At 33.4% G+C, this 72,089-nt stretch overlaps 6 protein-coding genes and 3 non-coding genes across 11 annotated transcripts in view; 3 read left to right on the top strand and 6 right to left on the bottom strand.

The window, feature by feature from the left end:
• LOC109160750 overlaps positions 1-1,106 on the bottom strand; it is a 4,995-nt gene extending 3,889 nt beyond the window's left edge. The window contains exon 1 of the mRNA XM_019308987.1: positions 767-1,106. Within this exon, the coding sequence (XP_019164532.1) occupies positions 767-906 (140 nt within the window). The 5' untranslated portion in view covers positions 907-1,106. The remainder of the gene's footprint in view (positions 1-766) is intronic.
• Positions 1,107-4,159: 3,053 nt separating this feature from the next.
• On the bottom strand, positions 4,160-5,928 carry LOC109160860 (polygalacturonase-like). The gene is made up of 4 exons (XM_019309105.1): positions 5,769-5,928; positions 5,278-5,589; positions 4,664-5,179; positions 4,160-4,579 (listed from the first exon to the last, which is right to left on the bottom strand). Exons 1-4 carry the CDS (start codon positions 5,877-5,879, stop codon positions 4,355-4,357), a joined length of 1,164 nt encoding a protein of 387 aa, XP_019164650.1. The 5' UTR covers positions 5,880-5,928; the 3' UTR covers positions 4,160-4,354.
• Positions 5,929-19,270: 13,342 nt separating this feature from the next.
• Positions 19,271-21,055, bottom strand: LOC109160861 (polygalacturonase-like). The gene is made up of 4 exons (XM_019309106.1): positions 20,879-21,055; positions 20,388-20,699; positions 19,774-20,289; positions 19,271-19,689 (listed from the first exon to the last, which is right to left on the bottom strand). Exons 1-4 carry the CDS (start codon positions 20,987-20,989, stop codon positions 19,465-19,467), a joined length of 1,164 nt encoding a protein of 387 aa, XP_019164651.1. The 5' UTR covers positions 20,990-21,055; the 3' UTR covers positions 19,271-19,464.
• A 2,557-nt stretch (positions 21,056-23,612) lies between these two features.
• Positions 23,613-24,747, bottom strand: LOC109160815 (transcription factor bHLH30-like). Its single transcript, XM_019309061.1, has 2 exons — positions 24,662-24,747; positions 23,613-24,314 (listed from the first exon to the last, which is right to left on the bottom strand). The coding sequence occupies exons 1-2, from the start codon at positions 24,745-24,747 to the stop codon at positions 23,852-23,854; spliced, it is 549 nt and encodes a 182-aa protein (XP_019164606.1). The 3' UTR covers positions 23,613-23,851.
• A 9,694-nt stretch (positions 24,748-34,441) lies between these two features.
• Positions 34,442-36,228, bottom strand: LOC109161163 (polygalacturonase-like). Its single transcript, XM_019309516.1, has 4 exons — positions 36,052-36,228; positions 35,561-35,872; positions 34,946-35,461; positions 34,442-34,861 (listed from the first exon to the last, which is right to left on the bottom strand). Exons 1-4 carry the CDS (start codon positions 36,160-36,162, stop codon positions 34,637-34,639), a joined length of 1,164 nt encoding a protein of 387 aa, XP_019165061.1. The 5' UTR covers positions 36,163-36,228; the 3' UTR covers positions 34,442-34,636.
• A 2,318-nt stretch (positions 36,229-38,546) lies between these two features.
• LOC109161164 (transcription factor bHLH30-like) lies at positions 38,547-42,263 on the bottom strand. 3 transcript variants are annotated; one of them, XM_019309518.1, is made up of 3 exons: positions 41,501-42,263; positions 40,735-41,213; positions 38,547-39,456 (listed from the first exon to the last, which is right to left on the bottom strand). In XM_019309518.1, exons 2-3 carry the CDS (start codon positions 41,179-41,181, stop codon positions 38,974-38,976), a joined length of 930 nt encoding a protein of 309 aa, XP_019165063.1. In that variant the 5' UTR covers positions 41,182-41,213; positions 41,501-42,263; the 3' UTR covers positions 38,547-38,973. The 3 variants fall into 3 exon arrangements, with proteins under 3 accessions (XP_019165063.1, XP_019165064.1, XP_019165062.1); XM_019309519.1 differs by having other exon boundaries at positions 40,735-41,184; positions 41,528-42,263; XM_019309517.1 differs by having other exon boundaries at positions 38,584-39,456; positions 40,735-41,204.
• Positions 42,264-49,902: 7,639 nt separating this feature from the next.
• On the top strand, positions 49,903-49,976 carry TRNAV-CAC. The gene has a single exon. It is a non-coding gene; the product is annotated as a tRNA-Val (tRNA).
• Positions 49,977-54,088: 4,112 nt separating this feature from the next.
• TRNAV-CAC lies at positions 54,089-54,162 on the top strand. The gene has a single exon. It is a non-coding gene; the product is annotated as a tRNA-Val (tRNA).
• Positions 54,163-55,600: 1,438 nt separating this feature from the next.
• Positions 55,601-55,674, top strand: TRNAV-CAC. Its single transcript has one exon. It is a non-coding gene; the product is annotated as a tRNA-Val (tRNA).
• The last annotated feature ends 16,415 nt before the right edge of the window (positions 55,675-72,089 follow it).

Genomic DNA, 72,089 nt, shown 5'->3' with positions numbered 1-72,089 from the left:
AAATAGGAACCAAAATCTTTATCCGATTCTTAATCGTATGCCAACTAAATAAAACATAAAACGGAAATGAGAATCATTAAGGCTCCTTAACATAACTATTCGCTATCTCTAAAGAAAATAAATCAATTCGAATAACAAAAATATTTTAGAATCAACTAGTCGATATCTCCTGATTTTCTGAATCCTAACACTATCACTTAAATGAACTAAAAGGAATAAGGCAGGATCCAGGAGGAGCATAAATCCCTGTCATTCAGGTAAACATATACTGGATGATGTAGTTCTCAACACTATATATAGATCCTTTGACAAATACACATGTGAATGAATGAATTTCAGCAAAGACATTCTTAATCTTTCCGAGTAAAGAAGCTTATAAAACCCAACTAAGAAAATAAAAATAAAAATAAAAATAAAAATATTTCCAATTAAAAAAATAAAATCCAAGAACTAGCTAAAAATCCACCAAATTAAAGAAACACACATTTGGAATTCAGAAAAGGTTCAAATTTTATCCTCACAATTTATTTTAAAGTAGAAAAAATAAATATAAAATCTCTTGAATGCACTAACTGACTAACATTTTCAAGAACTTGCGAAATTCGTGAAAGCTGAAGTTTTTAGGTTTGGGAATTCAGTTGTTTAATCGGAATTTCCTGGATTGAATGAAAAGTTGAAACCCCCACTGAAACAGACATATAAATGCTTAAATTTCATCAAAATCACTGGAAAAAAAAAAAAAAAAAAAACAAAGCATTAAACAGACCACCAAGAGTAGGGAAAGGCTCGATCGAGCTTGAGAACGAGAAGCAGAGTAAAGGAAAACAGCAACCCATGAGCCGCCACCCCTTGCAACGACTTCAACACTCTCCGGCCGGTCATCACTCTCGGCCGCTCCGGCGCCATTCTCAGCTCCTTCTCTCTCTCTCTCTCTCTCTCTCTCTCTCTCTCTCTCTTGGGTGTTACTGAATTGCGTGCACGTAAAGTCGTAAGCCCTTCCGTTGGAACAGAGAGCCACGGAGCAACAACTCCGACAGAATTTCCTTAAACTAATAGGGAGAAAGGTGAGAAGAACATTGTCAATTGTTGGCATCACTGTCCATTGCCATTTTTTGACTTTGCAAATAGAGATTTGCTATTGAGGACTTATTCTCCTTTTGTTTATAGTTTAGGCACCTCTATTCTTTGTAAACTGCAAACTAGGCATGGACTCCATAACACTCAAATGTTACTCTCAAATTTCACTTTCTATAAATTTTTTATGAGTTATTACAGGTGTGACTATAAATTTTTTATGAGTTATTACAAGTGTGACTAGGAAAGAGATGATGAAAATGATGAGAAAAAGAATTTTAAAAAAAAATCTGACAGTCAAAAAAAAAAAAGTTAGAGTATTTTACGCACCCGCTGAGCGCGCATGTTGTGTGTGACGCGTAAACCATGTGCGCACTCAATTTCCACGCGGGCCCCACAATATCAAATAAAAAACTCCAACTATTGCAAAACCTCACACATTCTTTCTCTTTTTACTTTCTCCTCCGCGCTATTTCTCTTTTTCTAAAAAACTGCGATAAAACTTCTAATAAAAATGACTTAATGTTAATTTTATGATTACAGCAGTTAAGACTCAAGAGTATGCAACCGCTTAAATAATAAGTAAGAATGTAAAAGTAAATAATAAAGTTAAAAGGTATATTTTGAACTTATACTTAATGCAATATAATTAATATGAATTTGGAAATATTTTAATGAATATATAAAAAGAGTGTAGGGGTCCATCTATAACTATCTATTTCAAAAAATATCAAACGAAAATTTAGAAAAAAAATATTATAATCTTCAGAGGAAAATTACAAAAGTAGAGCGTGACAGCTCCAGAAGACCAAAAAAAATAAAATAAAATAAAACAAAATTATAAAGCTCCTTCTTAACTTCAACCAGGCAAATTATATCGTGCACCGAGTTTCAAAACGGTGTCGTTTTGTTTAATGAAAAGAAACGATACTCGGTTCGTGTCATTTCGCAAAAAGTAACTCTGTTATTCAGTTTCATTTTATATACACTGCAGTTTCAGTTCAACACAACTACAATTTCATTTCGATATAACTACAGTTTCATTCGATATTTATACACTCAAATATGTGAAAGTGTTATTTAATTTTATTTTATATACACTATAGTTTCATTAAAACATAACTACATGATCATTTCGATATAACTACAACTTCGTTGCACAATATACGCTCAAATATGTGAAATGTTATTCAGTTTCATTTTATATACACTGCAGTTTCATTTCAACACAACTACATTATCATTTTGATATAATTACAATTTCGCTTGGTAATATACACTCAATATGTGAAATTGTTATTCAGTTTCATTTTATATACACTGTAGTTTCATTTCAACACAACTACAGTTTCATTTCATTTCAATTGCAGCATAATATAAAAATAATACGTGAGGCAGTGTCAGTTTAGATACATTATAATTTCAAATGGTAATTAATACACAAAAAATGCGCGATTCATTAATTGTAACGATACGCCGTTTCTTTACTTAAAAAAAAAAAAAAGAAAAACGACGCCATTTTTTACTGCGGTGTACGTACATCGCGGTCCACAGTATAGTTGTTGCTTCAACCAAGCATGGACATTAATTAAAGACTATTTAAAATAAAAAGGTAGGATGGGTTGAAAGAAGGAAAATTGGGCCCAATGATAAAAGCGCATAGCATATAAGGGCAGCCCATATCAAGAAGAGCCAATCATTATTGTGTAGACCATAGTTCACACAAGTTGTATGAACCATATTTTGTCTATTGTAAAATAATGTACATTCAGTATAAAAATAATGTACATTGTATTCAGAAAATGTACATTATTTTTGTTCTGAGTGTACATTATATTGTATAATGTACATTCAGTACAAAAATAATGTACATTTAGTATATTAAAAATGTATTTTTTATTATGGTCCACATAACATTGTGTGGACCATGGTCCATACAATAATTTGCCAAGAAGAGCGATTTTATTGGGCAATTTATATCATACACCACGGTGCGCGTTGCACTATGCGCCCAGATGCAAAACGACGTCGTTTTAATTATTATTTTTTTTTTTGAAATTTCCCGCCCCAGTGAATGGCAATAGTTTTTTCTTTAAAAAAAAACCCGCTGTTCAAGAATGTACATAATGTTATACTTGAATACACATAATGTTATACATGAATGTACATAATTATATAACAAAATATACATACTCTTTTTAAAAGATAATACACATAATCTAACATAATACATAATAAACATAAACTTTTAACATAATACACATCAACTCTTAACATAATACACACAAATTTTCTGATTCGGATGTACATAATTGTATAAAAAGAATGTACATAATTGTATAAAAAATACACATAACTGTATGAACCAATACACATAACGTTGTGAACGAATACACATAACGTTGTGAACAAATACACATAATCTCAGCAACTTCCTACCGCGCCTCCCAACACGACCCCAAAACGACGTCGTTTTGGGAGGCACGCGGCGCACAGTGCTATGTGCGCCGTGGTGTAGGATATAACGATTGATTTTATTGGGACTTTTTGAGAGTTGTTAGCGGGTTATACATATATATACACACGCGGTTCATGTGCGTTAAAACTCTCAAATGAAAAATAAGGTGAGATCTGAACCGTTGATGTAATATAGATCAACTGTCCAGAATGTTGCTTTTAATATTATTTTAAAATCGGATTGTTTAAATTAACTCGTATGCTAGTTTAATTGTTAGGAAACGTTTCCGTTCGCCGTCAAAAGGGGCAACTGGTTCCTTGTATGTCCTGGGTTCGTGGATTTCTTCCCCACTACCACTAGTGGTTAAGGTATACCGGACAACTTAAGTAATATTAGTATAAACAAAATCTAGTTCACTTCAATTTTGATAGAATTTATTTGCCACTAAAAAAATAGTTTTAGTTAAAATAAGAATTGCCACCTATTTCTACTGTATTGACCTTTTCTCGTATGCAAGAGAACTGGGGTAGTGAGGTTTATTATTTTCAAGTTACAAAAAAAATGAATTAATTAAGAATTTTGACATCTAATGATAGGAATATAATATGGTTGCAGCTGATTTGCAAGGGATAGAAAGTATTTTTCATAAAAATATTACGAGTAATTAAAAAAAAAACTTCAACATCATATCCAGCTCAAAACCAAGCATGGGCAGCATATTGGATGGCCTATGCCACAAGCTACACATACTTGTTTATTTCTATCCAACCGTCTATGATTACATTTTCATGAAAAAAAAAAAAAAAGGGTCAAAAACTCTCATCATTTGCAAGTCACTGGGGGGGTCTGCTTTCCGGTTAACTTAGGTTTCGCATTTGAACAAACAGTTTTTGCAGCTCCTCCTTTGAAGGTCAAATTAATATCACCAAATTTAACATCTTCACATGGCACCCCACTACTGCATGCAATGATCACTGCTTCCTCGGTTGCAGAAGTACCCTTTATGTTCGTATAACTTACATTGCTGATCTTTACTAGTGATGGTTTCTACAAATAAAAATAAAACAAGCTAAGTTTTAATAAAATCATCCATCATCAAGATAAGTCATAAAAAAAAAATGTGTTACATACCTCTTTTGAGCATTGGTTATTCGGGCAGTATTCTTGATCAATCACAATTGGATTTTTGACGTCTTCCATTTCTATTTTATGATAATGTATATCGGTTACGACTCCAGGATGAGAATTAGGCCATGTTTTAATTCTGAGGCCGTTATCTGTACCAATAAATTTGGAGTCTTTTACGGTGACACCCTTCACAGGCTCTTCACCAGGGGTCTTGCCAAGGCTTCCCACACTGATGCCGTGTCCTGGCCCACATGTCACACCATCGATGTTCAGGTTTTCTAACCCATCACCAATTGATATGCAATCGTCTCCCGTTCCTATAACAGAATCTTTAATCGTAACATCACATATTTTTGCAATATGAATTCCATCTGTATTGTGACTATCCGCTGGCGCTTTAATAGTGATTTTCTGAAACGTTAAGTTCTTGCCACCAAAAACATTGACGTGGAACAATTTACTGTTTAGAGAAGTTATGTCTCGGATGATCGAATTTTTTAAGAAATTGAGGCTCAAATTCTGGAAAAAAAAAAAAAACATTATTACTTAATAGATCTATCAGTAAAAAGAAATTGTTGTCTTAATTGTTTTATATAAAATAAAAATTTTGGACTTACATTAGGCAACTTATCACTTTTAAAACCTGTGTCTTTTTTTTGGCCATAAATTTGTACATCTCCTTGGCCATCAAGAGTACCATCACCAGAGAGTGTGAAATCATCTACATAATTAATGGTTAGCCATTCCTTTTTGCATTCCATATCATTTGGATTAGGAGGGGCCTTCAAAGTAGCCTTGATTTTAAGCTCAATTGGGGCTTTGCATGGACCCTTAAGTAGAGCTTGTTTCATTTGGAAAGTGCCTTTTGGGATCACAATGATGCTGGGAGTCGTAGCCGCACATGCTTCATCCCAAGCTTTCAACAATTCCTACGCCATTAAAAATTTCTCCATAATCAAATATGATCATATATATGAACCTGGAAGTGTTTATTTTAATTGCTTAAAATTCCAAACAAAGGAGATATGAGCCTTGAAACATGGGTGGTTCTTTCTTTTTCTATTTTCTGTTTTTAACACAATTCTCCAAAGAAAATAATAAAATTTACCGGACTAATATCAGAATCGCCTTCTGCAGTAACTTTGAACTCAGCACTCTCTCCAAGATCTGCTAGCAAGAATAATACAAATGTGAAGGCACAATAAAATATTGTATCCATTTATCTCTTTGTTGGGTAGATTTTTTAGTATTATTGTTTTTCCTTTGGATGATTGAGGTAAAATCTTAATGTTAAGGTATTTATAGTGTTGCTCACTGAACTAATCCCCCAAAAGTAGTTAAATAATGCTAGCTTCTTATTTTTCCTTAGCTATTATTGTGTGGTTAGTTGAAAATATGTGGGTGATATTTTTTTTTTTATTTTTTTTTTTTATGTTTCTGTAATATAAGGGTATTTAGTCATTAATTGTTATTTTCTTATTGCTATTCATAATTATATTCATGTTAATCTTTACTATGCATTGTTTTTATCTACTTGTCATACCACCACTACTACTACTACTACTACTAATAATAATAATAATAATAATAATAATAATAATAATAATAATAATAATAATCATCGCATAGGCATCGATTAATCGACGCCTAGGCGCTAGACGCTGGCCAACCGCCTAGCGTATTGCCATAATTGGTTGTCTAGGCGGTTGGCCAAGGCTGCCTAGCTAAGCGCTGACCCCTTAGGCCTCTTAGGCACCGACTAACCGGTCGATTAGCTATTGTTCCATTCTTTTTAAAATGGATTATTTCTCTCAAAATGACATGGTTTTGAGTGAAATAAACTTAAATTGTTCAAACTCTAATGCTTTTTAGGCTAATATTTAATAGGTTAGTATTAACTATTTAAGTATTAAACAATTTATAATTAACAATTCTTAACAAATAAAATATTTTAAACAAATTTTTAAAAAATAAAAAGGTGCCCCCGAACGCCCGATGAGCGCCTATCGTTTTTTCAACCATGGTACGGAGTAATATTTAACTTAATATTATAAAAAAAATTAAATTAAAAATAATCTCACTCAACCTTTTTTAATTGGACTAGACATATCAAATGGGATCTATGAGTATATTAGTTGATAGTAGCTGTCTGCCCTCACATGTTTAGTTCACTGGTTTAGTAAGCAGTATTTGGGAGAAGAGACCAAAATTCGAAACTTGACAGCGACAATGTGAGAATTATGTCTTGTATGCACATGCGTTAGACGATTGTTTTGTCGGACCGGGGTGTGGGGACCATTGGAGTTGGAGTTGGGATGAGGAATATTGCGGCGGTGGACAAAGGAAGAGACGGTGGCGGTGATGGACAGCCTAGGAGCTGAGGATGCCGGAGATGACAAATTAAAATAAGCTGACATACACTGTAACCTTGACGCCACACATGCACAACTAGACAAACGACAAACTACAGTACTAGACTATATAGCATCAACAAATGCTCTGTCGGGCCGGGGTGTAGGGGGCCCTTAGGGTTGGGGTTCAGCCATTTGGAATAATGCATAGCATCAACAAAAACGTAATCAATCAAACGCCTATATTTCTATGTAAAGGTTTGGGTGTTAAGGTTTCATCAGTCACAAAAAAGATCCTTTTCCCAATTCCCCTCTCTCGCCATTCTCTCAAGTTATCTTGTGTTCAGAGCTGGAAATGTACCAAACAACACCCAAAAATGCACACACAAAATGGAAGTAAACAAACGAAAGATGAGGACTTGCAAATAGTACTACTAGGGGATTGTTTGGTTGTTGGGACTTGGATGGGAGATTGAGGAGAAAATTTATTGAGTGAATTAGTAAAATTTAGGGTACGTTTAGAAAGTATGAAAATGACTTCTGGAAATGTTTTTTTTTTTTTTTTTGAAAAATGAGTCATTTTTCAGAAAATATTTTCATTTCAGTGTTTGGTTGCATTTTGAAAAATTTGCTATGTTTAGTTTATTTTCTAGAAAAATGAGTAGAATTGTATGTTTAAACATTTTGGCAGAAAATGACTTCCTCCAAATTTTGGCAGAAGTCATTTTTCGCCAAAATGGCTTCATTTTCCCCTGGCAACGGAAAATATTTTCTGTTGATTGGATTTTCCTGTTGCATCCAAACACTGAAAATTCGAAAAACATTTTCCAGAAGTCATTTTCTGGGTTTCCAAACGGACCCTTATTAGATTTTTTCTTATGCTTATTGAAAATCTAATGGTATCTCAATCAGTTAAAATTGATCAAATCAATCAAAACATGACTTATCAACCATTTGACAAACATTCCTTAATTTAAAAAGTTATTTACCAGACATGTTTTAACTTTTTAATCAAGTCAAATAGTTAAAGTTAGTTAATTATTAAAGTTAGTTAAATATGTCAATAATTGACTGATAAGTGGTTTATTTGCACCAAATTGTATTCTAAGTGATATGATTTGATATTGTTAATCTTGTACTAAAATCAATTATTTGACAATCATGGGATACTAATCATTAAGTCACACACAAATAGGATTTTACACATACAAACATTTTACATAGTAAAACTAGAATTCTAACATTAAAGAAATTGTACCATACTTATATTTAGTAACATATATATTCACTCTTAATTATCTTTAAAAAAACACCATAACAATTTTGTAAAGTACCCACAAGATTATATTACATTCTCATCCCATATAATCTAAATGCAGGGAATTAATTAATTGACCATTGCACCCAATCTCAATATTAGAAAGCCAACCAACTAATCAAGTGGCAAATAAATTTTGTCACATTCCACAATATATAATCATAAATTATAAACCCCACAACCAAGAAATTAAACTTAGCTTGTAATTAATATTCTCTAAATTAAACATTAAACACTCACCACTAACTTGGCTTATAACAATCTCCTTAGTGGTGATGAAATTTCAACTAACCAAACGTCCCGAAAGGTTGAATCCCCAACTGCAAAGGCCCCACTTCCTGGCCCGACAAAACATATGAAATAATGTAAATCACGATCCCTTCATGAATGAGATTATTTGTGGTGTTGTTGAAATATGTTAATATTATTAGTTCTTTGTCTCTTCACACTCCCTGACTGGTCTTCCCCGCCGTTTGATCTCTCCATCACCGCCCTCAGCGCGTCTTCCACGGAGCTTATGGACTGCAACGACTTGTCGTCGCCGTCGGATTCGCCGCCGCCGCAGCGGTCGTCGTCGCGGGTGATGAACAGCACGTTCCTCATGCGGCCGCCGAGGGTGGTGATTTCGGCCCGCAATGCTTTCAATCGGAGACCCTTCAGGCTCTTGATGAGGTCCGGCAAGAGGTCCGATCGGTCGTCGCAGCACAGCGTCGCTCTTATCAATAGTTTATTGTTGCCCACCTCGCCGGAGACGTTGTCGACGGTTAGCTCGTCGGCACCGGCGTCGTCTCGGCGATCACTGACGTCTGTCTCTTCAGCTCCTTCACATGCTGTATCACCTCTGCCAGTAACGAAGCTTTATCCGTCTATACATATAATGCAAGAAACCAAATTTTAATTTTTTTTTTTTGGTAAGAAAAAACCAAATATTAATACAAATTATAATTTCTCGTTAGAAAGATTGAATTTTCAACTTCAAGGGTCCCTACGTCTCAGTCTGATAGTGAAAGGAGATCCAAATATCAATGGACATAAGAAATCTGTCCATTTTAGACATAATTTTCATATTATCGCTGATCAGTTTTGAACTTTAATCTTTTCTCTTAAATACCATGAATAGTGAGCTAAATCTGTGTAGATTTGATCGTGCAACTCTCAATTTATAAGACTGGGGTTTTAGAATTAGTCTCGTCTAAAGTGTACCTAAATCCTAATGTATCAAAAAGGATGTTTTCTTGTTCCTCTCTAACAACATAGAAGACAGCAAAAAACCGGCAAGAGATTTCCATGGAAGCTTTTAAACTGTTTGCTGGTTTCTCTTTATTATGCCAATCTAGCGAGATTAACGCTTTTATTAATCCTTTTTCCCCAGTTGTCCTTTCCTAGATATTATCACCACAAATATATACATTTACACAAATTTCACTTCCCCTATAGGTTCTTTTAGTCATTAAAAATACCAAAACAAATATTAAAAAAACTACATTACCAGCCATTTAGTTCGCAAAAAATATTAAGGAATGAATTGAATTGAAATTTCACAGGGAAAAAATGTTGAAAAGATTGATTCTACAACAAAAAATATCTACTGAAACACATGATCTGACTTGAGTTCAAACTTGTGACCTCCAATTTAGAAAAATTGCAGTAATTTTGTTGTTCGACCACAAAGTCTTTGGTGGCATCTTTTCTAATTAATTTCGATATTATAAGCAAAACTTATTAGAATTATTGTATCTAATAATACATTATGAATTGACTCTTTAGCATTATATTTCCCCAGACTTCACATGATTCTTGTATTAAATAGCCATTAAAAAGGTTTTAAGTATGGTCATGCCTATTGTTGGCTCAGGCTTAGGGCTAAGAAAAAAAAAACATATATACAGACTCAACGTTCAAGTTCTCAACGTAGACCCATGCCTTATTTTTCAAAGTTTGGCCCGGTCTAACCTATTTACATCCCTAGTTATAGTGACTCAAGTTTGAGTTCGAGCTTGAATTTAAAAATTTAGGTTCAAGTTTGCATCATTAACTTTTATTAGACTCGATTTTGGTTTGATTTGTTCAAATTGAGTGTGAGTTTTATTTATAAGGTTTACAAATTGGCTATTAATTGGACAATTATTTGTTCGAATTCTAGCAAGGATAAAATCAGAAAATACAGGTGATACAACTCAATTCTTCAATTAAATTATATAATATAATATTCGATGTTATAATTTATATACGGAGTAATTGTATATTGATCCAAATATTCTTAAAATATTATAACAAATCCATTCCGTGTATCGCACGAGTGAAAATACATGTTTGTAGTAATAACTTATAAATTGGGTTTATTTTATTATATATTTACAATTTTTTCTATTTTACTGTTTTTTAAAATTTTTCCATTAAAGTTGTTTACATAGCTAAATGTAGTAACTTTAGATTATATTTGTTCATAATATTTAAATACTAATTGTTGTTTAGCGACATATATTCTCAACTAAGTACTAATTACGTTTAAATACAATAACTTATATATAATATATTTCTATTATATATTATATTCACTTAAAATTAATAAATTACTTATTTGTAGTGGGCATTGGATGTCGATGACAATTTATCCTTAATTACTAGTTTTTACGCGCATTGCCATATATTTTTTTTAAATAAATACTTTAAAGTATATCAAGACAAGATTATATTGGAATTGTTCATGCATAGATAATTGAATGTTGAATATGTGTATTAAATAGGTAATTCTAAGTTTACAAATGCAAGATAATATAGTCAAGATTGATTATAATTGTCAATAAAATAATTGTATAGGTATGGTTGAAACCAAACACGGTACATAAGGGAGAGAAAATAAAAATTAGGGCATAAAATATTAAATCATTACTAATATTGAAGAGCTAACTGATTGCGAAATAAGGACATTACGAGGTAGTTTTCAACTTCAATTTGTTGTGTGATTTGAATACTCATTCTATCAATGTATCCCCCAAGTAGTTAATATGATTGACTAAATTTAATTTATTTTTTATTTATTTATTTTTTAAACTATTATTATTATTATTATTATTAAATATATGTATACCCTTAGGTCATTTTACAAGTTAAAGACATATCGTCTAATTTAAACACAAAGAACCAATAACGCCTCCAACCTTCCAAATGGACGTTAATAAAATGTTGATAATTTTAGTTTCAAATTACAATTATTAATTAGTATCAATTGTGTTAAACTAAATTAGACAAGAAAGAAGAGGGAAGGCAGCTTATTCTTATTCATCCACAGCCATTCTTATGGCAATATATATATATATATATATATATATATATATATATATATATATATATATATATATATATATATATATATACAAGGTAAGCATAAATATGTACTAAATAGGAATAAGTACATCAGTTACAACATGGCTGTTACAACATGGACAATAATGTCCACAATAAGTATAATATTTATAACACTCCCCCTTGGACATTATTTGACCACGATCTTGTCTCGTCAAAAACTTGATAGGAAAACCCTGTGGGAAAAACCTAAACAAGAAAAGAGTACAAGGTATATGGATAGCATACATTCATGCCTCATTAAAAACTTCACTAGGAAAACCACGTGGGAAAAAACCTAGTTGAAGAAAAGAGTACATGATATATGTAAAAACATATATTGTATTGGTCGCCTCATTAAAAACCTTAACTTAAGAAAACCCTGTGGGAAAAACTTAGTTAAGGAAAAAAGAGTACAACCATAAGCCTTCAGGGCGCAAAACTCATAAATCTTCAGGATTTTGGGGTTTGTCCATTTAAACAATTATTTTGTAACTTTTCCCCATTGTCATTACTATATCATACTCATGCCTCGTTAAAAACCACACTAGAAAACCCAATGGGAGAAAACTAGTGAGGAAAAGAGTACATGATATTTATGTATTTATGTGTTGCAAATAGTGCGCAACTGTTAGTCTTTTATGACTTAATCTTCAGGATTTTACATTCAATCTTCCGGATTGATTCGAATAAATGTACTCCCCGTCTCCCCCTGAAGATAACAATCTTCAAGTTCTACATATATTTTAAAATTTCAAAGAGATGAATTGGACAAATCTTCTGGATTGTCACTAGAGTAGTGTACAATAATCTTATGGCTCTTCTAGAGCTCATATAACATTTGTGCAACACAAGTGTTATTCTCCTCATTTTGAACATTTAGGGAAATTCATTGTATAACCAGTTTTGGACTTGACATTGCGGGGATCAAACAAAACAGCCAGTACCCAAGTAGCTTATTAAAACCGTATCATGGTTTCTTACATAAATGTCATGTCTTTGTATCTCGAAGATACCAGAGAATATGTTAATCATTATTCAAGTATTTCATTTGTACGCGGGAGCACTAGATTTTGCTAGCAATTTCATCGCAAATATGTTGCGATTATGGAACTTCTGGTTCTATAATGGTGCTCCAACGATAATGAAGTAAGGGACTTCGAGTCCAAAAAGGTTCCTTATCTGCTTCAAGAGATTATTAGGCAACTTTTAGTTTGATAAAAACATGACACTTATATGCATATAGACATGTGAAAAAGCAATTTTAGATGTAAGCTGACTGGTGTATATATAAAAAAAAAATCTTCAAAGAAAAACTCGATCTTCAAGTCGAGATAATACTTATAGCTTTCACAAACTTTTTATTTCAAAAGTCTCAGTCTTTAAACATGAACTGACATTATTGAGTTCTTTATATATTTTATTGATGTTTACACCATCAATCTTGACTGAGATAATAAGTTCATTATCAACCCTTTATCGAGCACACAATGGTACATATTATTCCTTCAATGAGGATATTAACTCCATTCGCAACCCTTTAAAGAGTAAATAATGACACATAATATAATAATACTTAAAAATCCTCATTTCGAGAATTATGAATCCATCAAGGATTTCTCAAGATAAATTTAACTGCATATCTGAATTTATTATTCTGTCAATTGTATTATGTAGCGGAACTTAATGTCATTTACCGTGGGAGAGTATATTTGATGAAAATCAATTAAGGGTCTCTGCGTGAACCCATAGGCTACAAACTCGCTTCATCACCTCATTATTCTTATTTCTCTTTCATGCACACACCCATTTGTAACCTTCAGGGTTAACGCTCAAATGGTGTATTGTTATAAAGAGAATTTATTCATTTTAGAGAGTCAAGCTATGCCTTAATTGCTCCTTTATATATTAACTAGTCATGGCACTTCTGGTGCCTAACTCTGGATCCAGATTATATAACGAGCAATTTGTAATGGCAATTGTGTTGTCGACAACTATAACCTTTTTGTAAAACTCCCATATTTGTAAAAGTAATGGCAATTTCTAAAACAACCAGATTCTAAACATTTCCCAAAGATATTTTGATCTGATCATTCCGCACCCCTAGTATTACGTTTGTTTGGTGCACCTATAAGTCTTACCAGGGTTTTTCGTCATCTGGACGAACGTCTGCAGGACATAATTATTCAAGCTATTTCAAGAGTGACAATATTTCTTTACTAGATCTAGTATTATGATCCATATCTCTTTCACCGATAGATCTCCTACACTTCTAGTGTCAAGGAGTATCAATAGATATGTTTGGTCCAAGGATATAGGACCTAGTCACTTCTTTTATAATCATTATGATCAATAGATGTATTTGACAGATTATTTGCTAAAATCGCAAATAGATTATCTTTTGAACTTCCAGTTCAATCTAACTAGTACATGGATTTAAATAATGAAGATGTTTTTATTCTTATGAAATTTCTTGGCATTCCAAAAAGCTACGGAGTAGTATATTATCTCCCCCTAATGCCGAGAAACAATCTTCATTAGGAATGCAGTCAACGTACCCAATTATATGTATTGATCCCCTATCATGGGCTTTCAGTATTTAATCAATAGACGGGGGTTTCTTTGATAGCCCTTTTAGAGGTACGTTGTGGTGGTGATATAAAATAGACTGCGCAAATAAAATAACGCAGATAGGGAAATGTTACTTCTGAAACCACGTACTAGGTGAAAAAAGGGGGTATAGCAATCCTTGAGGGATTGATTTGTGATATGCATTGAGTTAGACTTGGGTAAAAAGAACTTGACTCATAGTAACGTCATAGCAATCCTTCGGGGATTGATGGGATAGGTGGACCATTATTTGTCATGAATTTATTGTCAAGGTCCATCCTAAAGGGTGACTTAGAGAATTAAAGTCCTTAATCTACCTTCTAGGCAAATAAAAAAATGAGGGCTATAAATTTAAATATCATATGCTCAAAACTCATGTCAAAAAGTTTCTATAGCAGAAACTAGCACTGTAAACATGTCATAGCCTTTAACTATTATCACATGCAAGCTAAGGTTTAGCAACGACAGGTGCAACCTAACCATATTGAGAATTCATGCTATTTTCCCACTTATAAGTTGGGTGATAAATCTCAATAGCTATGACCTATAGCAAAATAATTAATTGCCAACAAGAAATAACAAAAGCTCTTATATGAGCCTAATCAAGAGATTATATGCTAAAAGTTGTCAATTAAAGAGAAGCATGCAATAGCATGTGATATAATTGTCCCTTATGTCTTGGACACCAAACTCTCAATTGAGTCATGCACATTCATTAAATAAAGAATAGCATGTTTGGTACATGCCTATTTTTTTTTTTTTTTGAAAGTGTTACTGGTCCTATTACATTGCAGTATCTGTTCATATACTTTCTCAACCTGCTGAAACACAAAGAACCAATAACGCCTCCACTAAGGCTCGAACTCATAATCTTCCAAATGGAAGTCCAACCCGGGTACCATTAGACCACATAGTCCTGGTAAGAGATATTGTTTATTAATTCATAAATTAGAAAAATGAGAGAAGTACCGTTCGCCGAAGAATAATGAGCACATGTTTGCTGTCGGGCCCATTCATTCCATTTTTGGGGCGTCAAAAACAGCACTTTTCCAAGCAATCTCTCATTTTATCTCATAGTTTCATACAAGCATGAAAACATCACAAAATAGCAAGATATACAAGCTGAAAACGGCAAAAATTTTCAGAATTGTGACCTGGATTTCAGAATTTTCTTGGGGGAAAAAGGTAACACATTTTGGCACAAAATTTTACATATATGTAGTTCATCAAGTATAGAACGTACACGAAAATTTTCATGCCAATCCAAGGTGTAAAAGTATTTTTCCCGAGATTTTTTCCAACATTGCTCCAGGCAGAAAAATAATTGTCAGCACACTGCCAAAACTTTACAATTTTTCTAGAATAACCAAAGCATATTTTTAACAAAATATTTTTATAGACATCAAATACCATGAGTCTAGGTTCTCCAGAAAAAATTCCATGCCAAAAGGAGTTCAAGAAGTATTTTTCACGAATTTAATTTTCAAACCGCGCCGGTCAGAATTTTCAGGCAGTGATTATGTGTAAAAAAAACACAACTTGTTTGCTTCAGGCAAACCAACATGATGTGAGTCAATTTTGACTTTCGGAGAGTATCATAGCATTAGAAATAGAAGTTGCAAACTTCATTCATAAGTCATTAGTCACTTTAAATATCAATTCACATCCAGGGTCTTCCAGACCTTATTAAAAATAGCCCAATGACCAAACACTTAGCATAATTTTGTCATATACTATTACTAGAGTACAATACGACCATTGACAATGAGACCCGCATACACGAAATAACATACACCAAATATCCTTTAGGGATTGACTTAGGGTCTATAGATCCTTTTAGATCAAATATCTATAATCGAGTGCTTGGGCCAAGATAACGGGTGATAGATAAAATTAGTGCTCTTGATTTACCTTCTGGGCAAAACTATATTGAAAAAATGCACTATTATTTTGTTCAGATACTCAAATTTGAGATATTCAAGATGCAAAACTCATGCCATATAATTTTATGATAAAGACTAGTACCATCAATAAGCATGAATTTGGACAAATAATCATCGACTTCCAAATCAGAATTAAATCAATTTGACATTAGTCACATAACTTGTCATAGTGCTATTATCATATAACTAGCGCTATGAATTCGCCTTCTGGGCAAAGCTATGTTTAAAATTCATGTTGTAACCACTTGTTGATCATGACAATCATACAAGGATTATCGTATAATAAGTATATAAAACAGTGGCTTTAATTTTCCATCTGGGCAAAGCTCCCATTAAGATTTATAAATCTTAATATATATGGCCTATAGCAAATAATTGACAGCTTGGCAACATGAGTAAAGCTGAGCAATTTATCATGCAAAAAAAAAAAAAAATAGCCAACAACATAGGGATGTGATACTACTAGAACTAGGCAGCAACAACCATAATATCATTGATCAATAATTGGGTTCACTTAAACATAAACAAGTAATAAGTGTTTATGTAAAAATACCTTCAAGAACCCAGTCTATGCTGCTTTGCCGTAGCACCTAGTGTGACACAGAGATCAGTGACAGTATGAATAATATCTTATTCCTGTCATTTGATTGTGCAACTCCTGCCTCTAGTCCAGCATGACATGTGTTCAGATTTTGAAGGCTAGATCAACATTAGTGATAAATTGCCAATCTGATGAAAACTCCAGGTTAGTAATGATGTTGCAATAGCAGGGAAGAATTGGAAGTGCCTTCGCTTCTTATTGGAAATATGTTGCTTTTCCAAAAATTCTCTATATATGTTAAATACACCATTTTCAAATTTGTATGCAGAACACACAAAACAATATAATTCTTGCTTATATATAGCAACATCACTAATTTCTTTCTCCAATAAAAAATGTGCACAGCTTATCACCAAAGATCATATCAGTGATCAAAAATTAACAAGCTTGTCATCGTTTCCATTTGGTAGTATGAGCAAGGAGGTTCAAAGGAATAATTTTTAAGATAAGTAATTTTGCCCGTTAACTTGCATCATACGATCAATCACTGTACTATATGAAAGTATAAATATATTTCTTAGAAAATAAGAATACTTAGCTTTGAGATTAATCACAAGGCCAGTTGATGATTCCTTGGTTGTTCCGCCTTCGGGGCCTTTCAAGAAAATCATTGCAGCCAAGAAAACTTTCCAACAACAAGCTGCAGCTGGAAAATAATTCGCACCACACGTTGCTGCCACAAAAAAAAAAAAAAAATTAATTTGAAGCTGCCATGCCAATCGGGAAGTAATTTCCACCGCCCAGATCGCTGCTGTCCAAGAACTATGCCGAAAGAAAGTTTGATTCTGCCGGATCGATTAATTTTGCTGACGAACAAGAGTTTGCAACAGCTGACCGGAATGAAGAAATCGCCACCGCCGGAAAATCGAAGCAGCTACCTTGAATTAAAATTGTTGTAGACCAAGGAAATTGCCCAAATTGGAACTGCTTTTGAACCCAATTGAGAACAACACTACCCATGCGATTAAGCGCGATTGAAAACGTAGCCCTCGATTTGGGTGCAGTCACCGTCGCTGATCGCTTGTCGCGTTGGAGTTGAGGTCGAAGGGCTTGAGAAGTGATGGCCAGTGGGCAATGTTCCTCTACGTGAGAATGGTAGAGATTTGGTTGATCAATTGGGAAAGTTTGATCTGTTCTCTCCAGTCTGGTTTAAGAGTTAGCGCTTCGAACTGGGCTGATGCCTCCTTAATATGGCACCTTCGGGTTTGGAACCCATTATCCAGTGGTAGATCTTGTAATCGATCACTGACGAAGCTTGGAATACTGAGGCCGTCGATCGATCGATTGAGGATGGCGATGATGTTGCTGGACATCAGAGACAGCACCGGACGGCTCCAAGGCTCCATCGCCGCCCTGAAGACAGCGGATCGCCGATGGAGACAAGTTCACGTCAGAATATTACGCACCCGATCCAGCTCTTGTTCCACCGAGTTGGGAGGCGGCTGACCCACTTCCATGATCGCCTCGATGTGACGAAGAAGGTGGACGGAGCCGATCGCCGGTTTGAGGCCCGCCGGCGCCGGAAATTGCGAAGACGTGGCCGAACTTAGTTTTTTTGTTTAGAGCAAAGTGCCGATAACGTGTTAAACTAAATTAGACAAGAAAGAAGAGGGAAGGCAGCTTATTCTTATTCATCCACAGCCATTCTTATGGCAATATATATATATATATATATATATATATATATATATATATATATATATATACAAGGTAAGCATAAATATGTACTAAATAGGAATAAGTACATCAGTTACAACATGGCTGTTACAACATGGACAATAATGTCCACAATAAGTATAATATTTATAACAAATTGTAAAATTTATTAGCTTGATTAATTGTGATATTTATTAGTTTGATTAATATAACTGAGAGATTTATTAGCTTGATCAATTGTGAAATTATGAATACAAAATTGCACATATTTTAAAAACTTATGTGAATTGTAAAATTGCATAGATTTTGATAAGAAATTATTAAATAAATTTAATAATTTTAAAAATTATACACAATGTAGTTTTTTGATAAAATCAACCTCGTATAGTAAATTTAAAAATTAAAAAGGTCGTTTATTTTTTTAAAATATAATTAAACATATCATACAAAATCGATGTTGAAAAAAAATCAACATTGTATAGTCAAAAAATCAACGTTAAAAATGTTATTTGTAGTAGTGTTAAAATCATCAACGTTAAAATTCTTTTTTTTAACTAAAACTATTTTTTAGTGGCAAATAAATTCTATCAAAATTGAAGTGAACTATATTATTTTCATTTCTAGTTATTATCTTATTTACATATTTCTACTGTATTGACCTTTTCTCGTATGCAAGAGAACTGGGGTAGTGAGGTTTATTATTTTCAAGTTACAAAAAAAATGAATTAATTAAGAATTTTGACATCTAATGATAGGAATATAATATGGTTGCAGCTGATTTGCAAGGGATAGAAAGTATTTTTCATAAAAATATTACGAGTAATTAAAAAAAAAACTTCAACATCATATCCAGCTCAAAACCAAGCATGGGCAGCATATTGGATGGCCTATGCCACAAGCTACACATACTTGTTTATTTCTATCCAACCGTCTATGATTACATTTTCATGAAAAAAGAAAAAAAGGGTCAAAAACTCTCATCATTTGCAAGTCACTGGGGGGGTCTGCTTTCCGGTTAACTTAGGTTTCGCATTTGAACAAACAGTTTTTGCAGCTCCTCCTTTGAAGGTCAAATTAATATCACCAAATTTAACATCTTCACATGGCACCCCACTACTGCATGCAATGATCACTGCTTCCTCGGTTGCAGAAGTACCCTTTATGTTCGTATAACTTACATTGCTGATCTTTACTAGTGATGGTTTCTACAAATAAAAATAAAACAAGCTAAGTTTTAATAAAATCATCCATCATCAAGATAAGTCATAAAAAAAAAATGTGTTACATACCTCTTTTGAGCATTGGTTATTCGGGCAGTATTCTTGATCAATCACAATTGGATTTTTGACGTCTTCCATTTCTATTTTATGATAATGTATATCGGTTACGACTCCAGGATGAGAATTAGGCCATGTTTTAATTCTGAGGCCGTTATCTGTACCAATAAATTTGGAGTCTTTTACGGTGACACCCTTCACAGGCTCTTCACCAGGGGTCTTGCCAAGGCTTCCCACACTGATGCCGTGTCCTGGCCCACATGTCACACCATCGATGTTCAGGTTTTCTAACCCATCACCAATTGATATGCAATCGTCTCCCGTTCCTATAACAGAATCTTTAATCGTAACATCACATATTTTTGCAATATGAATTCCATCTGTATTGTGACTATCCGCTGGCGCTTTAATAGTGATTTTCTGAAACGTTAAGTTCTTGCCACCAAAAACATTGACGTGGAACAATTTACTGTTTAGAGAAGTTATGTCTCGGATGATCGAATTTTTTAAGAAATTGAGGCTCAAATTCTGGAAAAAAAAAAAAAACATTATTACTTAATAGATCTATCAGTAAAAAGAAATTGTTGTCTTAATTGTTTTATATAAAATAAAAATTTTGGACTTACATTAGGCAACTTATCACTTTTAAAACCTGTGTCTTTTTTTTGGCCATAAATTTGTACATCTCCTTGGCCATCAAGAGTACCATCACCAGAGAGTGTGAAATCATCTACATAATTAATGGTTAGCCATTCCTTTTTGCATTCCATATCATTTGGATTAGGAGGGGCCTTCAAAGTAGCCTTGATTTTAAGCTCAATTGGGGCTTTGCATGGACCCTTAAGTAGAGCTTGTTTCATTTGGAAAGTGCCTTTTGGGATCACAATGATGCTGGGAGTCGTAGCCGCACATGCTTCATCCCAAGCTTTCAACAATTCCTACGCCATTAAAAATTTCTCCATAATCAAATATGATCATATATATGAACCTGGAAGTGTTTATTTTAATTGCTTAAAATTCCAAACAAAGGAGATATGAGCCTTGAAACATGGGTGGTTCTTTCTTTTTCTATTTTCTGTTTTTAACACAATTCTCCAAAGAAAATAATAAAATTTACCGGACTAATATCAGAATCGCCTTCTGCAGTAACTTTGAACTCAGCACTCTCTCCAAGATCTGCTAGCAAGAATAATACAAATGTGAAGGCACAATAAAATATTGTATCCATTTATCTCTTTGTTGGGTAGATTTTTTAGTATTATTGTTTTTCCTTTGGATGATTGAGGTAAAATCTTAATGTTAAGGTATTTATAGTGTTGCTCACTGAACTAATCCCCCCAAAAGTAGTTAAATAATGCTAGCTTCTTATTTTTCCTTAGCTATTATTGTGTGGTTAGTTGAAAATATGTGGGTGATATTTTTTTTTTTTTTTTTTTTTTATGTTTCTGTAATATAAGGGTATTTAGTCATTAATTGTTATTTTCTTATTGCTATTCATAATTATATTCATGTTAATCTTTACTATGCATTGTTTTTATCTACTTGTCATACCACCACTACTACTACTACTACTACTACTACTAATAATAATAATAATAATAATAATAATAATAATAATAATAATAATAATAATAATAATAATCATCATCGCATAGGCATCGATTAATCGACGCCTAGGCGCTAGACGCTGGCCAACCGCCTAGCGTATCACCATAATTGGTTGTCTAAGCGGTTGGCCAAGGCTGCCTAGCTAAGCGCTGACCCCTTAGGCCTCTTAGGCACCGACTAACCGGTCGATTAGCTATTGTTCCATTTTTTTTAAAATGGATTATTTCTCTCAAAATGACATGGTTTTGAGTGAAATAAACTTAAATTGTTCAAACTCTAATGCTTTTTAGGCTAATATTTAATAAGTTAGTATTAACTATTTAAGTATTAAATAATTTATAATTAACAATTCTTAACAAATAAAATATTTTAAACAAATTTTTAAAAAATAAAAAGGCGCCCCCGAACGCCCGATGAGCGCCTATCGTTTTTTCAACCATGGTACGGAGTAATATTTAACTTAATATTATAAAAAAAAATAAATCAAAAATAATCTCACTCAACCTTTTTTAATTGGACTAGACATATCAAATGGGATCTATGAGTATATTAGTTGATAGTAGCTGTCTGCCCTCACATGTTTAGTTCACTGGTTTAGTAAGCAGTATTTGGGAGAAGAGACTAAAATTCGAAACTTGACAGCGACAATGTGAGAATTATGTCTTGTATGCACATGCGTTAGACGATTGTTTTGTCGGACCGGGGTGTGGGGACCATTGGAGTTGGAGTTGGGATGAGGAATATTGCGGCGGTGGACAAAGGAAGAGACGGTGGCGGTGATGGACAGCCTAGGAGCTGAGGATGCCGGAGATGACAAATTAAAATAAGCTGACATACACTGTAACCTTGACGCCACACATGCACAACTAGACAAACGACAAACTACAGTACTAGACTATATAGCATCAACAAATGCTCTGTCGGGCCGGGGTGTAGGGGGCCCTTAGGGTTGGGGTTCAGCCCTTTGGAATAATGCATAGCATCAACAAAAACGTAATCAATCAAACGCCTATATTTCTATGTAAAGGTTTGGGTGTTAAGGTTTCATCAGTCACAAAAAAGATCCTTTTCCCAATTCCCCTCTCTCGCCATTCTCTCAAGTTATCTTGTGTTCAGAGCTGGAAATGTACCAAACAACACCCAAAAATGCACACACAAAATGGAAGTAAACAAACGAAAGATGAGGACTTGCAAATAGTACTACTAGGGGATTGTTTGGTTGTTGGGACTTGGATGGGAGATTGAGGAGAAAATTTATTGAGTGAATTAGTAAAATTTAGGGTACGTTTAGAAAGTATGAAAATGACTTCTGGAAATGTTTTTTTTTTTTTTTTTTTGAAAAATGAGTCATTTTTCAGAAAATATTTTCATTTCAGTGTTTGGTTGCATTTTGAAAAATTTGCTATGTTTAGTTTATTTTCTAGAAAAATGAGTAGAATTGTATGTTTAAACATTTTGGCAGAAAATGACTTCCTCCAAATTTTGGCAGAAGTCATTTTTCGCCAAAATGGCTTCATTTTCCCCTGGCAACGGAAAATATTTTCTGTTGATTGGATTTTCCTGTTGCATCCAAACACTGAAAATTCGAAAAACATTTTCCAGAAGTCATTTTCTGGGTTTCCAAACGGACCCTTATTAGATTTTTTCTTATGCTTATTGAAAATCTAATGGTATCTCAATCAGTTAAAATTGATCAAATCAATCAAAACATGACTTATCAACCATTTGACAAACATTCCTTAATTTAAAAAGTTATTTACCAGACATGTTTTAACTTTTTAATCAAGTCAAATAGTTAAAGTTAGTTAATTATTAAAGTTAGTTAAATATGTCAATAATTGACTGATAAGTGGTTTATTTGCACCAAATTGTATTCTAAGTGATATGATTTGATATTGTTAATCTTGTACTAAAATCAATTATTTGACAATCATGGGATACTAATCATTAAGTCACACACAAATAGGATTTTACACATACAAACATTTTACATAGTAAAACTAGAATTCTAACATTAAAGAAATTGTACCATACTTATATTTAGTAACATATATATTCACTCTTAATTATCTTTAAAAAAACACCATAACAATTTTGTAAAGTACCCACAAGATTATATTACATTCTCATCCCATATAATCTAAATGCAGGGAATTAATTAATTGACCATTGCACCCAATCTCAATATTAGAAAGCCAACCAACTAATCAAGTGGCAAATAAATTTTGTCACATTCCACAATATATAATCATAAATTATAAACCCCACAACCAAGAAATTAAACTTAGCTTGTAATTAATATTCTCTAAATTAAACATTAAACACTCACCACTAACTTGGCTTATAACAATCTCCTTAGTGGTGATGAAATTTCAACTAACCAAACGTCCCGAAAGGTTGAATCCCCAACTGCAAAGGCCCCACTTCCTGGCCCGACAAAACATATGAAATAATGTAAATCACGATCCCTTCATGAATGAGATTATTTGTGGTGTTGTTGAAATATGTTAATATTATTAGTTCTTTGTCTCTTCACACTCCCTGACTGGTCTTCCCCGCCGTTTGATCTCTCCATCACCGCCCTCAGCGCGTCTTCCACGGAGCTTATGGACTGCAACGACTTGTCGTCGCCGTCGGATTCGCCGCCGCCGCAGCGGTCGTCGTCGCGGGTGATGAACAGCACGTTCCTCATGCGGCCGCCGAGGGTGGTGATTTCGGCCCGCAATGCTTTCAATCGGAGACCCTTCAGGCTCTTGATGAGGTCCGGCAAGAGGTCCGATCGGTCGTCGCAGCACAGCGTCGCTCTTATCAATAGTTTATTGTTGCCCACCTCGCCGGAGACGTTGTCGACGGTTAGCTCGTCGGCACCGGCGTCGTCTCGGCGATCACTGACGTCTGTCTCTTCAGCTCCTTCACATGCTGTATCACCTCTGCCAGTAACGAAGCTTTATCCGTCTATACATATAATGCAAGAAACCAAATTTTAATTTTTTTTTTTTGGTAAGAAAAAACCAAATATTAATACAAATTATAATTTCTCGTTAGAAAGATTGAATTTTCAACTTCAAGGGTCCCTACGTCTCAGTCTGATAGTGAAAGGAGATCCAAATATCAATGGACATAAGAAATCTGTCCATTTTAGACATAATTTTCATATTATCGCTGATCAGTTTTGAACTTTAATCTTTTCTCTTAAATACCATGAATAGTGAGCTAAATCTGTGTAGATTTGATCGTGCAACTCTCAATTTATAAGACTGGGGTTTTAGAATTAGTCTCGTCTAAAGTGTACCTAAATCCTAATGTATCAAAAAGGATGTTTTCTTGTTCCTCTCTAACAACATAGAAGACAGCAAAAAACCGGCAAGAGATTTCCATGGAAGCTTTTAAACTGTTTGCTGGTTTCTCTTTATTATGCCAATCTAGCGAGATTAACGCTTTTATTAATCCTTTTTCCCCAGTTGTCCTTTCCTAGATATTATCACCACAAATATATACATTTACACAAATTTCACTTCCCCTATAGGTTCTTTTAGTCATTAAAAATACCAAAACAAATATTAAAAAAACTACATTACCAGCCATTTAGTTCGCAAAAAATATTAAGGAATGAATTGAATTGAAATTTCACAGGGAAAAAATGTTGAAAAGATTGATTCTACAACAAAAAATATCTACTGAAACACATGATCTGACTTGAGTTCAAACTTGTGACCTCCAATTTAGAAAAATTGCAGTAATTTTGTTGTTCGACCACAAAGTCTTTGGTGGCATCTTTTCTAATTAATTTCGATATTATAAGCAAAACTTATTAGAATTATTGTATCTAATAATACATTATGAATTGACTCTTTAGCATTATATTTCCCCAGACTTCACATGATTCTTGTATTAAATAGCCATTAAAAAGGTTTTAAGTATGGTCATGCCTATTGTTGGCTCAGGCTTAGGGCTAAGAAAAAAAAAACATATATACAGACTCAACGTTCAAGTTCTCAACGTAGACCCATGCCTTATTTTTCAAAGTTTGGCCCGGTCTAACCTATTTACATCCCTAGTTATAGTGACTCAAGTTTGAGTTCGAGCTTGAATTTAAAAATTTAGGTTCAAGTTTGCATCATTAACTTTTATTAGACTCGATTTTGGTTTGATTTGTTCAAATTGAGTGTGAGTTTTATTTATAAGGTTTACAAATTGGCTATTAATTGGACAATTATTTGTTCGAATTCTAGCAAGGATAAAATCAGAAAATACAGGTGATACAACTCAATTCTTCAATTAAATTATATAATATAATATTCGATGTTATAATTTATATACGGAGTAATTGTATATTGATCCAAATATTCTTAAAATATTATAACAAATCCATTCCGTGTATCGCACGAGTGAAAATACATGTTTGTAGTAATAACTTATAAATTGGGTTTATTTTATTATATATTTACAATTTTTTCTATTTTACTGTTTTTTAAAATTTTTCCATTAAAGTTGTTTACATAGCTAAATGTAGTAACTTTAGATTATATTTGTTCATAATATTTAAATACTAATTGTTGTTTAGCGACATATATTCTCAACTAAGTACTAATTACGTTTAAATACAATAACTTATATATAATATATTTCTATTATATATTATATTCACTTAAAATTAATAAATTACTTATTTGTAGTGGGCATTGGATGTCGATGACAATTTATCCTTAATTACTAGTTTTTACGCGCATTGCCATATATTTTTTTTAAATAAATACTTTAAAGTATATCAAGACAAGATTATATTGGAATTGTTCATGCATAGATAATTGAATGTTGAATATGTGTATTAAATAGGTAATTCTAAGTTTACAAATGCAATATAATATAGTCAAGATTGATTATAATTGTCAATAAAATAATTGTATAGGTATGGTTGAAACCAAACACGGGACATAAGGGAGAGAAAATAAAAATTAGGGCATAAAATATTAAATCATTACTAATATTGAAGAGCTAACTGATTGCGAAATAAGGACATTACGAGGTAGTTTTCAACTTCAATTTGTTGTGTGATTTGAATACTCATTCTATCAATGTATCCCCCAAGTAGTTAATATGATTGACTAAATTTAATTTATTTTTTATTTATTTATTTTTTAAACTATTATTATTATTATTATTATTAAATATATTTATACCCTTAGGTCATTTTACAAGTTAAAGACATATCGTCTAATTTAAACACAAAGAACCAATAACGCCTCCAACCTTCCAAATGGACGTTAATAAAATGTTGATAATTTTAGTTTCAAATTACAATTATTAATTAGTATCAATTGTGTTAAACTAAATTAGACAAGAAAGAAGAGGGAAGGCAGCTTATTCTTATTCATCCACAGCCATTCTTATGGCAATATATATATATATATATATATATATATATATATATATATATATATATATATACAAGGTAAGCATAAATATGTACTAAATAGGAATAAGTACATCAGTTACAACATGGCTGTTACAACATGGACAATAATGTCCACAATAAGTATAATATTTATAACACTCCCCCTTGGACATTATTTGACCACGATCTTGTCTCGTCAAAAACTTGATAGGAAAACCCTGTGGGAAAAACCTAAACAAGAAAAGAGTACAAGGTATATGGATAGCATACATTCATGCCTCATTAAAAACTTCACTAGGAAAACCACGTGGGAAAAAACCTAGTTGAAGAAAAGAGTACATGATATATGTAAAAACATATATTGTATTGGTCGCCTCATTAAAAACCTTAACTTAAGAAAACCCTGTGGGAAAAACTTAGTTAAGGAAAAAAGAGTACAACCATAAGCCTTCAGGGCGCAAAACTCATAAATCTTCAGGATTTTGGGGTTTGTCCATTTAAACAATTATTTTGTAACTTTTCCTCATTGTCATTACTATATCATACTCATGCCTCGTTAAAAACCACACTAGAAAACCCAATGGGAGAAAACTAGTGAGGAAAAGAGTACATGATATTTATGTATTTATGTGTTGCAAATAGTGCGCAACTGTTAGTCTTTTATGACTTAATCTTCAGGATTTTACATTCAATCTTCCGGATTGATTCGAATAAATGTACTCCCCGTCTCCCCCTGAAGATAACAATCTTCAAGTTCTACATATATTTTAAAATTTCAAAGAGATGAATTGGACAAATCTTCTGGATTGTCACTAGAGTAGTGTACAATAATCTTATGGCTCTTCTAGAGCTCATATAACATTTGTGCAACACAAGTGTTATTCTCCTCATTTTGAACATTTAGGGAAATTCATTGTATAACCAGTTTTGGACTTGACATTGCGGGGATCAAACAAAACAGCCAGTACCCAAGTAGCTTATTAAAACCGTATCATGGTTTCTTACATAAATGTCATGTCTTTGTATCTCGAAGATACCAGAGAATATGTTAATCATTATTCAAGTATTTCATTTGTACGCGGGAGCACTAGATTTTGCTAGCAATTTCATCGCAAATATGTTGCGATTATGGAACTTCTGGTTCTATAATGGTGCTCCAACGATAATGAAGTAAGGGACTTCGAGTCCAAAAAGGTTCCTTATCTGCTTCAAGAGATTATTAGGCAACTTTTAGTTTGATAAAAACATGACACTTATATGCATATAGACATGTGAAAAAGCAATTTTAGATGTAAGCTGACTGGTGTATATATAAAAAAAAAATCTTCAAAGAAAAACTCGATCTTCAAGTCGAGATAATACTTATAGCTTTCACAAACTTTTTATTTCAAAAGTCTCAGTCTTTAAACATGAACTGACATTATTGAGTTCTTTATATATTTTATTGATGTTTACACCATCAATCTTGACTGAGATAATAAGTTCATTATCAACCCTTTATCGAGCACACAATGGTACATATTATTCCTTCAATGAGGATATTAACTCCATTCGCAACCCTTTAAAGAGTAAATAATGACACATAATATAATAATACTTAAAAATCCTCATTTCGAGAATTATGAATCCATCAAGGATTTCTCAAGATAAATTTAACTGCATATCTGAATTTATTATTCTGTCAATTGTATTATGTAGCGGAACTTAATGTCATTTACCGTGGGAGAGTATATTTGATGAAAATCAATTAAGGGTCTCTGCGTGAACCCATAGGCTACAAACTCGCTTCATCACCTCATTATTCTTATTTCTCTTTCATGCACACACCCATTTGTAACCTTCAGGGTTAACGCTCAAATGGTGTATTGTTATAAAGAGAATTTATTCATTTTAGAGAGTCAAGCTATGCCTTAATTGCTCCTTTATATATTAACTAGTCATGGCACTTCTGGTGCCTAACTCTGGATCCAGATTATATAACGAGCAATTTGTAATGGCAATTGTGTTGTCGACAACTATAACCTTTTTGTAAAACTCCCATATTTGTAAAAGTAATGGCAATTTCTAAAACAACCAGATTCTAAACATTTCCCAAAGATATTTTGATCTGATCATTCCGCACCCCTAGTATTACGTTTGTTTGGTGCACCTATAAGTCTTACCAGGGTTTTTCGTCATCTGGACGAACGTCTGCAGGACATAATTATTCAAGCTATTTCAAGAGTGACAATATTTCTTTACTAGATCTAGTATTATGATCCATATCTCTTTCACCGATAGATCTCCTACACTTCTAGTGTCAAGGAGTATCAATAGATATGTTTGGTCCAAGGATATAGGACCTAGTCACTTCTTTTATAATCATTATGATCAATAGATGTATTTGACAGATTATTTGCTAAAATCGCAAATAGATTATCTTTTGAACTTCCAGTTCAATCTAACTAGTACATGGATTTAAATAATGAAGATGTTTTTATTCTTATGAAATTTCTTGGCATTCCAAAAAGCTACGGAGTAGTATATTATCTCCCCCTAATGCCGAGAAACAATCTTCATTAGGAATGCAGTCAACGTACCCAATTATATGTATTGATCCCCTATCATGGGCTTTCAGTATTTAATCAATAGACGGGGGTTTCTTTGATAGCCCTTTTAGAGGTACGTTGTGGTGGTGATATAAAATAGACTGCGCAAATAAAATAACGCAGATAGGGAAATGTTACTTCTGAAACCACGTACTAGGTGAAAAAAGGGGGTATAGCAATCCTTGAGGGATTGATTTGTGATATGCATTGAGTTAGACTTGGGTAAAAAGAACTTGACTCATAGTAACGTCATAGCAATCCTTCGGGGATTGATGGGATAGGTGGACCATTATTTGTCATGAATTTATTGTCAAGGTCCATCCTAAAGGGTGACTTAGAGAATTAAAGTCCTTAATCTACCTTCTAGGCAAATAAAAAAATGAGGGCTATAAATTTAAATATCATATGCTCAAAACTCATGTCAAAAAGTTTCTATAGCAGAAACTAGCACTGTAAACATGTCATAGCCTTTAACTATTATCACATGCAAGCTAAGGTTTAGCAACGACAGGTGCAACCTAACCATATTGAGAATTCATGCTATTTTCCCACTTATAAGTTGGGTGATAAATCTCAATAGCTATGGCCTATAGCAAAATAATTAATTGCCAACAAGAAATAACAAAAGCTCTTATATGAGCCTAATCAAGAGATTATATGCTAAAAGTTGTCAATTAAAGAGAAGCATGCAATAGCATGTGATATAATTGTCCCTTATGTCTTGGACACCAAACTCTCAATTGAGTCATGCACATTCATTAAATAAAGAATAGCATGTTTGGTACATGCCTATTTTTTTTTTTTTTTTTGAAAGTTCTTGGTCCTATTACATTGTAGTATCTGTTCATATACTTTCTCAACCTGCTGAAACACAAAGAACCAATAACGCCTCCACTAAGGCTCGAACTCATAATCTTCCAAATGGAAGTCCAACCCGGGTACCATTAGACCACATAGTCCTGGTAAGAGATATTGTTTATTAATTCATAAATTAGAAAAATGAGAGAAGTACCGTTCGCCGAAGAATAATGAGCACATGTTTGCTGTCGGGCCCATTCATTCCATTTTTGGGGCGTCAAAAACAGCACTTTTCCAAGCAAGCTCTCATTTTATCTCATAGTTTCATACAAGCATGAAAACATCACAAAATAGCAAGATATACAAGCTGAAAACGGCAAAAATTTTCAGAATTGTGACCTGGATTTCAGAATTTTCTTGGGGGAAAAAGGTAACACATTTTGGCACAAAATTTTACATATATGTAGTTCATCAAGTATAGAACGTACACGAAAATTTTCATGCCAATCCAAGGTGTAAAAGTATTTTTCCCGAGATTTTTTCCAACATTGCTCCAGGCAGAAAAATAATTGTCAGCACACTGCCAAAACTTTACAATTTTTCTAGAATAACCAAAGCATATTTTTAACAAAATATTTTTATAGACATCAAATACCATGAGTCTAGGTTCTCCAGAAAAAATTCCATGCCAAAAGGAGTTCAAGAAGTATTTTTCACGAATTTAATTTTCAAACCGCGCCGGTCAGAATTTTCAGGCAGTGATTATGTGTAAAAAAAACACAACTTGTTTGCTTCAGGCAAACCAACATGATGTGAGTCAATTTTGACTTTCGGAGAGTATCATAGCATTAGAAATAGAAGTTGCAAACTTCATTCATAAGTCATTAGTCACTTTAAATATCAATTCACATCCAGGGTCTTCCAGACCTTATTAAAAATAGCCCAATGACCAAACACTTAGCATAATTTTGTCATATACTATTACTAGAGTACAATACGACCATTGACAATGAGACCCGCATACACGAAATAACATACACCAAATATCCTTTAGGGATTGACTTAGGGTCTATAGATCCTTTTAGATCAAATATCTATAATCGAGTGCTTGGGCCAAGATAACGGGTGATAGATAAAATTAGTGCTCTTGATTTACCTTCTGGGCAAAACTATATTGAAAAAATGCACTATTATTTTGTTCAGATACTCAAATTTGAGATATTCAAGATGCAAAACTCATGCCATATAATTTTATGATAAAGACTAGTACCATCAATAAGCATGAATTTGGACAAATAATCATCGACTTCCAAATCAGAATTAAATCAATTTGACATTAGTCACATAACTTGTCATAGTGCTATTATCATATAACTAGCGCTATGAATTCGCCTTCTGGGCAAAGCTATGTTTAAAATTCATGTTGTAACCACTTGTTGATCATGACAATCATACAAGGATTATCGTATAATAAGTATATAAAACAGTGGCTTTAATTTTCCATCTGGGCAAAGCTCCCATTAAGATTTATAAATCTTAATATATATGGCCTATAGCAAATAATTGACAGCTTGGCAACATGAGTAAAGCTGAGCAATTTATCATGCAAAAAAAAAAAAAAATAGCCAACAACATAGGGATGTGATACTACTAGAACTAGGCAGCAACAACCATAATATCATTGATCAATAATTGGGTTCACTTAAACATAAACAAGTAATAAGTGTTTATGTAAAAATACCTTCAAGAACCCAGTCTATGCTGCTTTGCCGTAGCACCTAGTGTGACACAGAGATCAGTGACAGTATGAATAATATCTTATTCCTGTCATTTGATTGTGCAACTCCTGCCTCTAGTCCAGCATGACATGTGTTCAGATTTTGAAGGCTAGATCAACATTAGTGATAAATTGCCAATCTGATGAAAACTCCAGGTTAGTAATGATGTTGCAATAGCAGGGAAGAATTGGAAGTGCCTTCGCTTCTTATTGGAAATATGTTGCTTTTCCAAAAATTCTCTATATATGTTAAATACACCATTTTCAAATTTGTATGCAGAACACACAAAACAATATAATTCTTGCTTATATATAGCAACATCACTAATTTCTTTCTCCAATAAAAAATGTGCACAGCTTATCACCAAAGATCATATCAGTGATCAAAAATTAACAAGCTTGTCATCGTTTCCATTTGGTAGTATGAGCAAGGAGGTTCAAAGGAATAATTTTTAAGATAAGTAATTTTGCCCGTTAACTTGCATCATACGATCAATCACTGTACTATATGAAAGTATAAATATATTTCTTAGAAAATAAGAATACTTAGCTTTGAGATTAATCACAAGGCCAGTTGATGATTCCTTGGTTGTTCCGCCTTCGGGGCCTTTCAAGAAAATCATTGCAGCCAAGAAAACTTTCCAACAACAAGCTGCAGCTGGAAAATAATTCGCACCACACGTTGCTGCCACAAAAAAAAAAAAAAAATTAATTTGAAGCTGCCATGCCAATCGGGAAGTAATTTCCACCGCCCAGATCGCTGCTGTCCAAGAACTATGCCGAAAGAAAGTTTGATTCTGCCGGATCGATTAATTTTGCTGACGAACAAGAGTTTGCAACAGCTGACCGGAATGAAGAAATCGCCACCGCCGGAAAATCGAAGCAGCTACCTTGAATTAAAATTGTTGTAGACCAAGGAAATTGCCCAAATTGGAACTGCTTTTGAACCCAATTGAGAACAACACTACCCATGCGATTAAGCGCGATTGAAAACGTAGCCCTCGATTTGGGTGCAGTCACCGTCGCTGATCGCTTGTCGCGTTGGAGTTGAGGTCGAAGGGCTTGAGAAGTGATGGCCAGTGGGCAATGTTCCTCTACGTGAGAATGGTAGAGATTTGGTTGATCAATTGGGAAAGTTTGATCTGTTCTCTCCAGTCTGGTTTAAGAGTTAGCGCTTCGAACTGGGCTGATGCCTCCTTAATATGGCACCTTCGGGTTTGGAACCCATTATCCAGTGGTAGATCTTGTAATCGATCACTGACGAAGCTTGGAATACTGAGGCCGTCGATCGATCGATTGAGGATGGCGATGATGTTGCTGGACATCAGAGACAGCACCGGACGGCTCCAAGGCTCCATCGCCGCCCTGAAGACAGCGGATCGCCGATGGAGACAAGTTCACGTCAGAATATTACGCACCCGATCCAGCTCTTGTTCCACCGAGTTGGGAGGCGGCTGACCCACTTCCATGATCGCCTCGATGTGACGAAGAAGGTGGACGGAGCCGATCGCCGGTTTGAGGCCCGCCGGCGCCGGAAATTGCGAAGACGTGGCCGAACTTAGTTTTTTTGTTTAGAGCAAAGTGCCGATAACGTGTTAAACTAAATTAGACAAGAAAGAAGAGGGAAGGCAGCTTATTCTTATTCATCCACAGCCATTCTTATGGCAATATATATATATATATATATATATATATATATATATATATATATACAAGGTAAGCATAAATATGTACTAAATAGGAATAAGTACATCAGTTACAACATGGCTGTTACAACATGGACAATAATGTCCACAATAAGTATAATATTTATAACAAATTGTAAAATTTATTAGCTTGATTAATTGTGATATTTATTAGTTTGATTAATATAACTGAGAGATTTATTAGCTTGATCAATTGTGAAATTATGAATACAAAATTGCACATATTTTAAAAACTTATGTGAATTGTAAAATTGCATAGATTTTGATAAGAAATTATTAAATAAATTTAATAATTTTAAAAATTATACACAATGTAGTTTTTTGATAAAATCAACCTCGTATAGTAAATTTAAAAATTAAAAAGGTCGTTTATTTTTTTAAAATATAATTAAACATATCATACAAAATCGATGTTGAAAAAAAATCAACATTGTATAGTCAAAAAATCAACGTTAAAAATGTTATTTGTAGTAGTGTTAAAATCATCAATGTATTTTTTAAGGTACATGTGCCGAACAACTTAGTAATATTAGTAAAAACAAAATCAATATAATACTTGGCAATTCTTTTTTTTAACTAAAACTATTTTTTAGTGGCAAATAAATTCTATCAAAATTGAAGTGAACTATATTATTTTCATTTCTAGTTATTATCTTATTTACATATTTCTACTGTATTGACCTTTTCTCGTATGCAAGAGAACTGGGGTAGTGAGGTTTATTATTTTCAAGTTACAAAAAAAATGAATTAATTAAGAATTTTGACATCTAATGATAGGAATATAATATGGTTGCAGCTGATTTGCAAGGGATAGAAAGTATTTTTCATAAAAATATTACGAGTAATTAAAAAAAAAACTTCAACATCATATCCAGCTCAAAACCAAGCATGGGCAGCATATTGGATGGCCTATGCCACAAGCTACACATACTTGTTTATTTCTATCCAACCGTCTATGATTACATTTTCATGAAAAAAAAAAAAAAAGGGTCAAAAACTCTCATCATTTGCAAGTCACTGGGGGGGTCTGCTTTCCGGTTAACTTAGGTTTCGCATTTGAACAAACAGTTTTTGCAGCTCCTCCTTTGAAGGTCAAATTAATATCACCAAATTTAACATCTTCACATGGCACCCCACTACTGCATGCAATGATCACTGCTTCCTCGGTTGCAGAAGTACCCTTTATGTTCGTATAACTTACATTGCTGATCTTTACTAGTGATGGTTTCTACAAATAAAAATAAAACAAGCTAAGTTTTAATAAAATCATCCATCATCAAGATAAGTCATAAAAAAAAAATGTGTTACATACCTCTTTTGAGCATTGGTTATTCGGGCAGTATTCTTGATCAATCACAATTGGATTTTTGACGTCTTCCATTTCTATTTTATGATAATGTATATCGGTTACGACTCCAGGATGAGAATTAGGCCATGTTTTAATTCTGAGGCCGTTATCTGTACCAATAAATTTGGAGTCTTTTACGGTGACACCCTTCACAGGCTCTTCACCAGGGGTCTTGCCAAGGCTTCCCACACTGATGCCGTGTCCTGGCCCACATGTCACACCATCGATGTTCAGGTTTTCTAACCCATCACCAATTGATATGCAATCGTCTCCCGTTCCTATAACAGAATCTTTAATCGTAACATCACATATTTTTGCAATATGAATTCCATCTGTATTGTGACTATCCGCTGGCGCTTTAATAGTGATTTTCTGAAACGTTAAGTTCTTGCCACCAAAAACATTGACGTGGAACAATTTACTGTTTAGAGAAGTTATGTCTCGGATGATCGAATTTTTTAAGAAATTGAGGCTCAAATTCTGGAAAAAAAAAAAAAAACATTATTACTTAATAGATCTATCAGTAAAAAGAAATTGTTGTCTTAATTGTTTTATATAAAATAAAAATTTTGGACTTACATTAGGCAACTTATCACTTTTAAAACCTGTGTCTTTTTTTTGGCCATAAATTTGTACATCTCCTTGGCCATCAAGAGTACCATCACCAGAGAGTGTGAAATCATCTACATAATTAATGGTTAGCCATTCCTTTTTGCATTCCATATCATTTGGATTAGGAGGGGCCTTCAAAGTAGCCTTGATTTTAAGCTCAATTGGGGCTTTGCATGGACCCTTAAGTAGAGCTTGTTTCATTTGGAAAGTGCCTTTTGGGATCACAATGATGCTGGGAGTCGTAGCCGCACATGCTTCATCCCAAGCTTTCAACAATTCCTACGCCATTAAAAATTTCTCCATAATCAAATATGATCATATATATGAACCTGGAAGTGTTTATTTTAATTGCTTAAAATTCCAAACAAAGGAGATATGAGCCTTGAAACATGGGTGGTTCTTTCTTTTTCTATTTTCTGTTTTTAACACAATTCTCCAAAGAAAATAATAAAATTTACCGGACTAATATCAGAATCGCCTTCTGCAGTAACTTTGAACTCAGCACTCTCTCCAAGATCTGCTAGCAAGAATAATACAAATGTGAAGGCACAATAAAATATTGTATCCATTTATCTCTTTGTTGGGTAGATTTTTTAGTATTATTGTTTTTCCTTTGGATGATTGAGGTAAAATCTTAATGTTAAGGTATTTATAGTGTTGCTCACTGAACTAATCCCCCCAAAAGTAGTTAAATAATGCTAGCTTCTTATTTTTCCTTAGCTATTATTGTGTGGTTAGTTGAAAATATGTGGGTGATATTTTTTTTTTATTTTTTTTTTATGTTTCTGTAATATAAGGGTATTTAGTCATTAATTGTTATTTTCTTATTGCTATTCATAATTATATTCATGTTAATCTTTACTATGCATTGTTTTTATCTACTTGTCATACCACCACTACTACTACTACTAATAATAATAATAATAATAATAATAATAATAATAATAATCATCGCATAGGCATCGATTAATCGACGCCTAGGCGCTAGACGCTGGCCAACCGCCTAGCGTATCACCATAATTGGTTGTCTAAGCGGTTGGCCAAGGCTGCCTAGCTAAGCGCTGACCCCTTAGGCCTCTTAGGCACCGACTAACCGGTCGATTAGCTATTGTTCCATTCTTTTTAAAATGGATTATTTCTCTCAAAATGACATGGTTTTGAGTGAAATAAACTTAAATTGTTCAAACTCTAATGCTTTTTAGGCTAATATTTAATAAGTTAGTATTAACTATTTAAGTATTAAATAATTTATAATTAACAATTCTTAACAAATAAAATATTTTAAACAAATTTTTAAAAAATAAAAAGGCGCCCCCGAACGCCCGATGAGCGCCTATCGTTTTTTCAACCATGGTACGGAGTAATATTTAACTTAATATTATAAAAAAAATTAAATTAAAAATAATTTCACTCAACCTTTTTTAATTGGACTAGACATATCAAATGGGATCTATGAGTATATTAGTTGATAGTAGCTGTCTGCCCTCACATGTTTAGTTCACTGGTTTAGTAAGCAGTATTTGGGAGAAGAGACCAAAATTCGAAACTTGACAGCGACAATGTGAGAATTATGTCTTGTATGCACATGCGTTAGACGATTGTTTTGTCGGACCGGGGTGTGGGGACCATTGGAGTTGGAGTTGGGATGAGGAATATTGCGGCGGTGGACAAAGGAAGAGACGGTGGCGGTGATGGATAGCCTAGGAGCTGAGGATGCCGGAGATGACAAATTAAAATAAGCTGACATACACTGTAACCTTGACGCCACACATGCACAACTAGACAAACGACAAACTACAGTACTAGACTATATAGCATCAACAAATGCTCTGTCGGGCCGGGGTGTAGGGGGCCCTTAGGGTTGGGGTTCAGCCCTTTGGAATAATGCATAGCATCAACAAAAACGTAATCAATCAAACGCCTATATTTCTATGTAAAGGTTTGGGTGTTAAGGTTTCATCAGTCACGAAAAAGATCCTTTTCCCAATTCCCCTCTCTCGCCATTCTCTCAAGTTATCTTGTGTTCAGAGCTGGAAATGTACCAAACAACACCCAAAAATGCACACACAAAATGGAAGTAAACAAACGAAAGATGAGGACTTGCAAATAGTACTACTAGGGGATTGTTTGGTTGTTGGGACTTGGATGGGAGATTGAGGAGAAAATTTATTGAGTGAATTAGTAAAATTTAGGGTACGTTTAGAAAGTATGAAAATGACTTCTGGAAATGTTTTTTTTTTTTTTTTAAATGAGTCATTTTTCAGAAAATATTTTCATTTCAGTGTTTGGTTGCATTTTGAAAAATTTGCTGTGTTTAGTTTATTTTCTAGAAAAATGAGTAGAATTGTATGTTTAAACATTTTGGCAGAAAATGACTTCCTCCAAATTTTGGCAGAAGTCATTTTTCGCCAAAATGGCTTCATTTTCCCCCGGCAACGGAAAATATTTTCTGTTGATTGGATTTTCCTGTTGCATCCAAACACTGAAAATTCGAAAAACATTTTCCAGAAGTCATTTTCTGGGTTTCCAAACGGAGCCTTATTAGATTTTTTCTTATGCTTATTGAAAATCTAATGGTATCTCAATCAGTTAAAATTGATCAAATTGATCAAATCGATCAAAACATGACTTATCAACCATTTGACAAACATTCTTTAATTTAAAAAGTTATTTACCAGACATGTTTTAACTTTTTAATCAAGTCAAATAGGTAAAGTTGGTTAAATATGTCAATAATTGACTGATAAGTGGTTTATTTGCACCAAATTGTATTCTAAGTGATATGATTTGATATTGTTAATCTTGTACTAAAATCAATTATTTGACAATCATGGGATACTAATCATTAAGTCACACACAAATAGGATTTTACACATACAAACATTTTACATAGTAAAACTAGAATTCTAACATTAAAGAAATTGTACCATACTTATATTTAGTAACATATATATTCACTTTTAATTATCTTTAAAAAAACACCATAACAATTTTGTAAAGTACCCACAAGATTATATTACATTCTCATCCCATATTATCTAAATGAAGGGAATTAATTAATTGACCATTGCACCCAATCTCAATATTAGAAAGCCAACCAACTAATCAAGTGACAAATAAATTTTGTCACATTCCACAATATATAATCATAAATTATAAACCCCACAACCAAGAAATTAAACTTAGCTTGTAATTAATATTCTCTAAATTAAACATTAAACACTCACCACTAACTTGGCTTATAATAATCTCCTTAGTGGTGATGAAATTTCAACTAACCAAACGTCTCGAAAGGTTGAATCCCCAACTGCAAAGGCCCCACATCCTGACCCAACAAAACATCTGAAATAATGTAAATCACGATCCCTTCATCAATGAGATTATTTGTGGTGTTGTTGAAATATGTTAATATTATTAGTTCTTTGTCTCTTCACACTCCCTGACTGGTCTTCCCCGCCGTTTGATCTCTCCATCACCGCTCTCAGCGCGTCTTCCACGGAGCTTATGGACTGCAACGACTCGTCGTCGCCGTCGCAATCCCCCCCGCCGCCGCGGTCGTTTTCGCGGGTGATGAACAGCACGTTCCTCATGCGGCCGCCGAGGGTGGTGATTTCAGCCCGCAATGCTTTTAACCGAAGACCCTTCAGGCTCTTGATGAGGTCCGGCAAGAGGTCCGACCGGTCGTCGCAGCACAGCGTCGCTCTTATCAATAGTTTATTGTTGCCCACCTCGCCGGAGACGTTGTCGACGGTGAGCTCGTCCGTCACCGTCGGCACCGGCGTAGTCTCGGCGATCACTGACGTCTGTCTCTTCAGCTCCTTCACATGCTGTATCACCTCTGCCAACAACGAAGCTTTATCCGTCTATACATATAATGCAAGAAACCAAATATTAGTTTTTTTTGGTAAGAAAAAACAAAATATTAATACAAATTATAATTTCTCGTTCAAAAGATTGAATTTCCAACTTCAAGAGTCCCCTACGTCTCAGTCCAACAAAGGAAGGAGATCCAAATTTTGATAGACATAAAAAATCTGTCCATTTTAGACCTAATTTTCACATTATTGCTGATCAATTTTGAATTTTAATCTTTTCTCTTAAATACCCTGAACAGTGAACTAAATCTATGTAGATTTGACAGGGCAACTCTCAATTTATAAGACTGGGGTTTTAGAATTAGTCTAGCCTAAAGTGTACCTAAATTCTAATGTATCAAAAAGGATGTTTTCTTGTTCCTCTCTAACAACATAGAAGACAGCAAAAACCCGGCAAGAGATTTCCATGGAAGCTTTTAAACTGTTTGCTGGTTTCTCTTTATTATGCCAATCTAGCGAGATTAACGCTTTTATTAATCCTTTTTCCCCAGTTGTCCTTTCCTAGATATTATCACCACAAATATATACATTTACACAAATTTCACTTCCCCTATAGGTTCTTTTAGTCATTAATACATTTACCAGCCATTTAGTTCGCAAAAAATATTAAGGAATGAATTGAATTGAAATTTCACAAGGAAAAAATATCGGAAAGATTGGAAAAGTTAGATTGCAATTTTGTTGTTCAACCACAAAGTCTTTGGTGGCGTCTTTTCTAATTAATTTCAATATTATAAGCAAAACTTATTAGCATTATTGTATCTAATAATACATTATGAATTGTCTCTTTAGCATTATATTTCCCCAGACTTCACATGATTCTTGTGTGGTGTAATCAATCTATGTCACTAAAAAACTATCATTGTCCAAATACAATCATTGTAATCATGCTTCATGATTGAAAATTTTAATATTATAAATTTTGACACATATATATATAGTGCACATAATAAATTTCCATAGTTCTAGTTTAGTAAATATTAATTTATTAATCATCAATTTTATTGGAAAAAAAAACACATTTTAACTCATCAATTATGATAATAAATTAAACCTAGATTATGCAAAACACATCATCTAACAGGGAAAAATATGCGGAAAAAAATTACATTTTCTTTGAAATGACATGATGTCATGATCATCATAATAACTACCTAGTTGGTCGGAAATTTTGTTTGAAAATAGGACTTAAATATGTTTATACCAACAAAACAGAAATAGTGAAAAAAAAAAAAAAAAAAAAAAGAGAGAGAGAAAAAAGCTTACTTTTGTAGTGTTGGGAAGAAGGCTGCGAAGCTTAGCAAGATGATTATTGATTCTCTCTCTTCTTCTCCGTTCGGCTTCACTATGGCTCTTGGAGGCGGCGAGGGCCTTAGCGTCCATGATTTCTTGAGCCGCCAGCTTCTGCAGCTCGGCTTGGAGCCCAAACGGCCCGCCGGAACCGGGATGCACCACTTGACCTAACAGCGTGTCGGAGATCAGCCGGAGATGGTCCGACGGCGGCGCGTCGTCGTAGGCGAAGGGCAAGGATTGCTTCCGGCTGAAAAAGCCGCCGTACGGCGACGGAGCCGGGGGGAGGAGGAACGGGTCGTGATCGCGGCCCGAGTAATGGACCGGATTGTAGGGTTGGACCGGGGTGAAACTCCATGGAAATATTGGTGATGACATTCCTGCCCCTCCCGTGTATGCGTCTGTGCTGCTTTGTGGTTGCATATCCTCCTCTTCACTTATGATCTCTGAAAACCCTAACAAAACATAACTTAACTTATATATATATATAAATTTATACACACATGTTTATATCTACTGGATAACTTTTATATATATATATATATATATATATATATATATATATATATATATATATATATATATAAATTTATAACCCGAACCCGTAACTTAGGCTGATACAGTAATATCACTTGTTAGAATTAAGCGTTTACAGAAATACAAAAGTGTGTTTCTCAAGAACTCTATAGCCCGGCCACCAACATTCTTATTTTCTTTAGATATTTCAAAAGAAGGAACAAACCTTGGATATATGTTGTAGTAATCTTGCTTCTTGGATGTTGTTTCTTATTTTCTTCAAATCTTTTGGTGGGAGAGGAAGCTATGGAGTTGAAAGGGGGAGGGGGGGATTGAGAAGAAGACTTAAAATTTTGCCTTTCTATCCTAAACCAACAACTAAGCTTTCCACTCTTTCCCTTTCTCTATATGCTTTGCTTAATTGCTATCTTTTTGTTTCCTTTGTTTTCTTCTGCACCTTTATGATTCACTTTCTCTCTCTCTCTCTCTATATTATCACCTCCTCCACTTAAATAGAGGTATGCAAGTACGGCTACTCACCTTTCCTTTATCTTTACGACATTCTTTTTCCTGTATGTCTCTAACTATGCACCGTTTCTACTCATCACTCTACCATATACCCACCAACATTTCTCAATTCGGAATTTCATTTTCTCCCACTTCTTGGTGCGTGATGTGGATCTAACTCTAACCGTTCTTTCATTTTAAATATATATAATTTCACTGACTCGATGAGAAAAACTGCAAAAACAAGTGTTTGGAGTAGTAAATTGTGGGTAAGGAAGGACGTGTTGGTTTTTTTACTACTGAGGCTATTCATTTGGCGGGCTAACATGATCGACTGAATAAATAATAGATAAATAATGGAGAAGAAAAATAAAGGAAACACAATATTTTTAACGTGGAAATAGAATGGTGAAAACCACGGGGTACATGTACAATTTGGTGCTATATAGAGAGATGTGGATGTGTAAGAGGATTTCGATACTGTTCTTTGTGATTGATTAAGACCTTTTATAGTGGAGAAATAGGTAGAGCATATGGAAATCGGGATATATATATATATATATATATATATATATATATATATATATATATATATATATATATGATAATTGGGTATTTGTGGTGAGCTAGGATAATTAATGTAATTCGAAAGCGATTTCATGAAGGAGATCGAAGGATAATTTAGGGGGTAGGGACTAATTTAGGTTGACCTTGATTATCCTTCCATAATTGAGCAGTTGCCTTATAATTCTTTCCTTTAATGTTGCTGTTGACTGGTCAAGTCACGAGCCGAGTGCCGAGTACGAGCGTTGATCCGACTACCATCTAGCGCCAGACTGACTGCTTAGTTGACTACCCATAGTTCATGTTCCATCATAACGCATGACTGATATTTGACAGTTGTATTGTGAGAGTTACACTCAATTTAAAAGGTAACCCGACATTAGTCCTCGATATTGGATAACCTTGAGGAGTTATAAACTTGTTACTACAATTCAAATAAGAATTCCGTATAGTAGAGACTAAATAGGAATTACTAGGGTGTAAATAAATTAATGTCGGGTCAATAAATTTTACTCTAATTGTTCAATATTAATTTAGCCGTGCATGAATAGTTCTTAAGTTCTTTTATGCTCCTATTGTGTTGGGAATGATAGTTCTTTGAGATAATTTGATGATTTTGAGATGATGAAAATTACAATCTTCAAAAATTAAATATCATTTTTTATTTTAGAAAATCTATAAAGACCCAATATTCTAGTCCAAATTTAGCCGGATTAGTAAATTTTTTAAATTTTTGTTTATAAAGTGTAATTCCAACTCGTCTTAAGATAAACACAGTACATTTTTTCGATGTGATTTCTTCAAAGTGCATTATTACACTGTGTGAATGTCGCATGCGGCAGTAGTGAAAAAAGTTAAAAGTAAGATTTTTTTAGGTTAAATAAGAGTACTTGTTTCATGGCTTTTGCATTTAAATGAATTTATCACATTGCATATATATATATATATATATATATATATATATATATATATATATATATATATAATCTGTTGCGATCAACAATTCCCTAATATAATCATCTATCAACTAATTACTAAATATTTGTTAACAATAAAAAGAAGCGTGTGAATTGAAATAATGTATTGTATTTATAGATTATAGTAATGGCATAAAATAAACAAATTAAATGAGGGTATAGTAATTAATTACTAATTATATTATATAAAACAAAGAAGAAGTTCTCGAAAAAAGGGGTGGAAACACAAAAAGAACACAGTGAACACATTACACACAGATTGTCTAACCGACCAACGACATGCAATAATGAATCAGAATCATGGATGGATGCATACACACAGAAAAAGGAAGTGAGAGATAGAGAATTGATGGATCATTGTTTTTTATAATTTTTTATTTTAACTTCAAGGATTCTACACCCGGACAGAATATTTGATAAGATGTAAATCACGCTGATTCAATGACTCAGTAAATAGCGTTAAATGTCGGGTGCGCACACATTGCTGAAAATTATAGAATTTCTGATCACTTAAAAGTGATTTTAAATCAAGTCGAAAGCATTGTTCCAATCACTTTTGGTATCCGGAAAAACCTTTGTTACTATTTTCGACCACTTTTTGCTTTCGACTTGATTTAAGATCACTTTCAGGTGGTCGGAAATTTCATATTTTCCAGCAGTGACAAGAGATTTGTTCACTTGAGCATAATCCCGAACTGTCGAGGTTCAAACTTTTGTCACTTCTCGCAAATACTGCCTACTAAACCAGTAAACTAAGCTCGTTTAGGCTAAATCATATTAACTCAACTGACTAACAAAGGCAATATTTTTGCCTACTATGCACAAGAAGCCTCTCTTATTTCAAGAGATTATCCCCAAACTGTGATTAGTGAAACTCGATCTTTGGTCTTTGTGACAAATTTTACCTCTGCGATCAGTTGAACTGCACATGCGAGCTAAATTTTATTTTTTCTTTTACAGGTGTAAGTTGGGCATTGATTGAGTGAGTGAGTCAAAGTCGTCCTCCTCCCCACGTTGCTCCATATCATTATTCTCTTGTTGTAAATGTATGAACAGTGGATGCCAATTTTCCACGCCAAACCTTTCTGCCTCCCCAAGACCCATGTAATCATTATGTCTTGGAACACACTCCTCCTCGACTACTTACTTCTTTCTTGCCTATATTCTACTCTCTAAATTAATACCCACTATTAACTAATATTTGCTCTTTCCAATTTCTAACTAGGGAAAACTATAATTTTACCTGGTAAATTCATAGTTAATGATCTTCTTTTAATATTATCAATCACATTTGATATAATTAAGTATAGTATATATTCCTTTCAAAAAAAAAAAGTAGTATATCTTTTTTTTTTTTGGTATACTCAGGGTTTCTACCGTCGAACACAGTGACTAATTCCCTCGCTGAATTGTAGACACCTCTTTAGCGTGTGAAAGCTGGCCTGGAGACCTAATGCTGCATATCTTATTCTATTCTCACTTGTTTTAATAATATCTCAAAATATATATATATATATTGTTGGGTATAGATTTGAGGGTCAAATTTAACATTATATTATAGAAATGAGGTATTCATTATTACTGGTTATAATTGTTGACATAAATTGATTGGTTTAAAAGCATTAGATGTTTGTGAAGAAGTATTTAGTGAAATTAGTTAACTTTAACTGATAATGTATATAGTGACTTTTCTTGATATAATTTGCCGATCTATTTGGTCAAAGTTTTGTCAAATAACTAAAACTCAACTAAAAAAATTATTATAATAATGTGAATTGAGTGAATGAATTGGAAGACAGCAAAACTTTTTTTTTTTTTTTTAAATAGTGTTAGTGGTGGATAATTGGTCCCCCATATATTGTAATAGTAAAAAGGCATTTCTTTTTCGGGCCTGCATATGTTTTTATATTTTTGTCACATATTCAAACACTCCAATCATACTTTCCAATGTACTATTGGAAGTGCCATTCCTTTGTGGGGTGTATCATGACATCACTCCCATGCTGTCATGACGTTTGGGGTTCCCCAAGCTCCATCAAATATATTAATACCAACTTTATATTATGGAGTATTACATATTATTGTTATTATGAGACTTATACCGTCCTATTTATATATATAAGATTCTGTGAGTATTACTTGTGCTCTGCGTAGTATGAGCAAGAAATTGAAAATATGAAAACAACGATTTTAAAAAACATATAACAAATTAAATGTAATGTATTTAGGGTTAGTTTGCTCGGGCAATTTGTTAGTTTTGGACTATTGTGTTGATTACTTGATTTTCTTATTAGAATGACCTTTTCGACTCTGGCCTACTAACTTTTTCATATTTTTTTTTTATTAACTCGTCAAATTCATATATACTAAAATTGACATCCCTAAATAAGATGCGGCATGTAAGTACGTAGTGTGCGCGGGTGAATGCATACATAAATTAGTCTAAGACCTAGGTCTTGGTCTAGTGATATCATCTTATAATTTTAGGTTATAAGGTTATAATATCAACATCTAATCTTCTTTTCCCAAAAGGCTGAATCCCCGACCCCAACGGCCTGACTCAATGACTCAGCAGACATGATCAAATATCAATGCGCACAAGACCACAAAGGATCTGTCCACTTTGGGTATAATCTCTACACTGCCACCGCCAAGATTCAAACATTGATCTTTTTTCCCAAATACTGCCTACTGAACCATTAAGTTAATCCCGTGCAGGTCTTCATGTAATTATATTACAGGATGTACTTTTAGTCAATCTTGTATATAGATGATTAATAAATATTAAACGTTTCATATATGCTTCCAAATAGATTAATCAGGATTTGTTTACCAAAGGTGTAAAATAATATTTATATTTGAATAAAGTATGCAATCCACTAATTAATAAGTATAATTTATCCTAAAAGAAATAAGAATGCAAGTATTAACCCTCATCCCTAAACTATCTTGTCCCACAACTAATACTAAAGAATGCAAACAAAAATGCAGTCTTTTAACTCACATTTTCGCGTGCTTGGAAGCATGTTGCGTTAGACTGAAGGTTAAAAAACAACAAATCATTAACCACTGCATGCATTCCACCAATCCACCTTTTAAGATTAACAAAATAAAAAATAAAATTAGGGCACACGTTTTTACTATATATACTTTACAAAATCTATTTATTTGTTTTAAATAAAACTCTCGCTTACATCGAAAAGTTGTCTTGACAACTACAAGATTCCAATTCAACTCGTCTTAAGGGCTGTCTATTGATCTTATTGTTTTAATTGAGCATGTCAACGTACTATAAGCAACTTATGTTGGTTTACCCCCTTGTAACCCTTTGTACGTCGGCTAGGGTCACGCCTCATGAGGCAGACTTCACACATAGTGCACATTCGAATAATGATTAGGGACATTTTCATAAATCAAAGAATAAGCATGTATTATTGGGCGGTCCGACATTCTACTATCAAAACATGACACTAGCTGCTATACAAATATAAAGAAATAAAGTTACACATTTATTACTAACTATAACTTTTGATATAATGATAAAGACTCATATAATAATTAATATTAGAAGAACGCCATGAGTTGGGATCGGTAAAAGCTGGGAGGGACTTGATCTTGACATGGCGGGCGTGTGTATGTGTGTGTGATATATATATATATATATATATTCGCCCACTTTTTTTAAAGAAGTATTATTTCACTAGTACAGAACAGATAAGTATATATATAATTTCACCACTTTTTCGGTGAAGAGTGATTAATCCAGCTAAGTATTATTGTCTCTTTTTGGTTTGAATGTACAGGATTATTCATAAAATTTGATCGCTTACAAGTTACAAATTGTATGACAAAATCTATTGAAATCTCACTAGATTTTTCACTGTAATGGTCGAAAGTGAAGAAAATCAGAAGTAATAATACACCTATAATGATAATTTTCATAGTCATATAGACCAATATAGTGGGAATGACATACACCAAACTTGTGGATCAAAAGTGATGAAAACTCTAGTTTATTATTAATTAAGTTTGGGAATTGAATCAGCACTTATAAGCTAGGTTTCCACTGGGCCGTGATGGAGATTGGGGATCTATCAAACGCAGCTTGACAGATCATAAAGTTAAGGAAAGTGATTAATTAACTTAATCCCCTCTTAGAATATGTAATTTAATGTTTTGTTCGTTTAGTGTAAAGTAGTCAAGTTTTTTGAGACAAAAAACTGATATTTTATATTTTTATGTACAAGTCGCTTTTGGAATTACTTAGTTGGATTGCTATTAATCAGACAAGTGCACTTCTTAGTCTAATGTAGGTGGAAGGATCAATGTCCGCAATTTACAAAAAATTGCCCAACAAAAAGGTGAAATTTCTACCGTGCGACTGTTGTGAAGGTAATTTCCATATTCTTCAAGAAGGAGAAGGTGTTGATCTTTTGTTATGTTTGGTTCTTTTTATTATTTTCACATACTTTATGTGCCAAAGAAAAAATATATATATAAATTAATTAAAACAAAATGGTGTAATTAACACCATCATTTCAATCATTAAAAAGTAATTGAAGATTTGCCAATAATCAACTTATTATTTGGATTCCTTGTCTCCATGGATCCAATGCCATCTTATGCGCTACTTCTGCATCGTGTAATTGCCAATGTATTAATTTTTCTTTTAAATGAATAATAAGGTTAGATAAATTTGTACAAAAGTTTGTAAGTTATTATATATGAAATTACCAAAATTAAAATATTAATTATTATAATCGTTACAAGACAAATGGACTACAAAATTCTACCAATAAACCAAATGTGTATACTAGTCCATAAAATTTACCCTCTAGTCAAATATTATTATATAACCAAATTTACCGAAAATTTCAACAATTTAAAAAAAAAAAAATTACACAAAATTATGGTTGTAGCTAGGCTTTTACAAAAAGGTAGAACAAATCAAAATAATATTTTATTATTATCAAATGTGAAGCTAAGCATGGCGTAAAGAAGTAGAAAGTATCCAAGAAGCCAAATGTGCTTTGTATACTAATGTCAACACCACAAATCATTTCTTCACATTCTTTGAGTTTTCCATTGCGTTTTTAGCCGAAAGTTGATGAGCCATTGATTGTTCATTCTCCTATACCATGTGAAATTGATAAGAATGCATGAGACCTTATTACTTTTATAATTAACATTAATTAAAGTTAGTTACTTTAATTTATTATATAATAAAATCTTTGAGTGTGGTTTATTTGTAATCCCATTCTTTAGTTTAATTTTTGTTGTTACAATAATATGATAAATCTCGATCTCAAAGAAAACAATATGAAGTTGAGAACTAATAAAGTCATGGGGCCTGGGTTCAAAGACAATTGGGACCCAAAAAGTTACACAGTTCAAGTTAAGTTGTGAACCTGCAGAAAAGAAACCCAACATAACTGCACGTTATCCCAACTAATCTATATGGTCTCTTGCGCAAACTTGTAAACAATACTCACTAGTAAATTAAAGGGAGTTATATAGTGACCTCGTGGTGTGATCTTGGATGGCCAAGTGGGTCGACAAGGTTGACCATGTCTTGACAACCACTTGTTCCACGCTATAATCAGGGGAGAGACACTATAAAATGGTGCCCTTGCCCCCAGGGGCGGAGCCACCTTGTGGTTGCAGGGGGCCTTGCCCCCGCCCCCCACCCAAAAAAAAAATATTTTGTTTTATTACTATTATAATGTTTTTGGCCCCCCTCAATTAATCTCATTCAAAAGCTTTCAGAGTCTAGAGTTTTAAAGTAGCTTCCAGGTAATTTTTCATTTCTTTATTCTTTAAAGCTTTGGATTTTTGTTTTGTTTTTTTTTTTTTATAAATTACTTTGTATTAAATTATTGGAGATAAATTCATATGTTGTTACCACAACAAAAAGTCTAAATATTGTAATTAAATGGTAGCTAATTCGTCTCTTAGAACACTATGCATTTACTGCTAAGGAAAATAAAATACATTGTAATGATTGGCCCCCCGCACTAACAAATCCTGGCTCCGTCCTTGCTTGCCCCCGACCCTGATCTAAAATCATCCTCATCACCTTCATACTAGAGAGTCTTATTCTCTTTGTCTAGTCAACACACTAATGTTCAAATCTTACTCCAAGCATGTGAAGGTTTGATCCACTTTATTTGGATTTGGACCCTTGTTGGACTTATTTTACTTTATTATTTATTAGCATCTCTTCTTATAAATATTATTCGGGCCTAGTGTTCACTTAAAATTATTCATATTTTTTCTCCATTCTATTTATATTCCTACCCCGTTTTATGATGAGGCTGGTCTCATAAAACCATCAAGAATGATCCCATGACAATATGACAATAAGAATGAAGTTTAATATGCAAAAAAATTTTAGTTTTTTTTTTTTTCTTTCATATAAAGGAAAATAATAACATTAAACAATTACACAAGAATTTAAGCAAAACAGTGCTAACAATCAGGATGGCCTTAAGAAGTGTTTCAGTGACGTGGAGCAATAAACACGTTACTTATTGTATTACATCCATGTCTAATATATTAAATGATGAAATTTGGCATCGTTGTCTGGGTGGTGTAGTTGGTTATCACGCTAGTCTCACACACTAGAGGTCCCCGGTTCGAACCCGGGCTCAGACAATTTTCGATGTTTGATGAAATAGTATGCCCTCTATGATTTTGGATATATTGTCACAAACTATTTCCTATTTTTCTCTTGGGGTTCTAAAATGTAGGTAACTACCTATCACACCTTTTAGAAAACAATGATAAATTTGATCCAACTTAGTACGTAAAGTTTTCAAATTTATTTTTAGTTTATCAGCATTTTTCAATTAATTATTGTTTTTTTTTATCAATTTTTTTTATATATAATTTACAATTAAAATCTAATCAACATTTTTTTTTAATATAATGGTAACTAACCCCTCCTGTGCAGATTCTAAAATTTTGTTGAAGTCGTCTGCCACACTTGCGAAGAAAGATCAAATGATGAATTATCTGATGAGCTGATCGAGTAGTGGAACTTTGTAGAATGATAAAGTGCTCAATGGTCGGCCTACAGCCTCAGCGATCGGCCTTAGGTGTTAGTGAAGTAGTTGGATTTTTCACAGAGCTGGCAAGATTTATTGTAAAAGTGATTGGATTTCCTATAGAGGTGGTTGGAATTCTCACCCTAGATGAATATTGCGCATATGGTTGTACTCTTTTTTCCATTAGCTAAGTTTTTCCTCAATGAGTTTTTCTTACTCTAAGATTTTTAACGAGGCAATCAATGTAATCTATGTCCCTATACTCAACTCTGGCTTAGGGGGATGAAAAGATAGAATTCAGTTAGTTGGGAAGATTACAATGAGAGAGTCCTATAGGAAAGTTAACACAATACTCTCCTATTCTATAGACTATAATTAATTGACTAATCTACAGCCACATATATATAAACTATATATATGATATATTCTAATAACATTATTATTACTAACAAGGGGGATCACCATGGACCGCTCAGTTTAACAGTTGTGTCCAAAGGGACCGCCAACCAAATGATGACGCCCATCCAAAAGATGCCTTTGCAAGAAGTAACTTGTTGGAAGAAGACTTGGTTTTTAGAAGCATAGAACTGGTCGGGGAATATTTTCGAGATACATCAACTTCGCAACATCTCAAGAAAGTGGGGGACTACAAGATGACGGATGGTATATTGGGCTGACCGGATGGAGCAGTACGTCAACCAAAAATGGAATGAGCCATATGGACCAGCCAAGAATGAATGAGCTACTTGGGCATATTCATAGTAGTTTAATAGGATTAGACTCATTATTTACAATGTAATAAGGATTGTGTTCATTAATGTAGTTGCTAGGATTAGTGTTATTATTCCCAATGTAACAATGGTTGTACTCCCAAAATGAGACAGACTATAATTTGTATTCATTATAGGGCTCCGAGTCCAAAATATGTATAAATAGACTCCTATACATTATGAGAAAGTCAAACAATTCTCAGTAATGCAAAATATCTACTTTGTGATGATCTATATTCTTTATATATTTTCTCTATATTTTTTTCTAGCTATATACTTGTTATTTTAACGATTGTATTGACCAGGTGTTGATTGTCCAAAAGTAATAAGATCCGGAGATGGAGTTCCGGCAGATACAGTGCGTTCAGATGATTCGGAAGCTATGGCCGGAGAGAGAAACGGTGAGAGATGGTAATTTTTGCGGTGGAGGTGGAGAGAGAACCGATACCTGACTGATACCAGATTAGAGAATTGAATTCATTCAGTTGCGATAGAATTGAAAGTACAAAGTATATTTGTAACTAAACACTAACTACTCCTGACAATCAGGTTACACTAAGTCAGCTAGTGCTAAGAAAATTATAATTACAAGCATATAATATAACACAATATAATAATAATAATACTAACAAATAAAACCAACAATAACAGTGCTAAGAAAATTTTATAATATCGTGAGTGTTTTTTTGTACTTTGCCACAATATTATAAATTTTCTAAATAATACTATAGTAAGTTATTGAGTTAATACCCAAAATGGTCCCTCGACTATGCCATAATTATCAATTTGGTCCTCAACTACCATTCTTACCCAATTAAGTCCTCAACTATGTAACTTTTACTCAATTAAGTCCTCAACTATACAATTCTTACCCAATTTAGTCATCAACTATACAATTCTTACCCAATTTAGTCCCCTGTATTAATTTGACTGTTTGTTGACTGTCAAAAGTCGGGATAAAATTATAATTTTACAAGATTTCTCCTTCCTCTCCATTTAGCAGCGCCTAACCATGCAGCAATACACTCCGATCAGATTTCGATCGTCAAAAAATCGTTGGAAATCAAATTCATGGGCTATCCGATGCATAACCACTACTTCGATACTGACAGGTTTAGAACCCAACCGGAGCTTATTGCTACATGGTTTGGCGCTGCTAAATGAGGAAGAAGGAGAAAACTTGTAAAATTACAACTTTATTTCTACTTTTGACAGTCAACAAACAGTCAAATTGACAAAGGACTAAATTGGATAAAAATTGTATAGTTGAGGACTTAATTGGGTAAGAATGATAGTCGAGGACCAAATTGGTAATTACGACATAGTCGAGGGACTATTTTAGGTATTAACTCGTAAGTTATTAACCATACGTAAGACTAAAAGTAAATGTTTTCGTGTATATAATGCATGCTTATATATATGGACCAGTAAAAAATCTTATAGCATGTTCAGTATCTATTTTTCTTTGAATGTTGTTTAATTTTAATTCCATTCTTCAATTTAATTTTATTGTAGCAATAATGGATGAACGACTAAAAGAAAATAATGTGAAGTTAATAAAAACGATAGTATGAAGTTTAATATACAAAAGTTTCAGTTAAAAATTTTTTTTCATACAAGGAAAAAGAATAATAGTAAAGAATTACAAGTTATAATTTAGACAGAACAATACTATTGAATTTGAAAGATCCAAATGCGTGGCGGGTGGAGACTTACAACCACCCGCCAGTTATGCGGAAGCAGAGATGAAGAATCAAGGGATGAGAAAATATATATTGTATGAAAGTGAATAGAAGTATTATATCTCTCCTCTAGAAAAGAGAATATAGAGCCCTATAAATAGGTGCAGGAAGACTACAAATAGGAAACAAGTTTCCATATGCGTTACCTACCTAAATCCCTATGACGGTCTAATCTATAGAGATTCCAAATATTATATTTATATTCCATAACAAATACAAATAATGACATACTACCCTTAATAATTGTTTCAACAAGTAAACTAGTAAAGTATCTCTCAAATAGCACGAATTATTTTTTTAATGACGAGAAAAATTTGTAATCACTATCTAAATTTGTGTATTCGATAAATCCTGCTTGGAGCACGAATCAAATTTTGGTTGTGCATGGACTTGATTTCAACTAAAATAATTTAGGAATAAGGTTCAAATTGGCCACTGAACGTAACCTGAAAATGCAATTAGGTCACTGAACGAAAAAAAAAAGTGCAATTAAGCCATTGAACACTAAAAAAATGTGCAATTAGGCCACTGAACTCTCCAAACATATGCAATTTTACCAGATAGCAAGTTACCATCAATTTTAGCAGGTTACCTGCTTACGTGGCAGCTTAGTTGACATTTTTAATAATTTTTAAATAAATTTTAATAATTAATTTTAATAATAAATTTATAAAAAATTGGAAAAAATTAAATTAAAAATAAAATAAAGTCGTTTTTATTTTTTTAAAAAAAATTTTAATAAAAAGTTATTATTAAAATTTATTAAAAATTAATTAAAATTTATTAAAAATGTCAACTCAGCTGCCACGTAAGCAGATAACCTGCTAAAATTGAGGGTAACCTGCTATCAGGTGAAATTGCACATTTTTGGAGTGTTCAGTGGCCTAATTGCACTTTTTTTTCGTTCAGTGGCCTAATTGCATTTTCAGGTTACGTTCAGTGGCCAATTTGAACCTTATTCCAATAATTTAAAACCAATAAATATTTACACGTCATTTTTGGTAAAGTAAATAACTAAATATACATTATATTACAATTTGATTAACATATGAATCTATATAACTATAAAATATAATTTACTAAAAGCTATTTAAATAAATGGGACAAAATGCCCCCAGGCCAGATGAATTCGACTTGAAATAATCAGTGGAAGTCAACCACGAAACTTCAAGACTTAATAGAATACAGAACTTACACGGAGCATCATCGTCTGGGTGGTGTAGTTGGTTATCACGCTAGTCTCACACACTAGAGGTCCCCGGTTCGAACCCGGGCTCAGACAGGCATTGTGAAGTATATTTTATTTTCCAATTTTTAGTTTATTACGGAGTAGCATTTAAGAATGTACTTTAGCAATCCATTATTATTTTGAGACAATGTTACAGACCTCTCTAGAAAATTTTCCCTTCAATCTTTCCTCTCTTACATGGTATTTTTTAAGAGTATTATTATACATACTTTTAAATTTTACTCTGTTACTTTTACTTCATGATGTGGCAAATAATGATACTCTTTATGTTATTTTCATTATGTGAGTCTAAAAAAATATTTAGATCAAGAAACTTCTGTGTGTGTGAGAGAGAGTTTTTATTGTGATTAAGTCAACTTCTTACTATACTTTTCACCTTTAACGCATAAGGTTTTCACCAGTATTTCTCCACCAAATACAAGTGAACCAAATCACCAAGAACAATCGATGAATGGCTTTCTTCACTAAGCTACTTGTTCGTCGTTGCTTCACCACTTTCTTCAATTGTCTACCACCAAGTCGTATTGAAAGAAGTTGAAGGAAAAATTCTTGAAAGATATTAGTCTAAGTGCTCAAGTAGAGTAATTGCTTGGACATGGTCTAGAAGATTCTTGAAGCAATTAAAGCTAAAAGTCTGAAAGCTTTTAAAGCTATGACATTTAAAAACTTGTGTGTATACTCGTGTATGCTTATTGCTCGTCACTTCTTTTTTGCTTTAGGAGGTTCCCTTCAAATAGAGTTGAAAGCCACAAAAATGGAACGTCTCAATTATTTCTTTTGGAGCCTTCCAAAATAGTAGGTGTCTAAAAGTTGTCATTTCTTCTTTTTTTTGCTGCATACTATTGACTTTTGGGTAATACCTTTTTCCCTTTTAGAACACGACATTAACTACTTTGTTCATAGGCCAAAAAACATGTTTGCTCCTTATTAAAAGATATCTTAGTGTCAGATATTCTTAGAGAGCGTGTCAAACAGTTCTTATCAAGAAAGAACAAATAACATTTATCGTACACTTCGTACTTCTCTAATGAATGATCCTGAAAAATATGTGCTAGTTTAGAGTAAAAACTTCTGACATGGCTTAGTGTCAAATGATAACACATCTACTGAAAAATATTTACAACAAATATCCTAGGTCTACTGTGTAACAAGTATTGAAGAAAAAAAAAAAGATAATGTAAAATTGCTTGACACATGTCATTTAATCAGCTCACATAATTTAAAACCAAAAAACATTTACACATCATTTCTGATACATTAAGTATACACTATATTACAATTAATTAATTAATATAGAATCTATATAAATATAAAGATTCCAAGCTATTTAAATAAATGAGACTAAAATGTCCCCAGATGAGTTAAGATGCTCTACTTGAATTATAAGCTCATGCAGAATGCTAGGCACAATTGCATAGAGTATAAGACTTCTTAGTTATAGAAAGTTTAAACGTTGGCTTATAGCATCGTTGTCTGGGTGGTGTAGTTGGTTATCACGCTAGTCTCACACACTAGAGGTCCCCGGTTCGAACCCGGGCTCAGACATACTCCTAGATCTTATTAAATGTTCTTTTGCTTGCTATTACAACCTGATAACAGGAGCCTGTTCCATTTTTTTTTCATTGGGTTCTAAAATGTAGATGGAGTTCCCTATCACTCCTTTTAGAAAATAATGATAATGATTAACTTGATCACATATCATTTTAATTTCACATATAACTGATCAGTTTTGGTCCTAATGTACTATAACTATTACTCTATTAGAGTATTATTAATTTTGATTTATGAGTTTAAAAATTATCAATTTCAGTCCATTCGGTCAAATTGTCGGCTAAAAATAGTCAAAAAATTTTAATTGGCTTGTTAGTGCTGAAATCATAAGGGTAAAGTTGTCTTTTCAATATAGATTTCTATAGAACATTCTCTTTCCCTACCTTCTTATTCTTCATTGCGATTCCTATGCTGATACCGCAATGATTTCTGTTGGATTTTAATGTCCAATAGTTTTGTCACGTCGGAGGGTTCCCTCTTGTTGACATTGTTTTCGAGAACTGTCTCGAATGCACCAACTATCACCCTTCCATGGACAACCTTTCTTCCGTTCCAAGATTCAAGCATGTATTCAACGAAACAAATGTAGGAATCTCAACTGCTGCTAGGTTGCTTCACCAGCACAACGGAGCCGAGGGAAACCAAAACTCCATTGTTGGACACTCTACAATAAAGAGCATTGTTGCCATCAGAAGTTACCCTGGTTACTTTAACAATCCATAAAACTTCTTTTCTACTACTTCTATCGGCTCTTTTTCTCGAAGCTTGATAATATGGCATCCATTTCTCATTAGCTTTTTTCTTCCCCGACAATCAAACCGGTTTAATTTGAGTTTTTTTTTTCTTTTTTTTTTCACAAGTGGAGAAATACTCTCCACGGATTTTTTCACAAGTGCCCACAGGTAAAGTCTACTAAAGAATGGTGCTTCCTTCTTTCTTTCTTCCCTTCCATATTCGTTCTTCCTTCGTAAAGTTAGGGTTACAAATTTCCAAATTAAATTTCCCTTTTGCATTAATTTAGAAAGACAACTTTGCTCTTATGATTTAAGAACTAATAACATAATTAAAACTTTCCGGCGATATTTAGCTGACAATTTTTCCAGATGGACTAAAAGTTACAATAATTTCAGTTTGTAGATTTTAGTGTTCAAGTTTGCATAGTAAAGTTGGTGATAATTACGAAAATGCCATCGAGTTGTAAAATAGGATGTAATCTCATCCATTGAATCAGATCATATCAACGTCCAGAATTAAGCAATTAAAAAAACGAGGTAACTTTATTGTAATTTTGTGTAAGTTAGTTAATTTTTTTTTTCTTTCAGGCCTTCTAGTGCACATTGTCCCTTCATCAAGAGCACATTTTTGTGCCTTCAACCTTTAAGTTTGTAGGTGTTATATATATATATATATATATATATATATATATATATATATATATATATATATATATATATATATATATATATATAATTTTATAGAGCATTTGATCTTGAATGAATCATTAATTACTAATTTTAGTTGAATATTGTGATCGTTTATGATTTGTGTTGAAGATCATGCATTAAATTTAGTCTATTCAATAATTATTTTATATTTTCTGACTTACCATGCACATTTTTGTCTTTTCAGAATTTCGGTGCACATTGTCCCTTCTTCCAGAGCACATTGTTGTGCCTTCAACCTTTAAACATTACTATGTACATTTTTACCTTTCCAGAGTTTCAGTTCACATTGTCCTTTCTTCCATAGCACATTGTTGTGTTTTCAACCTCGTAGCTGTTATATATATATATATATATATATATATATATATATATATATATATATATATATATATATATGAGTTAATTCCAGCAATGGTCCTCCGACTATATTGATTTTCTAAAATTGGTCCTCGACTTTTAATTTGGACACTTTACGTCCTTTGACTTTCAATTTCTTTCCAATTGAGGTCCTTTCGTTAGATTACGGTAAATTGGACTTTAAATGAAAGGGGAAAGTAGTCATTTCATCTGCCTAATGTATAATTTTTCGTATTTCTCCCTTATATGCACGATTTCGGACATCATATTCACTTAATTGCTTAATCTCTAAATCCACTCTAAGAACAAAATTCCATTAGGGATTAAGCAATTAAGTGAATCTAATGCCCGAAGTCGCATATACAAGGAAGAAATACGAAGAATTATACATTAGGCAGATGAAATGATTACTTTACTTTTTCATTTAAAATCCATTTTACCGTAATCTGACGAAAGGGCCTCAATTGGAAAGAAATTGAAAGTCAAGGGATGTAAAGTGTCCAAATTAAAAGGCGGGGGCTAATTTTGGAAAATCAATATAGTCGGAGGACTATTGCTGGAATTAACTCAGTAGATATATTAAAGAGTATTTGATCTTGAATGAATCACTAATTACTAATTTTAGTTGAATATTGTAATCTTTTATGATTTGTGTTGAAGATCATGTATTAAATTTAGTCTTTTTAATAGTTGTTGTATATTTTAGTGCTTCACCGTGCACATTTTTGCCTTTCAGTGCACATTATTATGCTTTCTAGTGTACATTGTTCCTCCTTCCAGTGCACATTGTTGTGACTCGCATGTGAAGAATTTTTCTTTTTTTTAAGGATGAGTTGATGAATGGCTGAGATGCACCCGCACATTTCACCTGAGGCTTCCTTTTCACTTGAACCCCTCCATATATATATATATATATATATATATATATATATATATATATATATATATATATATATATATATATATATATATATATATATATATATATATATATATATATATATAGGCGGGTTCAGGTGCGGCAGTGTCTTACGGTGCGGTTATTTTTTACGGTGCGGCAACATCAATAGTTCACCAAATATGCACCATCAACGTTAGGAAATACACCACACAAAACAGAGTAAACAGAGCCCTGCATCACCAAACACACACCATTAGGTGTGAGTAAAAACACCATACACTGTTCAGAAATACACCATTGGGGGTGGTGAGTTATATGGTGTGTTTTTTTGAGTCTGTGGTGTATTTTGTGATGTTTTATTACATTTCATTGGGGTGTGTTTTTATTACACTGTTGGTGCATATTGTTAACACTGTTGGTGTATTCTGGAATTTGACCGCACCGCCGCATCGTAAGATCCCGCCGCATATGAGCGCTCTTCTATATATATATATATATATATATATATATATATATATATATATATAAGAGAGAGAATGTAATTCATACATATATGAACCAGTAAAAATGTTATAGAATGGTCTGTACACATGATTGGATTGATGGAATAAACTTGAGATTTGGAAGAAAGTGCATTATAATGGACCACTACCCATTTTTTAATTTCATCCATATTGGGCTGGAAAGAAAGCAATGGACCATAAGGGCATAAGGCCATTATCCGACTAGAATTGCGTGCCTTGAAGGGAAAAGCTAAGCGCAACCAAAATCCACATGCATCATTTATTTATAGATGGAAATGTAAATTTCATAGGAAAAAGTACACTTTTCATTGATATTTTGCTTACCTACTATTAATTAATTCGATTTTTTTTTTTTTATCTTGCCACTTGATCGATTGAAATATATTGTCAAAAAAAAAAAATCTAAATCGGAATAACTTTTCTTCTATTCTCGAAGTTAAAATATCATTTTTTTTAATTTTAATTTACCTAAAAGTGGTCATATTATGATAACAATTAACAAATGTCTTTGTTATTCAAAAGGAAAAAGGGTTTAGGGTTTAGGGTTGAATTTATTAGGACTCTATGTATATGAGTCTGTTTAGAACTTCTTATCCTTGTCATACTGTGACTCTCTACTTCTTATCATTGTCACACTGTGACTCTCTATTCTATATATTCACATCATCTGATCTCATTGTAATTAAGTTCAGAAAATATAATACAATCAGTTCTCATCTGGTATCAGTTAGCTAGGGTTTTGTGATTCATAAAATTAAGAAGATGCAGCGCTGCGATGGCAACCTTAATTACCGTGGAGGTCAGCAACGTGGCTTCGATGATCCGTGTCAAATCTGTAAAGGTTTCGGCCACACAGGAGTCAATTGTTTTTGGCGCTATGATGATCCATGTCAAATTTGTAAACGTTTTGGTCACACGGGAGCCAATTGTTTTTGGCGCTATGATGATCCGTGTCAAATTTGTAAACGTTTTGGTCACACGGGAGCCAATTGTTTTTGGCGCTATAATGATCCGTGTCAAATTTGCAAAAGTTTCGGTCACACGGGAGTCAACTGTTTTCGGCGATATTCAGGGGCTCCGGGTTCTCAGGCTAATTTGGTGTTTCAGAATGGTTTAGTTGCTAAAACCTCGTCAAATTCTCATACTTGGATTCCGGACACTGGAGCCACAAATCATGCAACTGCGAACATCGCTGCCCTTTCTACATCGGAGAAGTACACTGGTAATGACACTTTACGTGTCGGTGACGGTATGGGTTTATCTATTAGTCATGTTGGCCATGCCTCTTTCAATACCCCTTCTAGATCATTTACATTGTCTGATATACTTCACGTTCCGCGTTTGTCTAATTCTTTATTATCTGTTCAGAAGTTTGCATCCGATAATAAAGTCTTTTTTGAGTTTCACCCCTCCTTTTTTGTTGTAAAAGATATCAATACCAAGGAAATACTTCTTCGGGGCAATAGTTCGGGGGGACTATACACACTTTCATTACCTAGTTCGTTTCCGTCAGCGTTTATTTCCGCTCGTGCCTCGGCTTCCACTTGGCACAATTGTCTAGGTCATCCTCATAACCGTGTTCTTAGCCATATACTTCGTTCTTGTTTGGTTAGTGGGTCTCGTGATAATATTCGTTGTCATAATTCTTTATGCAATGCGTGTCAATCAGGCAAATCTGCCCGTTTTCCCCTCCCCCGTGTTGCTTCCTCTAGTTCTCAAGTCCTAGATCTTATTTACACAGACATTTGGGGTCCTGCGCCCACTTTATCTACTTCTGGCTTCCGTTATTTTGTGATCTTTGTGGATGACTATTCCCGTTATACATGGTTCTTTCCTATGAAATTAAAGTCTGATCTTTATGTCATCTTTGATAAATTTCGTACTCTTGTTGAATGGTCCTTTAATTGCAAAATAAAGGCCATTCAGTCTGATTTAGGTGCTGAGTACAAAAAGTTGTATTCTTTGTTTGTTCAATTAGGAATTCAACATAGACAATCCTGTGCCTATACACATGAACAGAATGGTCGTGTTAAACGAAAACATCGTCACATTGTTGAAACTGGTCTGGCTCTTCTAGCTCATGCCTCTGTTCCTTTGAAATTTTGGGATTTTGCCTTTGAGACTGCTGTCTATTTAATTAACAGAATGCCATCTTCTGTATTAAATAACTCCAGTCCTCATCTCCTGTTACATAAATTCCCTCCTTCCTATCTTTTTCTTCGTGTCTTTGGGTGTTTATGCTACCCTCATCTTCGACCATATAATCGCCATAAGATGTCATACAGGTCTTCTCCATGTGTCTTCCTAGGTTATCCTGAGTCCTTTAGGGGGTACAGATGCATGGACTTACATACTAATAAGATTTACACATGCAGGCATGTCAGATTTGATGAAGAAGTTTTCCCCTTTGCTACTAAAACTTCTTTGCAGGATCTATCTACTCCGTTTTCTGGACCTTGGGTGGAATCTATTCTCAGTCACAGCACACCTATTCCTGCTGTGTCCAATGATGAGCTGCCAGAACCGCCGCTACCTGCTTCATTCGAACCAGCCGTGGATCCTGGACAGGCTGCCTCGTCGGGTGATCCTGTGGAGCCTGTTGCTCGCCGGCGAGGCCGTCCACGTGGGCGGTCCATCAGGCCCAATGTCCGTACTCACTCTATGGCCACTCGCAGCAACGCAGATGCTCCTCTTTTTGCTCTAGCAGCTCAAGTGCATCCCACGGAACCCACATGTTACTCTCAAGCTGTCAAATATCTTGAGTGGCGTGAAGCCATGGACCAAGAATTCAATGCTCTCCTGCATAACCACACATGGTCTCTAGTTCCACCCACTGCAGGTATGAATATTATTGGCTGTAAATGGGTGTTTCGTACGAAGAGAAAGGCTGATGGTGCTATTGAAAGGCATAAAGCCAGGCTGGTTGCGAAAGGTTTTAATCAGGTTCCAGGTCAGGACTTCTTCGACACTTTTAGTCCAGTGGTAAAACCTACGACTGTAAGACTCCTTCTATCTTTAGCTTTATCATCTGGGTGGTCTATCAAACAGCTAGATGTTCATAATGCTTTTCTGAATGATAATCTGGCTGAAACAGTTTATATGAAGCAACCCCCTGGTTATATTGATGCTAACTTCCCGAATCATGTTTGTTTGTTAAAAAGATCTCTGTATGGGTTAAAACAAGCTCTCAGAGCTTGGTTTAATCGACTACATACGTTCTTACTATCGGTTGGCTTTCAAGCATCCAAGACAGATGTCTCTCTGTTCTATTACTCTAAAGACTTTGCTTTGGTTTATCTATTAGTGTACGTGGATGACATTCTTGTAATGGGAAGTGATCAAGGTATTATGTCTCAGCTCTTGTCCAAACTGTCTGCTACATTCAAAATCAGAGATCTTGGTGAACCAAATTTTTTTCTGGGTATTGAAACAGTTAAGAGTGACAATGGGATTATTTTATCTCAACAACGGTATATGAATGATATTTTAAAACGGGCTGGAATGTCTGAATGCAAACCCCTTTCTACACCTATCTCTGTCTCGAAAACTGTCCCCTTCAATTCAGATCTATATGATGATCCCACACAGTACAGGAGTTTAGCTAGAGCACTGCAATATCTCACTGTCACACGACCTGACCTATCCTTTGCAGTTAATCAGTTATGCCAGCATATGCATGCCCCCACCATATCACACTGGGAGCAGCTCAAACGAGTACTCAGGTATGTTAAGGGAACAGTTGATCATGGTTTACGCATACGACGGTGCTCATCTAGAGACATTCATGCTTTCTATGATTCTGATTGGGCTGGTTGTCCTGACGATCGAAAATCCATGAGTGGCTTTGCTGTTTTCTTGGGGAGTAATCTTATATCGTGGGTTTGCAAGAAACAGAGAACTGTTGCCAGGTCATCCACTGAGGCTGAATACAAAGCTCTTGCAGATGTTTGTGCTGAGGTTCTATGGATTATGTCATTATTGCGTGAGATACAGATTCCGGGTATTTCCATTCCAAAATTATGGTGTGATAATCTAGGAGCTACATATATGAGTGCCAATCCAATCTTTCATGCGCGCACCAAGCATGTGGAGATTGATTATCATTTTGTTCGTGATCGAGTAGCTTCGGGCGATATCCAAGTCAACTTCATCTCCACAAAGGATCAACTTGCTGACATCTTCACCAAAGCTCTGCCTGGACCTAGATTTTCTTCCTTAAGGGACAAGCTACAGGTTACTAGTATACACTGTGCTTGAGGGTGAGTATTAGGACTCTATGTATATGAGTCTGTTTAGAACTTCTTATCCTTGTCACACTGTGACTCTCTACTTCTTATCATTGTCACACTGTGACTCTCTATTCTATATATTCACATCATCTGATCTCATTGTAATTAAGTTCAGAAAATATAATACAATCAGTTCTCATCAAATTTACCTAAAAATGGTCATCATATCTAATAGATGTGAAGCAATGAAAGAAAAAAAAAACATTATGAATTTTTGATAATTTTCTCTAATTTTAAATGTACACTTTGCAATACTAGTACAATTCGTAATAGTATAGAGAGTATTCATATAATAAACCCTAAAACATAAACTGAAAATCTAAACACTAAAAGTAAATCATAAATACTAAACCTTAAATAGTAAAGAGTGAACATCTAAACCAAATTAAAAAATAAACCCTTAATCAAACCAAAAAACTAAAATACAAACTCTATAATGTCAAGCCTACATGCATTAAACTTTCAAATTATGATGTGCCATAGCCTATACATGATCTATTAAGAATTCCTTTCACAAACCAAAAAATAAAAATAAAAAATAAAAAAATAATAAAAAAAATATATTAAGAATTCCAATTGGGCCCATCACAAAATGCAAGATTAAATTCTTAAGACAACTATACATTTGGTTTGTGCAACATTGAAGGAAGGGTCATGAAAGCCAATAAGGAGCCCAATTAATGGTGAATACTTAGAGTATTTTACTTCCCCGGTGGTCGAGAGCAAAGCAGAGCTTTTGCCTCAGGGGGGGAGTCTGTGCTCGTGCATTCGACTAGTATCTAAGACACAATCAGCAGGTAACCAACGACATAAAAGCAATCTAGTAGGAACCTCAAAGACTACACGCGCAACAACTTATCCTAAATCCTTATGTTAGTGGCTAACTGAAATTATCGATGGTGATGGAACTCTTCAAGTTAGTAAACAAAGATATACTTCTCTTTCAATTACTATGGGACTTGAAGATCTACCACTACTACGATATATCCAACATATGCTTGGTGCAAGTCTTTCTGATAAAAAAAAAAAAAAAGAAATTATGAATCGGTGCCTAGCACTCTTATCAAGGCAAGTGAATCAAAAGTTGTTCGGGAGAATTTCGCATTCAAGCTAATTTAGATGAACCATAATCATGCCACCTTACTTCTTTCTTAGACAATATTGTTTTCCTACTTAGGCTAAAAATTTGTTTCATATTTTAAGTTGAATCTTTATTGCTTTCTAGTTAGATTTTAGAAGGATTCTTTTTTTTTTTTTTTTCTTCTTACTCTAGATAGGGCAAATTAACACACCACTTTCACCTATAAAAGGGGTGCACGTATTCTAATTTTGGATATTCAATCTATAAATAAGATTCCTTAAAGTTTTCTTTATATTTGTGTAAGAATTCATATTGCTATTTGTTGACCTGTAGGATAATAGTGTAGTTAATTTTATGTCCATATCAGAATCAAATCCCTTAGGCTGTCCTTATCCCTGCAAATATCTTCCACTCTCAAAAATGGGTCCCACTTCCACATCATCCCATTTGCAAATAATCTACTATTCACACTACATCCCTACAAATCTAATCAACTTTCAAAAGTGGACCCAACATATTAAAATAATATTATTAATTATAATAAAATATTAAAAAGTAAAGAAAACAAAATAAAAAATAAATACAAAGTACAAAGCGGCAGCTTTTTCAGGGGGTTTGCCAATTTGCTAAACTTGCAAATTTACAAACCCATTTCAATTAAAAAAAAAAAAAGGAAAATAGTGATGTGGCTAAGCCACATCATCTTGCCAATCTAAAATTGGTTGGGGTAATCCCAGCCTTAGATTTTAAGATTATAGGCCTATCAATCTAGCTTGGAACGAATACAAATATAGTTGTATTTATTTTCCCTTTTCTTTTCGTCCAACGAATACAAATTACATAATACATAACAAATATATATGAGAACTGCAAATGATAACTATTCCTCTTGTAAAAATTACAAACTACCTATTATGCATCTTGTAATGCCTGATTCCGCAATCGCTGATACTTGATTGTGCATTCAAGCATAATTGATTGTGCACTTGAAAGACTATTATCAAAACACACTGTAAAGTATTTTTCAAAAAAATATGGTGACATTTTTATAATTACAATTGAACAACTTGTAATATAATACTTAATTGTGCGTAATATTTAAGTGTACATTTCGCACGTTCTTAGGGGAACATTGATTCTCATTTAATTTGCCCATATATAAGTAATTTTTTTTGGGTGAAAAATGTATTGATGATTGGATTTGGAATGGTTATTATGGGTTGGTCTGCATGTGGCAATGTCTCCCAATTTATCAACGCAAGTGCTTCTCCATTCCTTATGCATTGGGCAATAACTTACTCCCTCTGACAGTTGGATGCTGTTGCTCCAACGGCCCCCAGCTTGGGATTATAAATGATCACTGCTGTCGTGGGCCTAGTCATGAGTTGTCTCAATTTACACCCAAAACCTTAATTCTATTTTCCTCTCTTAGCTTTAATCACTTCATTACTCATCTTAGTTAATTGGGTTGCAAAATTAGCCCAACATTATATTGCTAATTTGCCACCATAACATTTAAAAAAAAAAAAAACCACAACAAGCCCAATACTATATCTATTGCGCATTGATTATCTGCTCGAAATTCAAACGTTGATACCCAAATTAGATTCGTATATTTTTATTTTTTTTGGATACGTTTCGCACACACCCGAAACTATTAACACACAAACCAAAATGTACATGCATGTATCACGAAATGCACATACCAAAACGCATAACTTTATGAAAAAAACCAGCACGCCATGGTGTACGAGCCCTGTTACAGTAAAACGCACACACCACCGTAAAGTTCTCCATAATTTAAAATTACAAATGTACAAAATATAATTAAATATTACTATTGATAGGTTCCCTAATATTCTGGTAAGATTCTATTTTAAATATAACCAAAATTAAAAACCAAAATACCTTATCAAAAAAAAAAAAAAAACCAAAATACAATTACTCTTTCATCCTTGTATTTCAAATCTATCCTTATTTAATTGATGTTTGACTTTCAATCCTGTCCATCAGAACATCCCATGTTGGTCCTAGTATTATTGTGGCATGACCATTTTTTGTCTTCCGTCAACAGACATATTTAAATATCGTTAAATGCGAGGGCATTTTAGTCTATTCAATTCTAAGTGTTAATTTCTTTTGTCGGTGCTAGATTTATATGTGCCATTCCACTACTGTGAAGGCACAAGTTGTGGAAGCTCTGCAACGGAGGTGTGAAATATTTTGCAATTGAAGAAGACAAGGGACTCTAACCCTGAATTAGAGATTTTTTCAATAAAAATAAAATAAAGCGGATTAACCCATTTTGTATAAAAAGACCGAAATGCTCTCATATTTTGTGACATTTAAACAAGTTTGTTGATTGAGGATAAAAAATGATCACGCCACAATAATATTAGGGCCAACATGTTTTTTTTTTTTTAAGAGGACTCGAAATGGAATGAAACCTATAAATTTAGGACTAAAAATAAAATTAAGTCATGTGAATAATGTGTAACTTGAAGCGCAAGCAAATAAGTTATTTTTATATAAGTAAATGTGAGTAGAAAAGATAGATGATACAATGGCGAGGAGTAATAACTAAATATGTAAGTAGATAATGGTGAGATTTTTTATTTTTTATTTTTATTTTTTTTTTATTTTATTTTTTTATTTTTTTTGCGTACGAGCCAAATAGATGCAAGATGTTTCTTGTTTTACATTTAGAAATTTTTTTTTAAAAGTTCTGTAGTTTTCTAAAAAGTTAGAAAATGTTTTCAAATTTTCAAAATGAAAAATTATGCTAGTAAACATGTTTTATATTTTTTATTCTCCAATTTCTAGTTTTCTAAAAAAACTGAAGAAATTCTCCCGTTAGTAAATAGGCCTGAGAGTTTGATTTTGGGATGTACTTCTTATGTGCAGAAATGTACAATTTGGTGTTAGTCTCGAAGCAAGATTAGCTTGACTTACTTCCTCATAAACCTAGGAGTGGATTCATCGAAACTAAGATATAGTCTGGCAAAGTATGTAGGAAAATCCATGTTATAAATAATAATAATAAAAAAAATGCCCTCAACTAATGTGAGTATTTTAGATATTTCGATTAAAGACTAAAAGTGAAGATGTTAATATCATCCAAGGACCAAAAAAAAAAAAAAAAAAAATACTAACTCTACCGTACCGTGACTCTCTAGAACCGAGATCCAATAAGTTTAGGATTAATTCAGAGAAATTGGGTGGTATAAAAAAAAATATTAAACTCTTGGTTTGAAAAACTATGAAGTTGGTATTCCATTGAGTTTTGATCCAACTAAGATACTCAACTGCATGTGCTTCCAACATGTGGTCTGCACAAGAACTACTATGATGTTTTCAACATCACGTTTCCCTTAGGAAAACAGAAATGTTTTTTTTTTCTTTTTTCCACAAAGTAGAGTTTTCTAAGCGAAAGGTTCCTCGGAATGATAATTCATGTATTCATGTACTCATTCAGTCATTTGGTCATATTTTATGTGGAATTCAATTAATTAGAATTAATTTAAGTTATTTACAAATTAACATTCTATAATATTTTCAAAAAAACATTCTATAATATTTAGTTTAATGTTATTACTTTTTGAAAATAGTTTAATGTTATTACTTATTAGTATATAAAATTTATATAGTAAAACATTATATTAAAAGTAATATTAAATACAAAATGTTGGCTTTTAAAAAAGAAAATACAAAATGTTGAATTTAAAAATTATTTAAAAAATAAAGAGAGTAAACGTAGAAAGCATATTGATTTGACCAATGAATATTAAATATAATAGATAAGATTGTGACATAAGATGTATTACTATAAATAAGTATAAGACTTATTTTAATTGGGAAAACAATGAGATTGGAACAATAATTTGAGATCGCTCCAATTATACCGCTCTTATGGAATCATTACCACTCCAATTGGAATATCTATTACCATACAATTTCTCACCTCTATCACTACAACTACAACTCATCAAATTGGACACAACCCGCTAGAAAGTAGTTGGAGTAGTTGACCAATTCAACAAATCTAATTGCTCCTCCAAACACATCCTAAGAGGACATTTGGTTGGAATAAGGGAATTAGGGAGGAAACGAATTGTAATTTAATGAGAGAAAACAATAAGGTCACTGATAGATTTCTTGTGCGCACCGACATTTGGCATGTCCGTTGAATCATTAAGTCACCGTGATTTACATCCTCCCAAATACTCTGTCGGGCCGGGGCGTGAGAGCCCTTAGAGTTGGGGATTTAACCTTTTTGGTGGAAGATGAGAAAAAAGAATAAGGTGAAAATAAAGTAGGAATTCAATTGCATTGTTCGGTGGAAGGAATATAATTATTGGGAATGGCAAGGGAAGAAGTGTTATAAAGACTAAAATGCCCTTGTGTAATAATAATAGAGGGAAAAAGTGTCATTTTCTTCTTCTAATTCCCTCAATAGAGGGAAGAAGTGATATAAAGACTAAATTACATTTGCTTTCTGCGCACAAGGAGCCCCTACACTGCCACTGGTTATTCTTTCCAACTTTCACCTTTATGACCGGTTAAGCTGCCCATGCGGGCTACACATCTTATTATATGTTTATGGATAAAGGGCAAAACATCTTATTATATGTTTATGGATAAAGGGCAAATGGAGTCAATAATGTTGAGAGGAACAACACGTATAATTTTGTTGCATGGTTGGGAGGGAAAAGCATTCAACAAAGCAATACTCCTTTTGCCACTAGAGATCATTTACTCATCTTTTATTTTCTTTTTTTGGTTACAATTATGAAATTTTAGATATATAGCATTATTGATCATTTACTCATCCTTTTTAATTGTTTTTTTTTTTTTTTTTTTTTTTTTTTTACAATTATGAAATTTTAGATATATAACAATAACATTATTGAGTCAAATACTTGATGTACTAGGTGATTATATTTTTAGACATTGACTATATATTGTATTAATTTGACATTTAGTCTTAATTTTTTAAAATTGTCATCACATTTAATTCTATACTTTCTATTTTTAATTCTCTGTTTGTATCATATGAACTCACCGTTAATTATAAAGATAACTTGTAATTTTCAATGAAGCTATTTTCAATTTTAGTTCTCCACTATTGTGTCAATTCCTAATGTTTCAAAATTTTCAATATTTAGATTTATGTTTTTTTTTTCCATGTTTTAGTACTTCATTTGCATCCTATGATAAATATAAAAATAAACTTGTAGCACGCACGAGCTTAGCTCATTGGTTCAGTAAACAGTATTTGGGGGAAGAGATCAAAGTTTGAACTTCGGCAATGACAGTGTGGAGATTATGTCCAAAGTGAGCAGATTTCTTGTGTGCACCGACATTTAACCGTATCTGCTGAGTCATCATACTTTACATCCTTCCAAATATTCTGTCGGGCCGAGATGTACAGATCATATACAACAACAACAACAACAAAAAAAGTAATGGTGGATCTAAGTGGGCATATGGTGGTGTAATTGCTGACCGTGGACCATGGCAGCACGATACCAACTGGAGACACAATGTCGAAGTGGGGGTAGCCAAGGTGTCATTGGATTAATGGATTTTGGTACATTGGCAACTTTTGCTTGGATGTGCCTCGGTGGATTTGCGGGTTAGAGATTAAATTTGTGACATTTTATTAAAAAATATAAAAGTTTGAGTGTGTTAAGTACTTAAGTATCTTATGTTCAGATGGTATGTTGTGATCTTTTTCTTGTGGGAGGTTATGAGATCGAGCTTTAGTGGAGGTGTTGTTGATTCTGTGTTTTGTGTAAGATAGATTTTAAATATGTAGTACTTTTTAATGAAAATATAATATATTTTTTTATAATACGTTAAGAAGTATTACAATTCAGCAAAAATTAATACTTGATAGTTGTTACGGAGTAATTCATAAAAAAAAATATTATACGGAGTATTTAATGGAAACCAACTGCTTTTAAAAAATTATAAGTTTATGTTCTTATTGTCATAATTATGGACTCTAATTATATTGTTCTACGGAAAGAAGACATTTTTCCAAAAGAGAGGCAGCTTTGGGCAAGCCAGGTGTGTATAACATTAATTTGGACAGCAAGCTAAGGAATCCAATACCTAAAGCTAAACCTCAATTCTTCAATTCTTGTACTTATAATAAATTATTTTGTACTGTATAGTAGAAATCAAATTAAACTACTTTAATTTGCCATCGCATCTAAAGATAGTTACAATGCAACCTCGTATTAACCATTAATATCCACACCTTTTGTTTCCTCTTTGCTAGCTACCTCTTAATTGGAGTGTGGATATATATAGGCCCTGTTTGGTAAATGCTATTAGCTGTTAGCTGATTGGGTTAATTAGATGGTATAATTAGTTGATAATATTAGTTGATTGTAAAAGATGTTTGGTAAATTAGATGTTAGTTGATAGCTGTTTGACATAATTACTTTTCTCAAAAAGCTAATTGAAAAGACTGCTTTGAACAACTTTTTGAATTTTAGCATTTTAAAATTAATTTTTTAATCAAGTCAAACAATTAATAGTGGTCAAATAATCCAAAATTGACTGATAGGCTAATATTTTACCAAACAGGGCCATAGTGTTTGAGGTACTTAATCTCTGTGGCTACTCAGACAGCTTCACCCTCCATAGATGAAATGATAAGAACAATAATGAGTTAAGAGTGACTCGAAACTCAAAAGTTACTACATTCTTCTTTGAATAAGAATCTTTATAAATTAACTATTAAACCTTTTTTTTATACTTATAGTGAACGAAAAATTTGCGAACTCACATTCATTCGCGTCTCAAGTGTCCTCTATAAGTACTCAAACTCACTTTTTTTACAAGTCATCTTCATTGCATATAAGATTCTAACACCTATTTTATATAAAAGAGTCAAAGATCCTTAGCCAATCAGTACTAATGTCTCATACACTGGTACAATCAAAAAGTTTTAGGGTTTTATAAGATATTTTAGGAACATCCAAAACCTTACCAAATCACTTTTAAATTATAATCGGTACGGGAGAAATATCAATGTCAATCTTCCTAACTTTTATTCTTTGTTACAAATATAAAGTTAGAATTAAGTTTCAGTGCGAGTGACTTTTCTGTTGTGTTATTTTGTTTGTGTGGTGTGTACTTAAAGTGACTCACCTGCACAACCGCACCTGATCCCTTCCAACCAGTATTGTGTTTTTTAATGCTATTGACTCTATTACATTGTAGTATGTGTTCAAACATAGTCAACAACGCCTCCACTGAAGCTCGATTGTCTCATGACCTCCCACATGAGAGAGGTCATTACATGTCATCTGAGCACAAGGTGCTTGGCAACTTCTTGAAATTTGTTTACATAAAAATATAAGTCCACCTCGGGATGATGAGGAGTTAGGAGACCAGACAAGCCTCTACTGGTTTTTATCTCAAGACAAATCACAAGTCCAAACAAAGAATTACACTAATCAAACAACAATTTTCACGACAAACAAAGAACCAAACAAAAACAAACAAATCAAATTCCAACTCCCAAAATATACTTCTTATTGTAACAATCTAAGTACGGCACCAATGCACTGCCCAATGAAACCACACCAAAAGTGAAACTTATTAATCGAATAATGGTATCCAATTAAGGAATACTTATTTTTCAGTTTTTAGTCTCATTTAAAAGATTACATTTTATTCTTCTCAAAAGATTAAATATCCCACACCTAAGCATATCGAAGAGATATAACTCACTGATTGTGGGGCCCGACAGAGCATATATATCGCCTCATCGCCTCCTCACTTTGAGAGATTGCT

Source organism: Ipomoea nil, unplaced genomic scaffold, assembly GCF_001879475.1.
Source record: "Ipomoea nil cultivar Tokyo-kokei standard unplaced genomic scaffold, Asagao_1.1 scaffold2921, whole genome shotgun sequence".
Classification (NCBI taxonomy): Eukaryota; Viridiplantae; Streptophyta; class Magnoliopsida; order Solanales; family Convolvulaceae; genus Ipomoea; species Ipomoea nil.
This window is presented reverse-complemented; position numbering and strand designations above follow the sequence as displayed.

Coding starts and splice junctions, on each gene's coding strand:
- LOC109160861 (XM_019309106.1), bottom strand. CDS start 20,989: ATGGATACAATATTTTATTGTGCCTTCACATTTGTATTATTCTTGCTA. Junction 20,700..20,878: donor GCGATTCTGATATTAGTCCG/GTAAATTTTATT, acceptor TTAATGGCGTAG/GAATTGTTGAAAGCTTGGGA. Junction 19,690..19,773: donor ATAACCAATGCTCAAAAGAG/GTATGTAACACA, acceptor TTTTATTTGTAG/AAACCATCACTAGTAAAGAT.
- LOC109161163 (XM_019309516.1), bottom strand. CDS start 36,162: ATGGATACAATATTTTATTGTGCCTTCACATTTGTATTATTCTTGCTA. Junction 35,462..35,560: donor AAAGTGATAAGTTGCCTAAT/GTAAGTCCAAAA, acceptor TTTTTTTTCCAG/AATTTGAGCCTCAATTTCTT. Junction 34,862..34,945: donor ATAACCAATGCTCAAAAGAG/GTATGTAACACA, acceptor TTTTATTTGTAG/AAACCATCACTAGTAAAGAT.
- LOC109160860 (XM_019309105.1), bottom strand. CDS start 5,879: ATGGATACAATATTTTATTGTGCCTTCACATTTGTATTATTCTTGCTA. Junction 5,590..5,768: donor GCGATTCTGATATTAGTCCG/GTAAATTTTATT, acceptor TTAATGGCGTAG/GAATTGTTGAAAGCTTGGGA. Junction 4,580..4,663: donor ATAACCAATGCTCAAAAGAG/GTATGTAACACA, acceptor TTTTATTTGTAG/AAACCATCACTAGTAAAGAT.
- LOC109160815 (XM_019309061.1), bottom strand. CDS start 24,747: ATGGAAATCTCTTGCCGGTTTTTTGCTGTCTTCTATGTTGTTAGAGAG. Junction 24,315..24,661: donor TTTGATACATTAGGATTTAG/GTACACTTTAGA, acceptor AGACGGATAAAG/CTTCGTTACTGGCAGAGGTG.
- LOC109161164 (XM_019309518.1), bottom strand. CDS start 41,181: ATGCAACCACAAAGCAGCACAGACGCATACACGGGAGGGGCAGGAATG. Junction 39,457..40,734: donor TTCTTCCCAACACTACAAAA/GTAAGCTTTTTT, acceptor TTATATGTATAG/ACGGATAAAGCTTCGTTGTT.